The 72089-nt window shown below is 41.3% G+C and overlaps 1 pseudogene; it reads left to right on the top strand.

The window, feature by feature from the left end:
* Window positions 1-34548: 34548 nt before the first annotated feature.
* On the top strand, window positions 34549-51093 carry LOC103676199 (annotated as a pseudogene).
* The last annotated feature ends 20996 nt before the right edge of the window (window positions 51094-72089 follow it).

Genomic DNA, 72089 nt, shown 5'->3' on the forward strand with positions numbered 1-72089 from the left:
ACTCTATGTTACAATGAGTTCGACTTTCTTTTTTTTTTTTTTAGATTTTACATATAAGTGAGATCATGCAGTATTTGTCTTTCTGTGACTAGCTTATTTGATTTAGCATAATGTCCTCCAGCTTCATCCAAATTTCCTGTCACAAGTGGCAGGATTTCCTTCTTTTTTAAAGGCTGAATAATATTCCTGTGTGTGTGTGTGTGTGTGTGTGTGTGTGTGTAATCCATTTTCCATATTTGTTCATCTGTCAGCACTTGAGTTGTTTCCATATGTTTGCCACTATGATAACGCTGTGATGAGCAGCATTGGGAGTACAAATATCTTATTGAGATAGTGATTTTATTTCCTTTGGATGTATACCCTAAAGTGGAATTGCTGGATCACATGGTAGTTCTACTTTAATCTTTTGAGATCCTCCATACTGTTTTCCATAATGGCTATACCAATTTATATTCCCACCAACAGTTACAAGTGTTCTTTTTTCCCCATATCTTTGCCAAAGATTATGTTTTGGCTTTCTGATAATAACTATCTATCCTAACTGGTACGAAGTGATATCTCATTGTGGTTTTGATTTTCATTTCCCTGATTAGTGATGTTGAACATCTTTTCATATACCCATTGGCCTCTGTATGTCTTTCTTGGAAAATGTCTATTTAAAGTCCTTTACCCATTTTTTAATTGGTTTTCTTGGTTTTTTTGTTATCCAGTTATAAGAATTTCTTAAATATTTTGGATAGTAATACCTCTTGATTTGCAAATATTTTGCCCCATTCCATAGATTATCTTTTCATCTTGTTTATTGTTTAATTTGCTGTGTGGAAACGTTTTACTTTGAGTAGTCCCACATATTTATCTTTGTATTTGTTTCTTATGTACAATCTCTGTCTTTTATGTGGTACATTTGGATCATTAACATTCAAAGTGATTATTGATATAGTTGGATTACTATCTGCCATATTCATCACCATTTCCTATTTGTTGGCCTTGTTTTTTTGTTCCTATTTTTGTCTTCTTCTCCTTTTCTGCTCTTTTTTTTTTTAAGATTATTTATTTATTTTAGAGAGAGACAGACTGAGAGCATGAGCAGGGGAAGGAGCAGAGGGAGAGGGAGAGAGAGGGCTGAGAGCAGAGCCTGACGTGGGCCTCGACACGGGGCTCCATCCCAGGACCCTGAGCTGAAATCAAGAGTTGGGTGCTTAACCGACTGAGCCACCCAGGCGCCCCTGCGTTTTGTGGTTTTAATCGAGCATTTTATATGATTTAATTTTCTTTCCTCTCTTAGCATATTAGTTATACTTCTTTCCTTTATTTTTCTTTCTTTTTTACCATTTACAGTGGTTGCCCTAGACCTTGCAATATACATTTACAATGAATTCAGATCCACTTTCTATATAAGACTGCACTGCTTCACAGGTAGTGTGAATACCTTATGAAAACAAAATAATTCTGATTCCTCCCTCCCATCCTTTGCATCATTGCAGTCATTCATTTCACTTACATATAATCATACATATATGCATAGTCATATGTACATGTCATATACATACACAGTCACATACAGAGAATATGGTAAAGATGCAAAATTGAATATGTTGTTGCTGTTATTATTTTGAACAAACTGTTAGATCAACTAAAAATAAGAAAAATATAAGTTTTTATTTTACCTTCACTTATTCCTTCTCTGATTTCTTCCTTTCTTTATGTAGATCTGAGTTTCTGACCTAGATCGTTTTCCTTCTGTCTAAATACCTTCTTTTAACATTTCATGCAAGGCAGGTCTACTGGTAACAAAGTCTCTCAATTTTTGTCTGGCATAGTCTTTATTTCTCCTTCACTTTTAAAGGATTATTTCACAGGGTACAGAATACTGGGTTGGTGGTTTTTTCTTTCTCAACAGTTTAAATACTTAGCTCCACTCTTTTCTGGCTTGCATGGTTTCTGAGAAGTTTGTTCATCTGTAGATAAAGTGTTTTATTTCCCTCTTTTTCCATCTTTCTTTATATATATATATATATATATATGTTTTTTTTGTTTTATTTCTGTTTGTTTGTTTATTTTGGCATTTATCTTTCCTGGTATTCTCTGAGCTTCCTGGAGAAGGTTTGTTGTTGGACAGAATCTCAGTCCTTATTGTTTCAAATATGTCTTCTGTTCCTGTCCCTCTTTTTTTCTCCTTCTGATGTTTTTATTAAGCATATGTTATACTTTTTGTAGTTGTCCTTGTATATTCTGTTTTGGTTTTCTTCTGTCTTTGTTCTTGTTGCTTTTTAGATTTGGTGGTTTTTACTGAGATATTCTCAAGCTCAGAAATTCTTTTCTCAGCCGTGTCAAGTCTACCAATAAGCACCTCAAAGACATTCTTCATTTCTGTTACAGTGTTTTCAATCTCCAGCATTTTTTTTAGTTCTTTTTTAGAATTTCCATTGTCTTTGCTTACATTGCCCATATATTCTTGCATGCTACCTACTTTATCCATTACAGCCTTTAGCATATTACTAATAATAGTTGTTTTAAATTCTCAGTCTGATAGTTCCAGTAGCCCAGTCATGTCTGATGGTGATGCTTACACTATCTTCAAATTGTGTTTTTTGCCTTTTAGTATGCCTTGTAATGTTTCCTTGCTAGCTAGACATGATGCACTGGGTAAAAGGCACTGCTATAAATAAGCCTTCAGTAATGTGGTGTGTCGGGGGAGGAGAAGCATTCTACAATTTTAGGATTAGGTCTCAATCTTTTAATGAGCCTATGCCTTGGAACTGTGAACTTACAAGTATTTTTCAGTCTTTTCCTGCCCCTTGAGGTAGGACAGGATGGCTAGGGCTGACTGGAGTTAGGTATTTCCCTTCCCTCAGGTAAGTTCGGTTCTGATAATACCCTAGCAGGGTAGGCTCCAGTTAACTAGTTTCTTCTGAAGGCAGGCCTCATTAAAAAGAACAGCATGCTCTGATGTATTTCAAAATGGTTCTTTTTTTCCCTCTCTCTTTGAGAAGTACAAGGGTATATTTGTCTGATTTTTACTGTGAGAACGTAGTTCAGCTCTTGTAGGTAAAACTCATAAAAGTGTGGGAGCCCCCCTATGACTGGGTCCCCCAGGGAGTTTTTACCTGTCGGACTTATCCTCCTGAGCCCCCAGCAATTCATCAATTACAGTGCAGTTTTCCTACCCGCACTGGATACCATGGCTGTTGACATTTTTGAGTTTCTGCTTCTATAAACATGACCCCCTTTATACACACTGTGTGTTTCTTGATCTTGGAGATAGAGATTTGCCCTATGTCCTCACCTCTCTTATGGATCCAAGAAGAGTCGTTGATCTTTATTTTTTTTCAGTCTGTTCAGCTTTTTACTTGTTAGGGCCAAGCAGTAACTTCCAAGTTCCTTACATGTGGGACTAGAAATTGGAAGTTTTAGCTTTAATTTACATTGGGCCTACTTGAACAATCCAGGGTAATCTCTATTTTAGGGTCAGCTGATAAACAATTTTAATTCTGTCGGAAAACTGAATTCCTTTTTGCCATAGCATATCATACTTACAGGTTCTGAGGTCAGATGTGGATATCTTTCATGGTGTCATTATTCTGCCTATCATACCCCACTATCTCTCTCTCTCTCTTTTTAAAAAAAAAAATCAATTTTAAAGAAAATAAGACGTTGGGGAATATAGGGTTAGAGATCACTCCTCCCACTACTGCTAAGGAGCTGTTGCTATTGCGGGATAATATTTAGAAAGACTGAGCTATGCCCACCCTTCCTTTCATCCATTGGGTAGCTAACTTTGTGTTCATTATCTCAAAGAAGGCATATGGCAGGGCAGAAAACAGAAATATTCTCCAAGTCTTTCAGAATTTTGTTACTCACACTCTCAAGTCCTTAGGAATGCTTATGGGTTTTGGTCATAGTAAGAATCTTACAAAGAAACATGAAGGGAGAGAGATTTTCTCTAAACCACAGTTAGTGGCGGGGAGCTAGGGAGCACAAGGGGAGAGAGAGAAAGAGAGACTGAGAGATTGAGAGAAGAGAGAGAGAAGAATGAAAGGTCATTGAGTTCCAAGAACAGAAGAGACCATTTCCTGCTTCCAGATAATATTACCGTAGATTCCACAAAATTCAGAGGGGAATAGTTCCAAGTTGTGTCTAGGCAGATGGGACCTGTGCAGCCAAGCAAAGGACGTCCATGTTCCAAGAAGAACTGAGAGGTAGCAGAGAATGTCCAATTCTAAAGGGGCCATAAAATTGCAAAAAAACATGCTAATCTCTTGTACCCATAAAGGATTATCTGAAAAACACATCCCTCCCATGGTTTTGCATACCAGAAGGCCCTAAGACTGTAGTACTTCCCAAGGAAGGAGAGTGGTGGGAACTTCATAAAGTACTAGGGTATATTTTTCTCCAACCTTGTGGAATGGGGAAGACTGGAGGATGACTCAGAGTCAGAAATTAAGTTTCATTAAAAAGCAAACAGGGGCACCTGGGTAGTGCAGTTGTTAAGCGTCTGCCTTTGGCTCAGGGTGTGATCCCTGCGTTCCAGGATCGAGTCCCACATCAGGCTCCTCCGCTGGGAGCCTGCTTCTTCCTCCCCCACTCCCCCTGCTGTGTTCTCTCTCTCGCTGGCTGTCTCTCTGTCACATAAATAAATAAAATCTTAAAAAACAAAGAAGATTCTCTTTCTTTCTTTCTTTCTTTCTTTCTTTCTTTCTTTCTTTCTTTCTTTAGAAAATTCTGTTTCTTTAATACTTTGTTGAATGGCATTCATTCCTGGTGCTTTGTTGTTAATTTACCTGAAAGTTATTCATTCATGCTGGATTCACAAAGTAAACTGCTTCTTGTTCAGCTATGTTGTGGAAGAGTAAGAATAAGAGTTGTCTTTTATGTGCATATCTCATAGCAATCCCATGACAAATGAAACTTATTTAAAAATCTTCAACTGCCAAATATAATAAAAGTCCTGATGTAAGTTATACTTTGTTAATCAGTTCGTTTTGACATATTCTGGTAAACAGTAATAGAAAGATTCAGTAAGGTTTTAATCTCAACCTGCTTAAAATATTTCCTCTCTAAAGTCTATATCATAACCTGATAACATTTTTACAAATTCTTTGCTTTCCTTTAAAAGAAATTCTCCAAAATTGCTTCTTGACAGGTAATGACAGCATTTTAGACAAATAGCCTGAAATGGTGTTGCTTCATTCTCAATGCTGTGTTCCAAAATGAAATTAGGGTTCTTTAGAGTGAAGATTATTTCTTAAATTATCAAATTCCGCTGAAAGAAAATAGAAAACCTCTCAGTCAATCTGAATGGAACAATTTGAGATTTCTTGCATGATCACTTAGTACTAAGGGAAGGAAGTTGCTGAAGAAGGCGCCCCTGGAAGCAAGTACTTCTAAATGAGACCTGTGATGCCTCTTCATTACAAATATCAAACTGACTACTGTAAGAGGGGCCATTACAACAACACAAGCTCCTCCCTAGGAGAGACCGTTCCCTTTCAGTTTCCATAACCAGAACCTGCCATGGAAGTGTTTTGAATGAAACACTGCTGAACAACTGCTGCCTGAATGGATTGCACTGATTTATTTTGTATCACACAAATAGAAGGGTACCTGGCACATGCTTGGCACTCTGAAGACATTTTAGGTCGAATGAAGGAAAGAACAAAGAAATAAACAAACAAACAAATAAGCAAATGTGGCACCTCATGATTAGTCAGTAAGCTCTGCTGTTTGCTGTCTTCACAGGGTGAAGACTGCTGCATGACCAGCTGTTCACATCTGCACCGGTGGGGGCCGTAGGCTGCGCCAACTCTCCACCGGTTTACTGGTATACCGCACTGCAGTCTTTGAGTGGCAGAGGGAAGAAGGAGCCTCTGGGTTTGAGTGAGTGGCGTTTTATGCATCTCACTGAACCTCTCAGAAACTGCCCCTCCTTTGTGACATGAGAAGCATAATGCAAATTTAACAGGGTTTCTCTGAGGATTAGCCAATATCATATAAGGTCGTGCCACACCCTGCAGATGTTCACTATTGTTACTTGTTGGAGAAAGACAAAGATTCTGAGATTATAGCAGTGCTTCCCTTTTTAGAAAAAAATGTATGAAACTGATGTTTAATTAATTTGGATCAATTGATTTATTTACTAGGTTATGCTTTCTAGGGTCACCGTTATGCAAATTCAGCAGGATGATCTGTTCCTGTAAGTCCAAACTATGCTATTGTCAGTTTCCCTTTCTTACCCTTAGGTATCACTTACTGAAAGTCATTTAGCCAACTTCTTAAAAACTTTAATAATTGGAAAAAAATGAATCATGGTTATCATCAAGGTAGGTTAACCTAATTGCTTATGGGACTTCAAACTAGTCTCCATTAGTAGCTTCTGTGTGTTTACGAGGACAATGAGAACAGTAAATTACAAAATAATGACAATACATTAAGGATGACATTAAAAATACATTTTGCATAAATGTTTGAGATTATGAACCTAAATGAAACATAGAGATTGTGAGTTTAAAGACCTAAAGAAGAGGGGCGCCTGGGTGCCTCAGTCAGTTAAGCGTCAGACTCTTAATTTCAGCTCAGGTTGTGATCTCATGGTTGTGAGATCCAGTCCCTCCATGGGCTGGGTGCTCAGGGGAGAGTCTGCTTGAGATTCTCTTTTTCCTCTTCTTCTGCCCCTCCCCCCAGTGTGTGTGCATGCCAGTCTGCTTATGTCCTCGCATGCGTGCATTCCCCCTCTCTCGAGTAAATAAATCTTAAAAAAATAATAAACCTAAGAAAAGTTAATGTTAAAAAATGTAAAGTGTTTTGATGAGAAAATTAAGATGACAGGTTATGTTCTAATGGTCTTGGGACAAAGATTTTAGAATTAGGAGAGAATACAGAGATAACTTTTAAATCTAACTGCTGATGTTTTGCTTGTTTCTCTTCTTTTTTTTTTTTTAATAGATGGAAAGACTGAGGCAAAGAGGGGATAAATGAAGGCTATCCAAAGTTTAACAGGTGAAAGTAAATAAATATTTATCAAAGTTGATAAACACTCAGGCCATGTTGTACAAGACAAAATATGAACTCCAGAGGGCAGGGACTAGAACCTATGGTACATATACGAATGTTTTGTTACTTCGTAAGTTGAACCAGTGAGAAAACATACATGTACTAATACTTGATCCTGGTGAAGATTTTCTCCAATTAATTATTCACCAAAAGTGATCACAGGTATATACAGAATCACTAAGAAAAGAATAACTTAAGTCCAAGATGTAATTGTTCCATTCATAGCACTCCCCTTACAAGGGTGCTCAAGTGTTGGGCAATGCAGCTCATGGCCTTAGGTGGAAACATGTTGTGAGGCGTCCTGATGTTTGGCGTTGAGATGAGTTAGCGTGGCGGTAGTAGTGGTGGTACCAGTTGTTGTAGGGCTTCTGCCCAGACCCTGCAGATCCCCAATGCCAGTCCACTGCTAGCATTTTCTCTTCCCCTAAAAAAACCTGGACGATGATCATTAATGTACAGTGATATTTCAGTGACCACAGGATGGAGAAGATCAGTCTCCATTGAATGATTATAAGGAAGACCCACTTTAAAAAGAGTGATTTTGACACTTCAGCAGCAATAAACTCAAAATGTTTTACGTTCTCCTTTTCACTTTTACTGGAGTGGTTCTCAAGAGGAGGAGCTCTTGTGCGGCTCTCTTAGAGGCCCTGGGGAGAATGTAGGGTGTTGTCGCTATGGCTGGGTGACACTTTGTGTTTAGGTAGTAGTGACATCTTAGAGCCTGCTGGAAAGCCTCATCCAGGGAGGAGGCGGCCCTCCCGCGGGGTGCAGCGCACCTTTCTCTAAAGAAGCGTGCAGTAACGGTCCTGGATCCAAAGCCCAGGACTTTTCAGGGCTTCTGCTCTAGCAAGACAGCGCGCTTCAGTGCGCGGAGCATTTGTGTATCACCACCGGTTTTGAAATGCAGATGGACGTCTTCCTAGCTGTTCAGCAAGGTACTTCATTTCCTTAATACTCTCTTTTCTCGCACTTACAACTCGGGGTCGTGACACTGATTTTTCAGGGCCGCCGTGAGGGTTCGGTGGCACGCTGTGTGTCTGAAGTGCTTAATGCGTGTGGGAGCAGCTCGATACATGATCGTGTTCTTCCTTCCATGGGACACATGTGCCCCTCACTCCACACAGATACCTGCTCTGAAGAAGATGGAGACGTGAAGCAACCGTTTCTGTAAAGCTGCAGGGACACCATTACAGCGCCTCCCGGCCTCGGTGGTTCCTGCGGGGCAGATGGACTGAAATCCCCTTGGCTGCCTCAGGGCAGCGGGGCGGGCTCAAGCCCTCGTCTGTCGCTCGGGGCCGGTCACCCGGTGTGGGCGACAGCGGTCTGACAGGACCCCTCGCGCCGACCTGTGGGCACTGCTGCGACGTATGTGCAGTTGCTGGGCTTCCCCTTTTTGGGGTGCCGACGTCAACCCGAGAGTATGAGGTTAGAGAGCAGCGCAAGTAAAGGAAGGTGCCCGCGGCTGGGCAAGGGCTGGGAGGCGGGGCACGCTCCTGCGTGTGCGTGCGCGCGCGTGTGCGCGTGCGCTGGGGCCAGTGAGGGCAGGAGGCAAGCGGTCTTCTCCTCGCACGTCCTAGGCCCAGTGAGGGTGAGGCCCACGTTCTGCAAGACTCCTGAAATCTGGCCCGGCGGATGCTGACTGCAGAAGCGAGCCCTTCGCGGGGCTCCGAAAGGTAGCCACGTTCCTTCAAATGGCTTTTGGTTGCCCCGGGGATCTGGCCAGAGTCCGCGCCTCCGGTGTCACCCCCTTCTCGTATAGACCATGCTTCTTCGTCCACCGTGCAGGGATTTCTGTCCTTTGATCTCAGGGCTTGTTCGCGGTCCTTCGGCCTGCCTTACCTCTTTAGGACGCCACCTTCCGCTCCCGCTTCGGCCTTCAGTTGGCCGTAAGACACACCTTCACCTCATTTTCTCAGGAAAGTCACACTTCTCTCTGGGTGTTCCTTCCCTGTGTTCTTACTGTATTCATTAATTAATTACTGAACCTAAGAATCGTTTAGCTTTCATTTTGTGGTGAATATGATTATTAGTCCCCTAACTAAGGTACAAATAAGACTTTATTTTCTATGATATAATTTCGTGTCAGACTTTAGGCTCCAATTCCACCCAGCTAGAGGAACAATTTAACGTCGGAACTTTCCAGACCTTTTCTCCAGAATCCATCCCCACCCCAGGGATAAACTACAGTTCCGAGATCCAAATCATGAAGAAGGGTGGGTGGGGAGGAGGTGGAGGGCCACGGGGTCCTTGGTACCTGGTGCTCACAGGTTGACCTTGAGAAGCTCACTGTCCCCACCTATGCGACCCCTTCAGGTCCAGCTTCTCCCTGCTGCTCACACACTCTCCAGGGATATAGGAATCTTGCAAGTTTGACTTGGTCTTCTTGGTGTTGACATTCCATGCCACTGACTCCCTCCCAGCATGGCCAGGAAACAGGGCAAGGGGCTCTGCTCGTCACCAAAGAACTTCCTCCCTGTCTTTTTCCCCCTGAAGCCCAGGAGAGCCTCAGGTCAATCTCAGTCTGGAGGGGGAGTCCTAATCCTCTTTCTTCAGTACTTCTCCAACACGAAGTACTTAAGCATGGACTTTCTTTTCCACCTTTTACTTCTTTAAGCAAACTCTCTAAATTCTTTAAGGGGCTTAAGCCTTTTGAAAAACAAAGAATTCTCCCCTGAGGCAATGAGTACACAGCTGACTATTTGAAGGATGAATGAAGAAAAAACTGGGGGTGTGGGGGAAGTCCCTTAAGATCCGAAAACAATATTGCAGCCACAGCTGTGCACCGCTCATTGCTGAACACAGGGGCATAGGCCTAAGTAAATATGAAATTAAAACATGCCCTGTGCTTATCCAAATTCTACAGCTAACCACGCGATTTTACAATGACTTTTACTCCAGCATTTATTTTTGAGCGCTCATGTCCCTGGTGACATTCTCCAAGATCCTTTGAATGCCCCTCCACCAAACTTAGCTATCTGGACAAAGCACTCATCCAGATTGGAGTATTAAAAATAATGGAGTGGTGGGAGCCAAACCAAAACGCCGTTCTTTCTTCCTGTTACCTAAAGAATATGTGTATGTTGATTTACCTTTTCTGTGAAAGAATCTCCCTATTAGAAATCAAGATATGGAATAATTTCAACTTGTATTAGGGGAAAAGGGTGTGTTTTGCATGTATTTTTTCCTTATTATTACTTTACTGTTCTCCGGAAAGGAGAAAATCAGCAGCAACAAATTCTCACGTGCATTTAAAAGTAGATTTCGTGTCTTCTTACGTTTCGCATTGTGATGTTTTTGATGATGGAGTTCAGTACTGCAGCATATAGAGTTCCTTGGTGTTTTTTTAAGACAACGCAAGAATCCTTGACTGCACTTCCTCTGTCTGTGCGCACTTGCAGTCTTGCTCTGGCAGGTATCTGAGGAGAGCACTGCCCTGGGCGGCGCGGGCATTTATGTGCACATGAAACTCCACAAGTTTCCTATTCTTACTTAAACACTTTGCTGCCACTTCAGCGGACTATGACCTTGGATAATGGCCATGGTGAATCCCGTATTTAGTGGAAACAGACTCTATTGATGACACATATGTGGCCCATCAAAAGCCAGAAAGATGGATCTGAATTCAGATCTCGCAGTAAAAACAAGTATGTAAAGTCATTAGATCGACAGGATGTAACTTTACATACAGAGCCTGGGAAAATGATCAGGAGAGCTTCAAATCTGATGGAAGAGGCAGCGTCAGGCCTCCTTATTGTAAAAGCTTGGCTAGAAAATTTTTTTTTTAGGGCATGCTTGTGTGGAGGTGAATATTAAATCACCTAATTCCCTGGGAGGTGGTGGAGCGAGGGCCTAGCAACCGGTCGGGTAGCGACTGGGCCAGGACCAGTGCCGTCAGGATCGTCATTTCTGGTTGTGCTTGTGTTCAGTCCTGCCTGATCAGAAGACTGAACTGATTGTATAAGGCCCAGGGTCTTCTCATTATATGGGCCAGGTGGCCCCATCTCCAAATACTATCATATTGGGAATTAGATTTCAACATATGAATTTGAGGGGGGGATGCAAACATTCAGTTTATAGCACTGTGCTTACAGTTAAAAAAAATAATTCAGTTTTCACATATTGTGCACCTAACTTCAGAGACATGTTCTGCACACACGGGTGTCTTAGCTCAAAGCAATCCAGGACTATAGTGAGAGAGACAGAGAGGGACAGAGAACACAGAGGCTAACTCCCAATTATCTTTGAAATCCTACCTAAAAAGTGACTTATGTGGTAGGCCTAATAATGACTCCCCAAAAGATATCCCCGTCCTAACTCTTGGAACCTGTGAACGTTACCTTACATGATAAAAACACAACTTTGCTGATGAGATTAAGGATATCAAGATGGGGAGATTATCTTGGATTACCCAGGTGACTGCAAAATGCCATCACACACATCCTTACAAGAAGGAGGCAGGAGGAGCTTTGACAGGGACAGCAGAGGGAAAGGCACCGTGACTGTGGAAGGACGGGATGGTATGATGGGGCCACAAGCCAGAGATTGCAGCCGCCACCAGCACCTGGGAGAGGCAAGGGAGGGGTTCTCTCCTAGAACCTCTGGAAGGAGTGTAGCCTTGCTGATGCCTTGATTTCAGCCCGATGAGACTGATGCCAGACTTCTAGGTTCCAGACCGTGAGAGAACATATTTCCGTTGTTTTAAGCCTCCCGGTCTGTAGCGACTGGTTAGAGCACCAACAGGAAATGAATCCAGCGTTCTTTGGGCAGCCTCTCTGACCTCTCCCTGGGGGTTGGGTGCTTCTACACGGTTGGCAGCACCACGTACTTGGTGTGTCAGAGCAGTACTGGCCCTGCTTAGTCATGTCTACCTTCAGGGTCTTTTGCCTGCGAGATGGAAGTTCTGTCAACATAGGTACTCTGTTCTAGTCATTCATTTTTGTAGCCCCAGAACCTCGCTTTAGTTTTGGCACCTGGTAGGTACTTATTAAGCAATTGAGAAATGTAAGTTTGTTGACATCATATTACTTCCAATATTTAAAAGTTGGCATCTTAGTTCTCTGAAAAGTGTATGTGTATCTCACATTGATTATAAGGAGCCAAGTTCCAGAGATCCCCAAACAAGTGGCAGCTTGAAAAGAAAAGAAAAAAAAAAATCCTTCTGTTGAAAATTAGCCTATGCTTACAGAAGAGCTGGCATTTGGGAAATAATTTTGTACTTAAAGTTCTAAAGATATTGATAGGGTTCGGGACATGTACTTCAAAAGCTGGCACCCTGGCATTTGAATATTTTAAGCTGAAGGAATTTGAGAAATGTCAGGTGCTGCAAGACCTTTTCTTCCGTGAAGCAGGTAGGAAGACCCTCCTGGGAGAGGCGCCCTCCCTAGACCCACAGGGAAGGAGCATCCTTATCTCCAAGACGAGCGACACCCAGAGGGATCTGACAAGCAGGCCTTGCTGTTTCCCTCAGTTTATTACCCTTGGTTCATCCCCTTTTATTTTTTATAGGGGATTTTATAATAAAATTATAGGATTTATTTTCCTTTGGTGCTCTCAGTTCTTGGTCATGCCACTTCCAAGAATGAAGAGATAGACCAGACAGAGTGTTGGGCAGCAAAGCAAAGTTTATTGAATGACAGCACACAGCTCCCAAAGAGGGAGGGGACCCGAAAGGGTTGCCACCAGAGTTCCTAAGTCTAGGGGTTTTTATAGCTTGTTGGTGGGGGCTGTTTTAATCTGATTAACCCTCCCTGCACCTGTCGTCCAATCAGGTTTTTGTCATCATCTATCACGTGGGAAAGGGTAGAGGGTTCCTTGTAAAATCCTTTTAAGGGTGGTTTCCTCTTAAGGTAGGGGCCTCTTGTCCCTGCCTGCCTCTCTTCAACTATCCTTCATCACTTTCGTCCTATCGTGCTTTCCCAGGACCTGCCACTCTTCATCAGATCTAGCAGGTTTCACTGCTTAGAAGACTTCCTTGTCATGTAAAACGTATATTAAATATGTTTGTATGCTTTTCTCTTATTAATTGATCTTTGTTTGGAAAGCCCAGTGAGAATCTAGAAGGGTAGAAGGAAAAAGAACATTTTTCCTCCCCTACAGTGTAAAGTTTGAGTAGTAAAACTGTACACATCCTATTCAAGTCTCTTATGTTTGGTTTTCTCACTGGTCTCCCTATCTCATTCTATCTTCCATGAGCCTACAGGGGTAAAGTTCAGACTTGATAGAAGTGCAGTCACTTCAAAGTTTAGTTCCCTCTGCTTCGTAACCTGATCTCCCACCACTCACTTAGACAAAAATGTCTCCACGTGAACCTAAAGCAGTATCCATCCCAAGGGCGCAGCATGGTGATGTTTTTCTGTTTTGTTTTTTTTTAAATTTGCCTTCAGAGCTATTTTCTCTCATCTCTGCTTACCCAGACCCTTTATCCTTCAAGGACCTGATCAAATGCCACTTCTTTGAAGCTTCCCTGCTCCACTGTTGCCTGATTCATCAGAAATCTGATCAAGTTTAGCTTTATCATGTATTTTGATTTCACTAAATGGTGAGAATCTTTTCGTGTGTGAATTCCACATCTTCTCATTTAGCATAGAAATGGAGGTGGAAAGTTTGTTCTCTTATGTCGCTAGAAACAGATATTCAACAAATATTGTATGATAAATTAATAATACCCAGTGACTACTTGAATAATCTGTGATTATTTCCCTGTTCTATAGCAGTGTGGTTGGACGAAGAGGGTGAGTAGCTGATCTCACAGGATGCAGCATCCACGTTCTGATTCGATAACATTTCCTTTAAAGGGATTCGCAGCCTCCCCAGTCCTACATTGAGCTCACTTAATACAATGCCTTTGTAACAAAATGATCATATATAAGATAAAATAGCTCAGACTTTGGGACATGTGCTAATGTCAGACTGTGTTTTTATCTTGGTCTTATTGGTGCCCTAGGGTCCAGGTTGCACTGTGCAGGGACAGCTGATCGGTGTTATCACTATCAGTCATCATGGGCAGCGGTAACTCCGGAGATGGTGAGAGGTGGGCATTGCTGAGGGAAGGACTTCCTTACTTCTGGGGACTGGGAATGAGTTGGCCTGAAGAAGTCTCAAATGGTTTTAGGAGTGGGACTGAGCTGCTCCCGCCAGCTGGAGTCCTGCTAAGGACAATAGCCAGGGCAAGTGTCTGCTTTTTGACACCAATAACACTATCAACGGGGTAGATGGTAGTGAGCTTCTCACAGAGCCAGTAGCTGGAGAAATGACAGTACAGTCCTCTAGTCACAGGAAGATGTATTTGGTTTTGGGCTTTATTTGTAATGGTAAGAGTAACTTGGGATGTGAATCAGTGGTTATGGGGATTTGGGGACATGGGAAGGGGCCTTGGGAATGACCAAACTTTCTGCTACTCTAGGTATGCAAGTTTTAAAAATTGGCATACTTGGGAATAATTTGTTTACCCTAAACTTAGTAAAGATAGACACTTTGATGGATATGGATGGTAGGGTTATACAGCTTTCCTACAGGGTTTAACCAGCTTTTTAGCCCCTTCTCTGGTACTAGGAGCCAGATGATACCCCTTGGCATTTTCTCTTCCTCTCCAATACTCATACAAGCACTCATTTAGTGGCCATGTAATGAAATTTGAGCCAGTAGGACATAAGTAGAATTGATATGTGTAACTTCTAAGTACTTTCTCACTTAAAAAAAAAAAAAAAGTTGCTGTCCTTGGTCTTTGCTTTTCCCCTCTCCATAGGCTGCTACATCGATGTAGTATTGACCCAGCTTCTGTCGTGAAGGGCAATGCCCTAGGGTAATACAGAGCAACAGATGTAAAGGACTTGAATTCCTGAATGAAGTCCTGAAGTTACCCCGCTATATTGACCTACCAGGCTGCTTTTCAATGCCTTTGTTTCTGCAGTGTCATTTTTTATTATAACTAATACAGAAATTGGTACTTAACATTATAAAAAAACCTTAAATATGTGGCATTGCCTTAGGTGTTAGGAAGTGGACACTGGAAGAAATAGAAATTGCCGATATTAGAAAGCTGATGAACTTTGTGATGTCAAGGCAACATTTGGTAAAACTGTCTTCTGCAATCAGGTGGAACACAGACCCCGTGTCTATATAGTCATTAGTAGTAATAGAGTAAGCAGTTGGAGAGAGAGAGAATATTTGTGTGTTGGTTGCTCTTTGCTGCTTTTCACAGGATATTATAAGAAAGAAATGAGTGCAGTCAAGACTTGGCCAGGCAGGAAGAGCCGGAGTATGATAGAATCCCAATGAGTCCCGCAAAGGCTGAAGGTGTAACGAAGAGTATTCTTCATAGCCCTTGATACTCTACCAAAGGGAGTTAGACCTAGCGACAAAGATTGGATTAAGTCTGTTGTGTCAGATGGCCTCAAGGGACTTGCCATTTAAGTGGGGGGAAAGTGATAGCTAAATGGAAGCCAGGAAATAAGGCACACTTAAGAAATCATGCCCAGGAAAGAGTTCTAGGTGGTTACTACACATTAAGTCAGACCAGAATCAAATAGACCAGAAACCTATCATGTATTTGAGCAACTTTTATTGCCAAAAAGACCATGGGCCTGTGATTTTTCAATCCTAATTCAATCCTTAGGCTCCCAAGATGGTAGGAAGCAGTCTACAAGGAACTGGGCACCCTCAAAGGAGGGCTCAAGAGAGAACTGTCTTCAAGCTCAGATGTGACCACAGGGGAGAGTGGACAAGGAAGAACCACCCAGAGACAAGACCACAGGCTCAGGGGATGGATGGACAAGGGAAGAAACTTCCCCTTCTTCGGGGGAAGAAACCAGAAGCAAGGTCTAACTATAGAAAATACCCAATGCCAGGGCAAGGCCCTTGGTAATTACTGCCCAGAAAGGCTCCATCATTGCGAAGGACCAGTGGCTGCCGTGGATTTTGATTCATCTCTTTGCTGAGAAGAAATTTCTGTTATGCCTATCTTGTCTTATCCGTCATTGTTGATTGAGGATGTTGCGGGTGCAGGGAAGGGTGAGGCAGGGATGGGGAGGAAAACGAGCTGTAGCTTGTCTACTGGGAGATGCACCCAGATCCGGCAGAGGAGACTGCCCGTTGTGCATTTCAGTTGTGTGCGGTAGCTGCATGAGACCTTGACCTTTTTTTTGGTGGTGGTGGGGGGTGATCGTGTTCTATGTGAAGGAAGAAAAAGATCTACATGGATATTTGGGTGATCAGAAAGGGGGACTTTGGGAAGCTGCCACTTATCCTCCAGCTTTCTTTCCAGCTAGGTGTGGACATTTGACTAATCTCTGGCAAATAGGAAATGAGCTGCAGTAGTATATATGACTTTGAGATACTTTGCAACTTAAAGACAAGCATGGTTCCCTGGGTTTGGGCTTTCTCACTCTTCCCATAGGCTGTAGTGTGGATATTGGAGCAACGCAGCTATGGCAGTATGGGTGAGGACAATACCTTTGGGGATGGGGGAATGACAATTAGAACACTCCTGTGTGCCTAACCTGTAAGTCTCTCCAGCTCATACCGGACATACTATTCTTAAGAGAGAAACTTCTGTCTTATTTCAGAGACTCTTTGTTACAGCAATTTAATCTTTATTCCAGTTAATATATACTTCATGTTGGCTTCATGTGTAAATATTTATTAAGTGAACACACGAAAATATTCTGGATAACATATGGCAAGTTTTTACTATTCTAAAGAGTTAGGTGTCTAGACTGCTGAAGACATGGGTGCTTTTCTCACAGTGTTCCCTGAGTGGCCATTGCTACAGATTAGGGAAAATGGAAGTCACTCTGTTCAGGCACCTGTAACAAAACATCACAGGTCAGGTGGCTTCTAAACAACAGAAATTTATTTCTCACAGTTCTGGAGGCTGAATGTCTGAGGTCAGGGTGCCAGCCAGCACGGTGGGATGAAGGCCCTCTTCTGGATTGCAGATTTCTTGTTGTATTCTCACATGGCAGCAGGAGGGGCTAGGGAGCTCTGTCCACTATCCCATTCATGAGCGCAAAGGATTCACCTCCTAATACCATCCCCTTGGGGATTAGATTTCCACCATATGAATTTTGGGGGAGATACAAACATTCAGATCATAGCAATAGGTGATCGTTTTGGACATGCTCTGAAAGCCCAATTTTGGGAGTGTTAGGACACAACAGAATGTTGGAGAGATAAAGTGTTCTGTAGTCCTCCTTGCTGTGGTTCTCATGTCTGGTTCAGTTGATTTCTGGTTGAACCGCCATTTCTCCGGCTTTAACAAATCTTGACTTTCTCTTCCAGAGATCTTAATTTAGTTCTTAGTGATTCCTCCTGTACATCTAAGTAATTTGCAAGCATAATGGAAATGATCAAGTTGAGATCCCCTTTATACTCCTAAACCCTCCAAAATGTATCAAAGATTTGTGAGAAGATATCACGTAAAATCTGGTGTGTGCCAGCTCTCTCTGGTTAAAATCCTCTCACAAATGTCTTCCCCTGGGAGCTGCACGCTTACAGTGTGTGATATCCCTTAACCTGGTCATTAGTAGAGAAATCAGTAAGTTACAGTCAAAAAATATTTCCTTATACTCTGTACCCACCCTGCTATCCTTATTTGCAATGAGATATCCTAATGATGGAAATCATAGGGAAGTAGATGGGCTTCCTCTTCGGGAATTACCAAAACACTTCCTAGTTTCACTTCTCCATTTTCTTAGAGCACCTCCGGTATTTTATTCTTACCTTCGCTCTTAAATATGAGAATATGACATTAATTTGTTCCTAGGATGGGACTCTTGAGTTTGTGATGATGGTGACCTGGAAAGAATACTGGACCTACCTCAAACCACCTTTTAGTAGGTGACGATCACTTAATAATTCTTACCCCGAGTATATAAGAATATCATCAAATATCTAAAAATGTCTCATTGTATTTCTAGTTGTTCTGATTTCTAAAGTTGTTTACATGGTGCTCTTAGAGTCCTTGAAAGAAGAGTCCAATGATCAGATTCCAAAAGAGTGACTTGGAATTTAGGGTATTCCTGTCACCTTGGATTTTCCCCTGAGTAGATTTTTACGGTGGGGCTATTTTCAAATTAAACCAGACTCCCCTTCTCTCCTGTGCACGGAGTTTAGTATCTTACTGACGTTCTCCCAACATTGACTCTTTGCCCATCCTTCCTTATGTTTTCATAACTCCTATTTTGGTAATAAAATGTCTCAACTCTCCATTTGGTCAAGTGAACATCCCCCTCTGACTTTTGTTTTTTCCTTTCCAAATAAATATATAACCTGTATGATCATTTGATATTTTGCTCCTGTCTTTGGATGACATAATTTTTTATGCTCACATGCAAATAAGCATTATCCAATAATAAAAAGTGGTAGATGTACTTGAATCAAAAGCTTTGATAATTATACAATCTTTAAATTAATTAATGAGCCAAAGGCAGCTAAACATTAGCATGTAGAAAGATCTCTACAGCATTAGCTACTAATGAGTTCATTTAGATCCACGGTACAGCCCGTTTTGGAAGGCACAGACCATATTTAATCATATTCAATCAGATCTAATATTGAAATTATGAACACAAGGCATTGTTGAGTGTGAAATTACCATAGAATTTTAATTGTTAAACACATTTCTTGTTGGTTCTCTTAGATGAATGATAATTTGATGAGGAAGTAGGTAACCTGTATAAAGTGGGGCATTTAATAAATAAGGAATTCTAAGGTGTTCTGATTTGAGTTGATCATTCACATACAAATTTTAAAATTTATTTGTCTCATCTGCTTTGGAAGGTCTACTGCCTAAGGCAAGAAGGCTGCATTTTGACTTCTTTTCCCCTTGTAAGGGAGGAAAACCTTTCCCTTCTTCCCCTCTAGGTTCCTTGCCTGATCTAATAATTAAATTGATAGATGACTGATTAACAGGAGGAAAACAAATTTAATTTCATACATATGGGAGCCCATAAAAATATGAGACTCAAGTAAGTGACCAAAGCGTACAGCTTTTATGCCTTTTAGACAAAGAAACAATACATTTGTGAAGAATTAACAAGACGAAGAGATTTGGGCTTGGAGTAGCAAATTAGTGAAGCAGTAACAAGGTTTGTTTTTATAGTCCTCTCAGCCTTAGATTCCCACAGCTGAGTTTCACAGCCCGCTCCCAGAGCCCGCTGCCATTATAGGAAAGGAAACATAGGATTGTGTTGAGTGTATTTTCATGTTTCATACTCACGCTCTTCGCCGAGGTAAATCAGCTGTTGCCATTGATGCGGTTCATTTCTCATTCGCGAAATCGTTCAGTGTGGGTGTTTCCCAGTAAGGCAGTCTGCTCTCCTCCGACAGGGGATTCAAGGATTCAGACTTACTGTATTTTGTGACTTCGACTGTCATCCCAAGCTTGGACATCCAGAGGAGAGCGCATGGAGGCGGCTCACCGTCTTTTTAACCATCTCATCCAGGACGTGACCCATGTCCTTTCTGTTCGTATCCCCTCGGTAGGAGTAAGTGTCTAGATGCAGGGGGTGGGGTGTATGTGTTGGGGGGGCTGTTCCCCAGCTGGGCAGCTGCTTCCTTTAGCCACCCTGCGCTCTGGACAAGGAGCACAGACACTTGTTGGACGCCTAACCATGTTTGCCACGCATGCCTTTGCACTTTGGTGTACCACCCCTCAGAGGCTATATTCTGCTCAGAGCCCTGGCTTGAAGCCGTGCTGACACAGATCAGTCGAAGGATCTTAGGAAACTTGCTGGCAGCAGTTTGTCACGGACAAACACAGTATATTGTTAGCGCACAGCACATAGGAGAAATGATTTTTCCAAAACTGCTTATAAACAGTGGGCTTCTGTCTGTGTGGGAACATCTTTTACAATCCCTCACTGTCTGAGGCCTTCCTCGTCACTTGAAACCGTGAGTAAGTACAGAAAGGGAGAGCGATTTGCAGGGAAGTCGAGAAGTGAGGCTGCATCAGGGTGTATTTGGGGACATCTGTCCTGTATGATCTCCTCCAGCATCTTGGTAGATCTCTGACAAGCACCAGATATTCAACATTTGAAGTCCTTATTTGAGTCAAAGCCTTGGATTTGAACCACTTGGAAAAAGCTTCAGGTCATTCAGATTCCTGCCATGTTCAACATCTACCTATTATACATAAGACAGGCATGCAAATCACATAAATCCAAGGTAACAAATAGAAAGGTGGAGGGCCCAGCCGTAGTTATCCATTCTGTGATCCTAATAATTTTATTTTATTAAAGGGACTGCACTTTATTACTCAAACCATTAGGATGAGTAAGGAAAGTAGTGAAATCTCTTTCCAAGGTAACAAGGAGAGGTGTCTGGCTAAGACCTAGTTGGAGGATCTATTAATCTTCCATCTCTTGGATCCATAACTGGAGTCACCTACACATTCCTGTTTGGAGTAGCTTCCCTTTTATCTGCTTCCTAAAATGTGTTTATATTTCTCAGTGATGTTATGAGGCTGTTGTCAGTTGAATGAGTTTTGAGGTTTTAAAAATGATTAAGCTGCCATGTGGCACTTGATGTTGTCCATGTAAGGAGTGGTTACATAGGAAGAGAACGGACATGTCTCCAAAAATAGAGAAGAGCTACACGTATTGAAACCTCATGATGTGCAGTTACATTATGCTGCACCCCTGATCCGCACAGGGAAGAGGAAACTGAGGTTCAGGGAGGTGACCCACTCACAGTCACGTAGCTAGTAAGAGGAGGAGCCACAATATGAATGCACTGACTCCTAATTACAGGCTCTGCGGCCAAGAGCCAGGAGGTCCTCCTAAAGGAAGGTGCTAGAGAAAACTGAGGGTGGATAATGAAACATGGACCATTCTCATAGACTTACCTTTCATGAAATTGGCAACCCCTTCCATATGAGGACTCAGTACCTTGTACATTCATCACCAAAACCTTTCCTAGCGGTAGCTAGAGTTATTTGTAAAATAAACAGAAGCTAAAAAGCAATCAGAGTTTTCTGGTGTTGGAAGGTCTTAATATTTTTTTTATTTGTAACTGATTTCTGCATGTGAGAGTGTGTAAGGGAGCCGTGGGCCAACATCTTCTCCAGCTTTCACAATTAAAATGTTAATAGCCAATTAAGAGTGTATGCTCCATGTTTTTTTCCAACACTCCACTGGAAGAATAAAAGCTTGCTTTCTAGAACTTTAGCATAAACCCATTTATAAAGCAGGGTGCTGGTCTCGCTGTCTTGAGAGTAACGGATGGCAGTGATGTTCGGGAGCTACTCCAGTGTCGTTATTTGCTCTGAAAGCGTGCAGACCAGCTGAGTTTCACAGCCATTAGAAGCACTGGGTTGTAATAATAAATACCAATAAAAGATACAAGTGCTCTAGGGAACCAATAGATTTTTTAAAAGGTGGCTTTATGCCTGTGTACCTTATGTCATTCTGCCTCAAAATGATAATTTATTTACCAATGGGAGAGGCAAATTAATTCTGTAGTAAAGGGGAGTCTAATTTATTACCCAGTCAGAAGGAGGCTGTGGAAATATCAACTGTAACTATAACAAGAGTTCATGGTTTTTCTGTTTTTGCCTTATTTGATTCCCAAAGTATTGGCTACTATTTGACTTCTGCCAAACATATCTACCAATTTTGGGAACATTTACATTTTTCTAGTTCCTTCCCATGTATTTTCAATCTCAACCCTCAAGTACTCTATTTGATGAATTCCATAACGAATTTAAATTAATTAGAATTACTTTACCAGAGGTATTAGAGTAGGTTAAATTAAAAACTCAATTCCTCAGTTGTACTAACCAGATATCAAAGGTTCGCATGTGATTAGGGGATACCATATGAGATAGTTCAGGTACAGAATATATCCGTTATCTCAGAAAGTTCACTGGATAGCTTTCTTCTTTTGTCTTTTGTCTTCTTCATCTACCTGGTCAAAGGGGAAAGAAAGTGTGGAGGAGGCAGACTCTCTTCTACAAAATGGGGCCCCTGGGTGGCTCAGTCGGTTAAGCACTGGACTCTTGATTTTAGCTCAGGTCATGATCTCAGGGTCATGAGCCTGAGCCCTGTGTTTTACTCCACGCTCATCCGGGAGTCTGCTTAAGATTCTCTCTCTCCCTCTCCCTCTGCCCCTCCTGCTTGTACTCTCTCTTTCTCTGTCTTTCTCAAATAAATCTTTAAAAAAAAAGTCTTGGCCTGGACATGGCACACATCACTTCTGCTCATATTTCATTGGTGGTAATAGGTCTTTTGAATGGCACACATCACTTCTGCTCATATTTCATTGGTGGTAATAGGTCTTTTGAATTTCTATGCTATAGGGCCTGGTGCCTTGGTCCATTCAGGTTGTAAATAAAAATGTGTGAAATTACAAAAAGAATACATAATTCTAAGATATGAAGAAAGCTTATTATCCTGGTTGTGAAGGGCAACAAAGTTAGAGTTGTTGGGTTGAATGAAATTATCTAATTTAAGTTGTTAGCCTAATGCTCAGCACATGGGGTGTGCTCTAGGGCTGTAAATTATTATTAATGTGAGAGCAATATAAAAATATTATAAACAAAGCTGATAGGCTTAATTATATAAATATAAAACCCTCTCACATTTCTGTTCCATAAAAATCAATTAAACTAAGGTGGGAAAATCATATAAAAGAGCATATAAGCGCTGTAAATATATCTTATGACTTCTGCTTCACCAGCCTGTGGTACCAATTAGGCCATTATCTCAGTATCAAATTCTTGCTTTCATCCTTTGGAGTCCTTTCATCCATGGTTTTATTCAGTCCAAGATATGTCTTCAATATTTTGACTTCTTAGAAAGAAAACCGAAAAAATCTAAGCAGTCTTTAATAAGACTGACGTTGCTGGTACAGGGGGTCATGTAAGGCACTGGGGATTCTGTTATTTCCTTCTTAAAATATGAATCTGATGTGCCAAGCTACTCCAGTCTTGATGGCACCAGAGCTTGGACAAGCTCCCTTTGTACTGGCCACCACCTACAAGGCCCCAGACTGCTGCCCACACCACTGTGGGGAGGAGAAACACTAGCCCTCCCTAATCTGCATCCTGAGGCCGTATTCTTTCTGTTATCTCTTTATCATTCCCAAAATCTGTTTAAAGTATGCCCCACCCCTGCTCCTCTTACCATCTTTCCCGCCCTATAGTTAGCTACTCAAGGCTCCTAATGGACATTTTGAACAGCCTGACATATGTGGTTTTCCTAGGGTCTGGGCTGTTCAAAGTTATCCATGGTCACTGGGATGATTGAATTATTTTTTAAAAGATTTATTTATTTATTATTTGAGAGAGAGAGTGCGGAGGGAGGGGCAGAGGGAGAGAGAGAATCTCAAGCAGACTCCCTGCTGACTGCAGAGCCTGACACAGGGCTTGATCCCATGGCCTTGAGATCTTGACCTGAGCCGAAATCAAGAGTTGGACACTTAACTGACTGAGCCACCTAGGCACCCCCGTGGTGATTAATTTTATGTGTCAATTTGGTTGGGCTCAAAGATCTCTAGATGGCAGGTAAAAACATTATTTCTAGGTGTATCAGTGAGGATGTTTTAGAAGAGATTAGCATTTAATTCAGTAGATTGAGTAGAGAAGAGTGCCCTCACCAATGTTGGCAGGTGTCACTCAATGTGCTGAGGGCCTGAATACAACAAAAGGTGGAGGAATAGTGAATTCTCTTTTGAGTTGGGACATCCATCTTCTCTTACCCTTAAACATTGGAGCTTCTGGTTCTTGAGCCTCCAAACTCTGGGACTTTACCTCTCCCCTGGATAGGGAGTTACACCTTGCTTCTCAGGCCTACTGACTTGGACTGAATTACTCCATCAGCTTTCCCGTGCAGACCACAGATAGTGCAGATCATGGGTTTCTTGGCCTCCGTAACTGTGTGAGCCAATTCCTATAATAAATCTATCTATCTATCTATCTATCTATCTATCTATCTATCTATCTATATATCTCCTAATGGTTCTGTTTCTCTGGAGAACTCTAATACAATCACATTACTACATAAATATTATGAATAAAGTATTAATATTAATAACATGTAAAATGAATGGAAATCTATACAAGTAATATTTAAAATCCACTGAACAAGTGATTAAATACAAATTCTAAAATCTTTCTTGTCCCCTGCGGGACAGAATGTGGTTTCTAGCCCTTCCTCTTTAGTTTAGCTCTTTCTATGCGAGCTTAGTGTAGAGTTTAGGAGCAAGAGGTGAGTTAGTATTCTTACCAAAAGAGGAACTTTGCAAACCGCAAATGCCACAGCCTTCTAGCCAGAGATTGGTTAGTGGTTGAAAACCTTTGACTGAAATGTTCATTTTTAAAAAGAAGTTTAAGTGCCACTTCTAATAAAATCCCAGAGAAATAAACTGTGATAGATGATACTTATCAAATGGACCATAAACAGATTGGGGAATATGACTTTGAAAAGCTGTACAAGGTGATAGTTTTACTCAGTGGTTTTAAGAAATAATCATTTTTCCCCTTTATGTCACCAGTAATATATTTTCTTTGAATGAAAGAAGAAAGTACAAATAAGTGGGAGGTTAAGAGTCTGGATTCTGAAGTCAGACCTACCCAGTTAGATCTCAGCCCTGCCACTTCCCAGTGTGACCTTGGGTAAGTATTTTAACCTCTCTAAACCTCAGGTTCCTCATTTGAAAAGAAGGAAAATCATAGTAGCTCTCTCAGGGGGGTTTCTGTGAATATTAACTGAGGTCATGCTTGTAAAGTGCTTAGCGTGCATAGTGAACGCTCAATTAATGTCCGTTATCATTTTTATTACCCATAATCCCACCACTTAGAGATCTCTGTTGTTAACATTTTAATGTATGGGGGGAGGGTCCTGATTATCTGAATATTTATTATGTGAGTCACAGCAGTTACAAAGTTGTAGAATATAGCTGCATAAAAATATTCACTAATTAACTGACCAATTATAAAAGACCTGCTCTTAGACACCCCTACCTGCTTCATCCTGTGTCCAGCCACCCAATGTGTCACACCCCATGTTTCAGTGCAAAAACAAGGCCAATGGAAATGTGAAACTGTGACTCTTACAAAAGATGTGGGATTTCCTGCAGGCAATGCTGGGGGCTTTCAGAAATGAGGATCTGGCAGAATTAGACCAGTTAACAAACGAAGAAGGCAAAATCAGCTGTGATGATGGCATGAGAGGCCCTTTAAAAGAGGGTGATTTGAATATCAGAGGACTAAGAGAGGCTCTTAGGAGAATTGATGGAGCCCTCAAATATTTCTCAGAAGAGACTCTTTACCCTTGCTTTTTAAACAGGAGCTGATTTTGCTACATGCTTTCTCTAGACGGACTGTGTCCTATAGTTACACTATGCTATGCCCATGACCGTCAAAGTGTGACTATTTGAGTAGGTTCTCTGATGTAACAAAGCCTATAAATATTGATTTAGAAGAAATCCAGGTCTACAGTGACACCTTCTTGTCTTCCCCTCCCCTGATCCCAGGCAGGGGCCTTTTTATAATAAAGAGGATTGTTGCCTCTGCAGAAATGTCATCTATTTTTTAAAAGGATAAGATCTCTTTGTCCTTTTTTTTTCTCTTTCAGTCTTTAGAGAGTTTTTGATAGCAGAACTCTTATGTTTTTGGTAGTAGATCCTGTTGAGAAGCTGATAACAGCTAATTAAGCTCCTCCCAGCAAAATGAACATTTGTATCCAGCATGAAAATTCGCATACAATTTGAAGGGAGGCCCAGTGAAATCCACTCAGATTATAGGTTAAGGAACGATGTTTTGTTGTATTTCAATATCTGAAAGTATTTGTGCATTCCTAAACTTAAACTTGAATGAGCTTTAATTCAATGAACATGTATCGAACATCAGCCCTTTGCCTACACTTGAAAGGGATACAGGAGAAATAATGGACACAGCTCCTGAGTTTCAGCTAGACCAAGGGACCAACCAGAAGGTTCAGACAGGATGTAGTAGAGTAGGAAGACACTGTCAGTTTATTTATTTATTTATTTTTAAAAAGATTTTATTTATTTATTTGACACAGATAGAGACAGCCAGCGAGAGAGGGAACACAGGCAGGGGAAGTGGGAGAGGAAGAAGCAGGCTTATAGCAGAGGAGCCTGATGTGGGGCTCGATCCCGTAACACCGGGATCACGCCCTGAGCCGAAGGCAGATGCTTACCCGCTGTGCCACCCAGGCGCCCCGACACTGTCAGTTTATGTAGGCGCAGAGTTACTCAAACATATCATCTACAGCCTAGAATGCGGGGTACTAGGAACCAGCCTAGAATGTGGGGAGGGAAGGCTTGGGGTCCAGCAAAGTCTCTCTGCACCTGGAGATCAGGAGATGAAGTGTGCAGAGAAAAAGGAAGGCACTTGAGTCAAGGATTTCTTACATGTTCTCATTCAGGGCCAGACTCTCTCAGGTTTTTAAGAACTGGCCTTGTCAGGCGGCCTCCTCATCTGTCAGCTCAGTCGAGGCACTGGAGCAGTGACCACAACCTTGTGTACCTGAGAATGTTCTTAACTCCGTAACAAATAAAAACTGAGGATGAGTGTATCTACGTCACGAAAACAAGCAAAGTTGTTTACTTAAAAAGCACCCCCAAACCCAAATACATTGAAGAACAATGTACAGGCAGAGCCTCTGGCTGGTGCTGGCATTCTTCATGGATTCCTCCTCACTAGGATATCGCGGAAGCCATCAGCCAGGTGGCCTGACTTCTTTCTGCACAAGTTCTGGAAGGTACTGCTCTCCTTACTATAAATTTACCATGCAAAACACTTGCTATAAAAGGAATTCTCTTCCCTCCTTCTGTGGCTGGTGGGGTGTCCTAGGCCATTGTAGCTTTTAACAGGAAAAGGATTGACTGACCTAGAAGAATCTTTCCCTATGGCTTTATGTCTCCTCCTTCTCTTTCGCTCTCTCTCCCTTCTCCTCTCCACTGGAGCAGCAAGAGTTAAAAGTATTCAGCTTGCTGCCTTGCCAAAATTTTGCTGTTTAGCTATTGAGTCTTCAGTACAAATGGGTCCCACCTGCAGATTAACACAGACACACCTGGCTTGGCTGAAATAAGGAAGACATAAGGATCTGGGAGACAAGACGCACATACATTTAGAAGCCAACATAAGACAGGGCATGACGAGATGCTCAGTTATGAGATAATGTGATATGAGCAAAATCATGCGGGAAGGCTTTATGATGGAGATGCTGGTGTTGTTTTGAAGTCTAGATGATAATCACCGAAATTTGAGGGACAGGCTGGACGTGCGAAGGAGAATGGAGTGTGGAAGTATCATGTTTCCGAGGAAGACAAGGGGGAGCAGAGCAAAGAGCATGGGACTTACTATCCATTCATTTGCACAAATATTTCCTGAGAACCTACTATGTGCAGACACTGTTCTAGGTCTGGGTAGAGAATAGTGAACCAAAGTCCCTCCCCTTGGAGGGCACGCACGGTAGGATGAGAAGATCTGCATATGAGCTTGGCTCTGCAAATTATCCTGTTCACATGGAGAAAACTATTCAACCTCTTCAAACCTGTCTTCCTTATCTATGCAACTGACATACGTGAACCCCTTCCCAGTCCAGTTAGGAAGAGGATAAGCAGATAAAGCAACCGCATTATTTAATAAGCTATAAAATTCGATGGCAATTTTAGTTAGCGAATGACAGGGTGTGTGATTTTTATCTTTATTTTTTTGGGGGGGGGGTCCTGGCTTTTTAAATATAAATTCTTGGAGAAAGAGCAAATTATCACCTGGCTGGTGAAGGATCCAGTAAGACGCTGACACTGAGTTCACCTGCCTCCCCTCAACTCAAAAGCTGTGTCCAAGATTACAGTTGTGGCTCTGGGGAGAAGTAGACAGTGAGCAAAATGAAGGGAGACGAATGGCTCAATGTTGGCTGACTACAGATGATGAACAAAATACTACAGAGGAGACGGCTGTTTGTACCCCATTATGTGGGACATATGCTGATCGGGAAAATGTGTCCCTCAGCTGCGAATTTAAGAACCCAGTGTGCTATGAGCTCATGGAGGAGGTGGAAAACAATGTATTTTTAGAAAGTTCATTAATAGAGCTATGTTTCCTGAAGCCCACAGCGGTCAGGATCAACCGCAAATACCATATTTCTTCCGAAGAGCTTAGGCTTGAAAGCTATGGATTTCTTTCCTTTATGTCTTTGAAAATTTCTATATGGTTTATTGGTTGTAGTGACCTAAATACCTTCATCAAGCCGCAATTAAGTCCTTGGGACTGAGCCATGTGCCTCTATGGGAGGTAATTACAAAAGCTGGATTAATTTGCCATTGAATTATTTATGTAAGCATAAATATTGCAGAGGCAATTAAACCTCAGGTATTTCTTGAGGTGTGGATAAATCAATTTACACTGTGTTTCTCCAGTTCATTTCAGAGAAAGTGTTTGACAGGAAATAGAAATCTTTGTCAAAAGGCAAAAATACCCTAAGAATCCATCCCTCCATTAATATTCTTTGCTCCCTAAACATACCCTGTGAAGTAATTTTATGTGTTATTGTAATTCTTTCCAACTGCCAGAGATAATAAGTCAAAAGACATTGAGAGTTCTCTCTTGTCAATACCAGGAAGTCAATCTTCTGTCTATTCTGGTATAATTGAGTGCAGTGAGAATCAACTGATTTCACAGATATTAACTTTATCAAATATACAAACGGAAGTGTTATAGGGAAAATAATTTCTCAGTGAACAGCAGAGATAACGTAGCAATCAGGATATGCAATCTCCTTTTGGTCTCAAAACTTACTCAAAGGCTCGAGCGTGCCTGGAATCCACCCCCCTTCTCCCCGAAAAGCAGTGATTTACAGAAATGAAACCTGCGGGATACATATTATGCAAACGCTCTGGGGAAGTGAATCATAGCACATCCAAACTAAAATTGATGGAGCCGCAGTGAAAATAAAGTGATTAAATTTGTGGTGAAGGGGAAAATGCAAAAGGTAACACTTTAACGATATCTCATATGTAAAACCAATCAGCTGTTTCTGAAGAAGTTGCTACTTGCAGCCATTGCATCCTCTGCCCTTCTTACTGAGCCCATCGTATACTGCCAGCCTCTGTCTACACTTTTGGCCTTCTCTTGTCATGTTAGGCAAGATTTCAGATTTTTAAAATTTTATCTTAGTTCTACATTCAGAGCTGCAGCTTGTATTCTTTTCTGAGGTACAAGGCTGCCAAAGCCAGCTCACGCCCTCATTCAAAGCCATGCAGATTTAACCCAGTTCAGGTCTGATTTTTCTAAAGCAGCTGAACATTTCACAAAGCTAAGTCATCTTTATCTAGATCTTTCCTGTGGTGGACACATTGACATATCCTAAATAGAGAAGTTGAAGGATTAAACACCTTAGTTAACATGAATAAATTAATAGATGATAGCACATTAAAATAGAAGCTACAGGAAGGTAGGGGTCTGTCCGAGCAATACCTGTGGCTTGGCTGTGGAGCAGTGGATGTCGGGTAACAAGAAAAAAGGAGCCATTTTCTTGGCAAATGTTTTTCTATTTCTGAATATACTAAGCATAGAAAATTTTGAAGGCTAGAGGAAATGAGAGGCTTCAGTGTTTGCAGAGACTTACTTTTCAGCAAGGCCAAATAGAATCAAGAAGGGAGGGACTTAAATATGCCTAGGAATTAGGTTCTTCTTATTATTTTTTTTAAACACTGCTAGTAAGGAAGTAGATTTATAGCTCAAAAAACAAAACAAAACAAAACAAAACAAAAAACCAGTTTTCTCCTTTGGGGTTGATGGAAGGAGGAAGATGTTAGCTGAAGTACACTTCGTTTTTTGAGTTTCTAAGCTGAATTTAGTATTGCTTAATTTCAAGACAGTTTGGAATCAGGAAAAACAAGAAAAACATTGAGGCCCCAAACAAAACAGTATCGTTAACTATGAAAGACTCCGATAACTCTAGTTTGTAAATGGGAAGGTGGAGACCAGGGTGATTTTGCAGACTGTGGGCTTTCCCATTGAAATAACCTGTTGTGTCATTTCCCAGGGGAGGGATGCTGGTGGGGCCCCAGGACAGGGACCAGCCGCTATGCAGGAACTCCCCCAGGTACAAAACTCAGTGATCTTAATTTGAACATTTCTTCCTGAATGAAGAATGCGTTTCAGCTTTCTTTGTTTGTTCCTTTATTTAATTAAAAAATGGAATTGGGAATTAATAAATTATCTCTCACAGTTTCCCTTAAAGTAAGAGCATAAGAATATGCAATCATGTTTGAAAAACCAACAAGAAAATCTTTTCGCAGAGATTGTCTTCACTAATAATATGTACAAAATTATCTTTAATAGGACTCATGAATAAACCTCTATCCTTTTTAATATTTTAGGGCCCTTATTAATTCTTGAGTTCTTCTGAATTTGGTTATAATCTCTAGGGTTTTTTGATTCATATACTGCCTTTTGAAAGTAATGGGGTTGACTTTTTCTGACTTTTCACTTTCTTTCCTCAGTGTTTTGTTGCTATGGGTGTGCCTGGTTTGGTTCTAACAGCATTTTCCCCTTTTCTCTTCTGTGGTCATCAATCTTCTTTAGAAGGAGAGTCTAGATGAAACAAGCTGGTTAGAGTTGTGCGTAAAGTAAATGTACAGCAACTATGAGTGATGGCCTTGGGAGCTGTATCAGTTAGGATCAGGTTGGGCTGCACGTAATAAAAAGATCCATAACAACATTGGTTTAAACAAGATAGATGTTTGTTTCTCCCATAACATAAATCTGGAAGTAGGTAGTTCAGGGCTAGTATGGGGTTATGGCAGATTTTATCTTTCAAAGATGGCTATAACAATATCTTATGCTCTTTTTAAATTATGATCTTGCCATTCCTTGTCCTCCTCCCCCAGAGGTAAATATAAGACCCCTCTCCTTGAACCTGGACAAAACTCACGATTGCCTCACTAGCAGAGAGTAGCAGAAGTGACGCTGTATTTTCTGAGGCTAGGTCACGAAAGCCTATACGATGCTTGCTTGTTTCTGCTGCCATGCTGGGAGGAAGCCATGTGTCGTGTTCTGGCTTATAGCTGTAGTCCAGATCACAGCCTATAGTAAGTGGGAACCTTCACGTATGTGAGGGAGGAAGTCCACGAGAGGAAGCCACCCCACATGAGAAATCCTGAGCAAGCACTGACTTGTTAGGCTTAGCCAACCCGTAGGCCCCTGAGAGACAATTCTAGTAAGTAATTGCTGTTGTTTTAGGCCCCTAAATTTTTGGTGGTTTGTTATTTAGAAATACAAGATTGGAATAGGGACTCAGGAAGGTTCTTGGTGACCCAGGCTCTCCGCTCTATTAGTGCTAGCACATAACTCTTACCCTCTTTTTTTTTTTTTAAAGATTTATTTATATATTTTAGGGTGAGAGATGGCATGAGCAAGGGGAGAGGCAGAGGGAGAGTGAGAGAGAGAGAGAGAAGCAGACTCCTTGCTGAGTGCAGATCCTGACATGGGGCTCCATCTCAGGACACTGAGATCATGACCTGAGCCAAAATCAAGAGTCAGATGTTTAATCAACTGAGCCACCCAGGCGCCCCTCATCCTCATGTTTTAAGATGTTACTAGAGCTCCAGTCACCCCATCTGTATTCCAGCAGGATGGAGGTGTGGAAGATGAAGAGACCAGTTCCTCCCTTTCAGGGATACTCCTGGAAGTCCTATCCAGTATTTCTAGTTTTTAGTGGCTAGTATTTGGTTACATGGTCACTCTTAGCAGCAGAGAAGGCTGAAAAAAATGAATCTTTTATTCTGGGTTGTAATGTACCCACCTAAAAATTGGGTTGTTTGAGGACGAAGAACAGAATAGCTGTTGGATTCAATACCTGGTAGTTTTGAGGGCTTTCTCATGAGCCAAGTGCAAGAACTTTAATGCACAGAAGCTGGCACTGTTTTCCTGTGTGTTTTCTCAGCAACTTTGGCTGATGGTTAGATAACTTATGTGTGGAACTTTCACTGTAACTGGAAATTTAGTATGCTTATTCTGGTATTTCTGCATTGCTATGGTAGCTGATAAGCAATACCTGATAAGTATCCTCTAAAGTTCCTATTACATTATCACAAATAACCACAAAAAAGTTGGCACCAAAGCTATAAACTGAGGAGAAAACAAAAATAATTGAGTCCAGCTAGACTATTATTCCTGCAACATGGTTGGGATTCAATTTTGAAAAGCATTCTATGGCTTCACAAACTCCATCCACCCACTGAACCAGAATATTATAGAGAGAGGAGAAAACTTTGATGAACGCCAATGATTGCCCTTGACTCTGGACTCAGAGTCCTCCCCAGTCAAAGAATCAGGTAGTTGTTTTCATTTGCATAGGAATCATCTTCTGAACAAGAAATGTCTGTGACCTCTCTCCCAAATCTCCCACACTTCCCCTCAAGACTCCTCCTTTCCGATATCCATTAAGGGGTCCATCTGCAGACTAAACTTCCAGAATTCTGGAATATAGCTGGGAGGAGATCGTAGAGGATAGGTCATGAGGAACTGCATCCTGGGATATCTCATTGCTTTAGGAAAGGCCCTTACATAAAGGTAGAACTGGGAAAAGGAAAAGAAACCAGAGCAGAGCCAGGTGGAGTGGGGTGGGCATAGATCATAAGAACAAGTCTTCACTGAAGGACTCAGAATAGATCTAGAAGATTCCCCTAGATGAATGCCCATAAGCTCCAGAGCTGGACAAGAGGCTGGGCACACTAACACCCTCTCCAGGTCTAGAAGGTGTCTAGTCCCCAAATGCTCAGGGAGGCGATGAGGGAGCCTCTCATCCTTTCCCACTGTGTGTGCAGAGAAAGAGCTCATTTCATTCAGAGAGCAGTAAACAAAATCCCCCTAAACTCAGATAGAGAAAATTCACAAAATCTTTACCAAACTGATATCAAGTATTTATTTTTTTTAAAGAGCAAGACAAAACAAAGCCTCTGGGAGTATCTTAAGGCCATTAAAGATTCTGTCCAATCTGTTGCTATCCCACAAGTACACCTACAGGCTGTGTGATGAGAACTGATGAGAACCCACAGACACTGAAAGATTTTCAATCATCAAATATTCAATTATGTTCTCTATGTCCTATTTACTAGAGCAGAGAAGCAGACAGTAAAAAAAAAAAATGGTTTGCCATAATAGGAATTGGTTTCAGTCTCACAGACACTGTACTCTCCTGGTTGCATTTGTTTGCTAGTGTAATTTAGCTGTCTGCTAGCAAGCAACACAGACAATACCGTGTACAAGGAGGAAACACTGAACATTGGCTTTTAAGTGACCTGGAAACAGAGTAACATAAAATGAAAAAAAAAAATTTTAACCACTCTAGGATCTCCACTCATTGCCTTATAATCTCTCTTTCTGTTATTCTACCTATCCATTTGTTGTCATTGTATACTACCTTTTAACAGGCATCAATGGAGAATAACTGTTATAGAATTTACTGCATTAGTGTTCACTTTATGTAGACATTCAGACATTTTATTATGAACTGAATGTTTGTGTTCCCCCTCAAATTTGTATGTTGATGCCCTAATCCCCAAGGTGATGGTATTTGGAGGTGGGGCCTTTGTGATGCAGTTAGGGTTAGAATATGTCAAGAGGGTGGTGCCTTGTGATGGGATTAGTGGCCTTATAAGAAGAGGAAGAGAGACATGTCTCCCTCTATCTCTGCCGTGAGGACACAGCAAGAAGGAGCCATCTGTAAGCCAGGAAGACAGCTCTCACCAGAAACGGAATTGGTCAGCACCCAACTCTTGAATTTCCCAGTTTCCAGGTCTGTGGGAAAATATATTTCCCACCCAGTTTAGGGTATTTGGTTATGGCAGTCTGACCTAATACAGATTTCTATTTAATGGTGATACAGAAGATGATGATAATGACATTTACATTTGTACTTTTGTTGGACATTGTGTTAGATGGTTTACATGCTTAAGGGCTTTTGATTCCACCGCACCCTTATGAGTTAGGTGTTATTAATTCATCCCATTTGATAGCTAAAGAGAGTTTAAATTCATGGAACCAAGGTCCTATAGTCAGGAAGTAGTACACCTGGGACTTGAACCGAAGACTGTGACTCCAAAGACTGTATCCTTTTCCAGTACAGACAATTGTCAGTTGATGATCGTAGCTACCACGCATGTTATTCTTTGTTTTGTAAAGTGTGTATCTATTTGCATCTGCTTCTCACAACACCCCCAGGAGTAGCTATTTTTGGTCTTGGCCTCAAACTAAGTATCCTTGGGTCACATCTAGCGCGCTTTCTGAGGTACCCAATTTGCCACTCCACTTTTTTTTTTTTTTTTTTAAGATTTATCAATTTATTTTAGAGAGAGAGAGACAGTGTGGTAGGGAGGGGCAGGGGAAGAGAAAGAATCTGAAGCAGACTCCCTGCTGAGCACGGAGGCCAGAAGCAAGCAGGGCTTGATCTCAGGACCCCAAGATCATGACACAGTGGGGATCAGGAGTGGGACGCTCAGCGGACTGAGCCACGCAGGCGTGCCATGACGCTGCGCTTTGTAGCAGTGGCTGTCCGGGCCCACGCTCTCCACCCAAGTCTTACCGTGTCATTGTAGGTGAGCTGCTTTCCATTCCCAGAACACGTCTCCCTTGCTGAGGACTTTTCCTGACTGCAGCAGCCAGTCTGCCCACATGCCCCTCAGGCCTAAAGTCCCAGGTGGTATTAATGCCTTCCTGTTGCCCCCAGGCAACCCTCCACCAAGGTCGGCTGAGAGTTGGTGTGTAAGTGTCCTCCTGCCCTCACCATGGGTGGCATAATCCTGACGGGTGGCCTTCACGGGCTCCCGGATGGGGGCTGAGCCCCAGCTGCCGGTAGGGGTAACTTGCTTGTGGACGTGTCCTTTACTGTCTACCATTCCCGTCCTGCTGTTTTCTGGCACCTCACCAAGTACTAGCGCTTGAATTCCTTGTCTCGAATTTAGCTTCTGGAGGAGCCCAAACTAGGATAACTCTGCATTGTTGGGGAAGAGCCATTACATATTTGGTCGGGCACTTTAGGTCTCCATTATTTCATCTCCTCTCCCCAACCACAGTGTAAACCGTATGAATATATTGTTGTTCCTTCATGACACCTAGGTCTCGTGTGTTTGGGATTCAAGGACGTTGTGAGGGACACTGAGCCTCCCGTTCCATGGCTACTGGGCGGAGCCTCCAGGCGGTGCTGGGCTCCTGATGCAAACTTGCTATGGGCTGTTCCGGTGACTCCCGTACCCCTAACTCACTCTGCCTCTCCATCACATTCTATCTTGAGATGCGTAATGATCTCTTTGAGTTTCGGTTTGGTTACGCATTAAAAACAGTGACTATCTGGAAAGCCCCCCCCTTGATTTCCAATTTTCCCTGGTGCTGAGTACTTCCTAGGAATTTTCCATAAGCTTGCGTTTGGGAGTACATATACTGTTTTTGACTTATTGGTTATTCCACACATGCAATGTGCTTTCCTTTTTGTATCTGTTTCATAACTGGAATAGTTGCTTATTACATTAAAAAAAGTTTGTTCGAACTTCTTTAATTCCAAGTTTCTGTTAGGACTAAATTTAGAACGAAGTTCACCTTTGTGTTACTTATTAAGAAAAAAGAGGGTCTGTTAAGTTTGGTGTAGGTAAGTTTGTCTGGGAAATCTTTATCTCGATAAGAGAGGCTTTTCTTTTATTGTTTAAACGACTGTTTCACATACATTTATAAAGTAAACAGAAGCAGAAACTTGGCTTTGTTACAACAATAACAAGCTTTTTTATTCACTAATGCAGAACTTCTGTTGGGTGACATTGGTGTTTGAATGAATAAATGCACTGGCTTGGGTATGTGAAACATCCTGGACTCATTTTGGTGTCACCTGGGCTGCCCTGCTGAAGTCTGTGGTGCCATTCTATCTGTGTGTTCTCAGGGAAGAAGAGAGAATTGGTTAAGCATGAACTTCCCTTCACACTCATGGGCAGTATAATGGACACGTTCTGAATGGCTTCCCAGCCCCCAGTAGTTCAACAAGCTCAGATCCATAGGCATGAGTCCCAGTGGCCATCGGCCATGTCTGTTCCAATATGACTTTGCTTTCTTGGCAATAGCTAATTTTTTTCAGTAGTATCCTCTGACTGTAAACTGGGTCATTTATAATCTCTCTTCTGGAAATTTTAAAATTTTAAACTAAAAACAATGGACCTGAGAGTCATTAAGATTGAGTGATGTTAATGCCAACATTCCAAAAGAATAGTTCTCAATCCTGGCTATACATTGAGATCTGCTGAAGAGCTTTTTTTTTTTTTTTTTTAAAGATTTTATTTATTTATTTGACACAGAGAGAGAACACGGGACTGAGCACAAGCAGGGAGAGTAGCAGAAGGAGAGGGAGAAACAGGCTCCCTGCTGAGCTGGGATCCCAATGTGGGGCTCTACCCCAGGACCCCAGAATCATGACAGGAGCGGAAGGCAGACGCTTAACCAACTGAGCCACCCAGGTGCCCCTGGGGACCTTTTTAAGTATACTTATTCATGGGCTCCACCCCCAGAGATTCTAATGTAATTTGTTTGAGTAGAGCCTTTGCATTGCTTGTGTTTCAAAATTACCCATTTTGGGGAGGAAAACTTTTCTTTTTTAAAATTTTTATTTAAATTTTAGTTAGGTAGCGTACAGTGTAATATTGGTTTTAGGAGTAGAGTTCAGTAATTCATCACTTACGTACAACACTCAGTACTCATAGCAGTAAGTGCCCTCCTTAATACCCATCACCCATCTAGCCATCCCCGCCCCCCAGTCAACCCTGTTTCTTCTCTTCTTTAGGAGCCTCTTATGGTTTGTTTCCCTCTCTCCTTTCCCCCTCCTTCCCATATGTTCACCTGTTTTGTTTCTTAAATTCCATATATGAGTGAAATCATATGGTATTTGTCTTTCTCTGAATTACTTATTTTGTTTAGCATAATACATTCTAGCTCCAACCACGTTATTGCAAATGGCAAGATTTCATTCTTTTGATGCCTGAATAATAGTCCATTGTGTGTGCATATATATATATATATATATACATATACTACCTCTTCTTTAGCCATTCCTCAGTTGATGGACATTTCGGCTCTCTCCATAGTTTGGTTATTGTTGATAATGTTGCTATGTGCAATGTACCCCTTTGAATCTGTATATTTGTATCCTTTGTGTAAATACCTAGTATGCGCAATTGCTGGGTCACAGGTAGTTCTATTTTTTTTTTTTTTTTGAGGGACCTCCGTACTGTTCTCCGGAGTGGCTGCACCAGTTTGCATTCCCACCAATAGTGCAAGAGGGTTCCCCTTTCTCTACAGCCTCACCAACACCTGTTGTTTCTTGTGTTGTTAATTTTAGCCATTTTGACAGGTGTGAAGTGGTATCTCACTGTGGTTTTGATTTTTATTGTTTCCAAATTTTTTGGGGGTGTTGAGTTTGATAAGTTCTTTATAGATTTTGGATTCTAACCCTTTATCAAATATGTCATTTGTAAATATCTTCTCCCATTCTGTAGGCTGCCTTTTAGTTTTGTTGATTGTTTCCTTCACTGTACAGTAACTTTTTATCTTGAAAAGTCCCAATAGTTCATTTTTGCTTTTGTTTCCCTTGCCTTAGGCGATGTGTCTAGTAAGAAGTTGCTATAGCTGAGGTCAAAGAGGTTGCTGACTGTATTCTTCTGTAAGATTTTGATGGTTTCCGGGCTCACATTTATGTCTTTCATCCATTTTGAATTTATTTTTGTGTATGGTGTAAGAAAGTGGCCCAGTTTCATTCTTCTGCATGTTCCTGTCCAGTTTTCTATTCACCATTTGTTGAAGAGACTGTCTTTTTTTCCATTGGATATTCTTCCCTACTTTGTTAAAGATTAGTTGACCGTATACTTGTGGGTTCATTTCTGGGTTTTCTATTCTGTTCCATTGATCTTTGCGTCTTTTTCTGTGCCAGTACCATACTGTCTGGATGACTACAGCTTTGTAATATAGTTTGAAGTCCAGAATTGTGATACCTTCAGTTTTGTTTTTCTTTTTCAGAATTGCTTTGGCTATTTGGGGTCTTTTGTGGTTCCATACAAATTTTAGGATTGTTTGTTCTAGCTCTGTGAAAAAATGCCGGTGCTATTTTGATAGGGATTGCATTAAATGTGTAGATTGCTTTGGGTAGTATAGACCTTTTAACGATATTTGTTCTTCCAATTCATGAGCATGGAATGCTTTTCCATTTCTTTGTATCCTCTTCAATTTCTTTCATAAGTGTTCTATAGTTTTCAGAGTACAGATCTTTTACCTCTTTATTTAGGTGTATTCCTAGGTATCTTATTGTTTTTGGTGCAGTTGCAAATGGGATTGGTTCCTTGATTTATTTTTCTGCTGTTTCATTATTGGTGTATAGAAATGCAACAGATTCCTTTAAGTTGATTTTATATCCTGTGACTTTGCTGAATTCATGTATTAGTTCTAGAAATTTTTTTGTGAGTCCTTCGGGTTTTCTACATAGAGTATTATGTCATCTGCAAATAGTGAAAGTTTGACTTCTTCTTTGCTAGTTTGGACGTTTTTTATTTCTTTTTGTTATCTGATTGCTGAAACTAAGATTTCCAATACGATGTTAAATAGTAATGGTGAGAGTGCTTGTTTCTGACTATAGGCAAAAGGCTCTTAGTTTTTCCCCATTGAGGATATTAGCTGTGGGTCTTTTGTATATGGCCTTTATGATGTTGAGATACGTTCCATCTACCCCTACTTTGTTGAGGGTTTTTATCAAGAATGGATGCTTTATTTTGTCAAGTGCTTTTTCTGCATCTATTAACAGGATCATGTGGTTCTTATCCTTTCTTTTATTGATGTGGTGTAACACATTGATTGATCTGTGAATATTGAACCAACCTAGCAGCCCAGGAATAAATCCCACCTGATGATGGTGAATAATTCTTTTAATGTACTGTTGAATTCAATTTGCTACTATTTTTTTGAGAATTTTTACATCCATGTTCATCGGGAATATTGTCCTGTAATTCTCCTTTTTCATGGGATCTTTGGTTTTGATCTTAGCCAAAAGGCCGAGAAGCAATGGATCTTTGGTTTTGGAATCAAGGTAGTGCTGGCTTTGTAGCATGAGTTTGGAAGTTTTCCTTCCATTTACATTTTTTGGAACAGTTTGAGAAGAATAGGTATTAACTCTTCATTAAATGTCTGGTAGAATTCCCCTGGGAAGCCACCTGGGCCTGGACTTTTGTTTCTTGGGAGATTTTTGATTATCGATTCAGTTTCTTTGCTGGTTATGGGTCTGTTCAAATTTTCTATTCCTGTTTCAGTTTTAGTAATTTGTAAGTTTCTAGGAATTTGCCCATTTCTTCCAGATTGCCCATTTTGTTGGCATATAATTTTTCATAGTATTCTCTTATAATTGTTTGTATTTCTGTGGTGTTGGTTGTGATCTCTCCTCTTTCATTTGTGATTTTATCTATTTGGGTCTTTTTTCTTTTTGATAAGTCTTGCTAGGGGTTTATCAATTTTATTCATTCTTTCGAAGAACTGGCTCTCCGTGTCATCTATCTGTTTTGCTGGAGTTTTTGTTTGTTTGTTTCTATATTATTTATTTTTGCTCTATCTTTATTATTTCCCTTCTCTGCTGGCTTTAGGCTTTATTTTCTGTTCCTTTTCTAGCTCCATTAGGTGTAAGGTTAGGTCGTGTATTTGAGACTTTTTTTGCTTCTTGTAGGCTTGTATTGCAATATACTTCCCTCTTAGGACTGCCTTTGCTACAGGTTTGGACTGTTGTGTTTTCATTTTCATTTGCTTCCATATATATTTTTTTATTTCATCTTTAATTTCCTGGTTAACCCATTCATTTTTTAGTAGGATATTCTTTAACCTCCATGTACTTGAGGTCTTTCCAAATATTTTCTTGTGGTTGACTTCAAGTTTCATAGCATTGTAGTCTGAAAATGTGCATGGTATGATCTTGATCTTTTTGTATTTGTTGAGGGCTGGTTTGTGACCCAGTATGTGATTTATTCTGGAGAATTTTCAAAGTGCACTTGACATGAATGTGTATTTTGCTGCTTTAGAATGAAATGTTCTGAATATATCTGTTAAGTCCATATGGTGCAGGATATTTCAAAACCATTGTTTCCTTCTTGATTTTCTGCTTAGATGATCTGTCCATCATAAGTGGGGTGTTAAAGTCCCCTACTATTATTGTATTATTATCAATGCATTTCTTTATGTTTATTATTAATTGATTTATGTATTTGGGCGCTCCCAAGTTGGGGTCATAAATATTTACAATTGTTAGATCTTCTTGATAGCTATGTTTCTCCATTCCCTCACTTTCTTTCCTCTTCTTTTTTAAAAAAAAATTATTTATTTGAGAGAAAAAGAGAAAGAGCACGAGTCAGGGGAGGGGCACAGGCAGAGGGTGAGGGAGAAGCAGACTCCCCGCTGAGTGTGGAGCCTGATGTGGGGCTCCATCCCAGGACCCTGAGATCATAATCTGAGCTAAAGTCAGATGCTTAACCAACTGTGCCACCCAGGTGCCCCTCCATCCCCTCACTTTCAATCTGTAGGTATCTTTAGGTCTAAAATGAGTGTTTTGTAGGCAGCATATAAATGGATTTTGTTTTTTTTTTTTAATCCATTCTGATACCTTATATCTTTTATTGGAACATTTAGTCCATTTACATTCAGAGTGCTTATTGAAAGGTATGAATTCTCTGCCTTTGTGTTACCTGTAGAGTTGGTGTTTCTGCTCACGTTCTCTGGTCCTTTATAGTCTTTGTTCCTTTTGGTCTTTTTTTTCTCCACTCAGAGAGTCCCCCTTAACATTTCTTGCAGGGCTGGTTTAGTGGTCCAGAACTCCTTTAGTTTTTGTTTGTCTGGGAAACTCTTATCTCTCCTGCTATTCTGAATGACAGCCTTGCTGGACAAAGAATTCTTGGCTGCATATTTTTCCCATTCAGCACGTTGAATATATCCTGCCACTCTTTTCTGGCCTGCCAAGTTTCTGTGGAAAGATCTGCTGGGAATCTGATCTGTTTTCCGTTGCAGGTTAAGGGCTTTTTTCCCCTTGCTGTTTTTAGGATTCTTTCCTTGTCTGTGTATTTTGTGAATTTGACTATGATATGCCTTGGTGATGGTTGGCTTTTGCTGAATTTAATGGGAGTTCTTTGCACTTCTTGGTTTTTGATATCTGTGTTCTTCCCCAGATTAGGGAAGTTTTCAGCTATAATTTGTTTGAATAAACTTTCTGCCACTCTTCCTCTCTATTCATCTTCTGGGACTCCTAGGATATGAATGTTATTACGTTTTAATAAGTTGCTGAGTTCCCTAAATCTATCTTTATGATCCATTATCTTTCTTTCTTTCTTCTTTTCTTCTTAAATAGCTTCATTATTTTCCATAATTTTATTTTCTGTATCACTGATTTGTTTCTCTGCTTCATTTGTCCTCATTTTTATGGCATCCATTTGGGTTTGCATATTGGTTCTAGCATTTTAAATTTTGGCCTGACTAGATTTCAGTTCTTTTATCTCTGTAGTAAGGTATTCTCTAATGTCTTCTATGCTTCTTTCAAGCCCAGCTAGTATCCTTATAATCATTGTGTTAAAATCTAGTTCAGACATCTTACTTATGTCTGTATTGATTAAATCACTGGGCATGAGTTCTACTTCCTGTTCTTTCTCTATCTCATCATTTTGTCCAGAAAAGAAAAGAAGAGGAGGAAGAAGAAAAAAAAAAAAACCAACAAAACAAAACAAAAATCCCCTAGATCCTGGGTGTGTTTTGGTCTGCTTGTCTAAAGAATCTTCCAAAAAGTGGTCACTTTTCTACTTGTAGACTTGCACTTTTTGTTCTCTCAGACCTCCGGTTGATTTTTTGGTGTTCAGAATGATTTGGCAACTATCTAGCTGTGTTCAAGGGACAAGACAAGCTTAGGGTCCCCCTACTCCTCTGCCATCTTAACTCCTCCCATGAAAACTTTTTATTCTACCCTTCTTAATTCTTTGGCTGGTCTAATAAGCAAATTAACATAAGACAGATTAATAAGAGAAAAACAAATTTAATTCTCCACAAAGACAATGAAACTCAAGGATAAACTGGGCAATTGAGGCTTATATGGCATCCTGAGCTAAGGAATGAGATAGGGGCCTGGGACTTCAGTGGGGAGGTAGGTGACTCACAGGACCATAAGAAGAGCAGATGTTTGGTAATTAGATTTTTGTCTGCCATCAGATAGGTCATTCAGGTTTAACCAAAAAAAAAGTTATCTGTTGGTAATAGATCTCTTTCTGGGCCAGGCTCCCTCTCAAAATTCTTTTAGGTAGTTTAAGGGAGAGTTAAAAGGTCTTCTTGAATCTGCTGGATCTTGATTGCCTCAAAATAGTCCACATGCCAAAGTAGCACATTCAGGGGAAACTCGTTCTGAACCCCGTCACCCATGTGACTCGATTATATAATCAAGTTTAAAAATCAATGCATATATTGGAAATTGCCAAAGAAAGTCCTGGAACATCACAAAATCCTTCCAGTGTCCTTCTAATAAATGTTCTTTTCTCTCTTTCTCTCCCCTCCCTTCCTCCCTCCCACCCTCTTGCATAGGTGTCTCTGAATCTAGCCCAAGTTAGTGTTTATTCCTTACCACTAGAAGTATCATAATTATTATGGATTGAAGGGGAGAAGAATATACCACCTCAAAATATGCCTCTTTGGCATAAGGATTATTTTCGCTGTTTATTTATTTGATTTTTTAAGGATTTTATTTATTTGACAGAGCACACAAGCAGGGGGAGTGGGAGAGGGAGAAACAGGCTCCCAGGGCTGGATCCCAGCATCCTGGGATCATGACCTGAGCTGAAGGCAGACACTCAACTGACTGAGCCACCCTAGTGCCCCGGGGCTGTTTAGTTTTTAAGAAACAACAGACACACTGGAGGTTACCCCTTTGTAAGAGACGTTTACACGTTTACACGTATAAGGGAAATCTCCATTTCTAAGGGTGTCTCCCCTGAACCAGGAAGAGGGGGTTGACCAAGTCCCTAGAAACTCTTATCAAAGGAGCAGGTACTGAGGAATCTGCATAACAACCATACCCTTGTTTTCTGTGACCTGGTAACACTCCCATAAATGGCTTCCTAACCCCCAATATCTTCTCTTGTCGTCACCTGGAGACATTATTTAAGGTGATGGCCTGGGCCATTTCAGAGAGTTACTCAGTTTTCCTGGGTATCTCTCGTGCATATAGGAGACATACTTGTTATTATACTTGTTATTAGACATATTTGGTTTTCTTCTGTTAATCTGCCTTCTTATTACAGAGGTGTCTCAGCCAAGAATCTAGAAGGGTAGAGGGTAGAGGAGAAATTATGATATGATATGATATCCATGTCAAGATTACCATCTTTGGAATTTTTTTGTTCATAGAAATATGTCAGTTGGCCATATAACCTCCCATTTTGCTATTATGGATCTGGGTTTTGTTTTATTTTGTTTTTTTTAAAGATTTTATTTGTAAGAGAGAGAGAGAGAGAGCGCACACACATGAGTGAGTGGGAGTGGGGTAGAGGGAGAGAATCTGCATGTAGATTCCCCACTGAGTGCAGAGTCCAACATAGGGCTCGATCCCTGACCTATGAGATCATGACCTGAGCTGAAACCAAGAGTTTGACACCCAACTGACTGAGCCACCCAGACACACCATGGATCTGGGTTTTTAAAAACTGCTATTTTGTGTTTTCCAGTATTTTCCTAACAGGTCCTGCATATTCCTCTTAAGATATGAATATTTCATTTTTTTAAGGTTTTCAGGCACTAATTCTATTCCCTTATTTTAGCTTCCTATTTTTATGTCTGCATAATTCTTGTCATGCTGCCCAGATTGTAACTTTTGAGAGCAAACAATAAAGATAGAATGCCTTGAATTTGCATTGGGTGAACTGGAGTTTAAATCTCTTCTCTTCACTCCCAGTAGCCCCAATGTGTGTATACGTGTTTGTGCATGCATGTATGTACATGTGTGCATGTGTATTTTAGTGTAAGTGCAGTGCCACTCCTCACACCTTAATGCATTGTAGAATATCTCATTTATCTTTCTTGTTTTTCTGGCTGTCCTTCATTTTCCTTATTTTCTCCACATGATTCCAAAAAGATGAGAAACTTAATATGAGCATTTGTGTTGCTTACTGTCAGTCTGAAAAACAATTGTCAATAGATTCTATTGGTTTGTGTTATCAAAACTACATAGATTCACACACACACACACACACACACACATACACACGCACAATCAAATTTTAGTGTAACCAAATTGCCAGATATGTCTTTGGCATGGCTGCCTTGTCAGTGACCAGCTGAGACTTCTGCTACAGGACTCAGCATGTGTATGCTCCCCAGCTGTACTGACCAGCTGGCAGATGGCACCATGCTGGCACAGGGGTACTGTTAGCCCCACCAGCATGCCATTCCACCCAGAAATAGAACGAGAGCGTTGATTTCCCCCTCTGCACTGTCAGCAGAAATGTCCTTTCGAAATCACTTAGGATAGTTTTGTAATTATGACGGAGATCCATTTATTAGCTAAACTTATCTAATAGCCTTATAGCCCTATTTCAGGTTAGGAGTACCCAGTGATTTTTTAATTGAAAATATTGGTTGTGAACTGCTGAGATTTAATAATGTTATTTCTGTCTTGAAATTCCATTACCCAGGATTGAGCCAAAGTGCTTTTGTGAGCCACTTGGATTCATCTCCTGGCCAGCTGCACATTTGATTTCGAATTACTGTGCTGCCTTGCATCCAAGGAAATGCCCACTGTTCTTCTCCCCTCTACATATGACGTCCTTTCTAGTTTCTGTTTTAAAGTGAGGGATGATAAACTGGGCTGGGAATCAAGAGATAATCAAAAGATAAATACAATCAAGAGATAAATATTTGGATTACATTTCTATCACAAGGGGTTGCTCGATATCTGATTTAAGTAGGTTGGGATTTGATGGTAATTCACTGAAAAATTGCTGTACCATTCATCACTAAGCCACCCAAAGATATCCAGCCCTCAGCAGTTATCATTCCTTTAATACCCACAAACAAATCAAATACACTCACAGCCCATCTCACATGTACTTGGGAATTCCTGTATCTCTATGAAGTAGGGGCAGGGGGTCTAAACTTCCTAGCAGGTCTTTCTTTGGTATCCTGCTATGCTAAATTCCTATTTGTGCCCTGCATCTGATTTCCCGGCCTATGTCTTCCTTTCTGTTTTTTCATCAATTATGGAAGACAATTTTGCTTTTAATTTTCTACCAGTTTTCTCTTATCCAAGATGGTCTGCCTAATCAATGTCTACTGAAAACTTAGAGATAATGAGTGTGTGGGTATGTGTATATAATGGGCTGAAATCCCCCCCCCCACTCATATATTGAAATCTTAACCTCCATTACCTTAGAAAGTGACTGTATTTGAAGGTAGGGTTTTTAGAGAGGTAATTAAGTTTAAACGACATCATTGATGTAGGCCCTAATCCAATAGGACTGATGTTTTTTTATAAGAAGAGATTAGGACACAGGCATATCCAGCAAAAATGACCATGTGAGGACACAGAGAGGAAGATGACCATCTACCAGCCAAGGAAAGAGGCCTCAGGAGAAATCAACCCTTTTGATACTCTCGTTTCAGACTTCTAGCTCCAAAACTGTGAGAAAATTTCTGTTGTTTAAGCCACCCAATCTGTGGTAATTTGTGATGGCAGCCCTAGAAAACTAATACAAGGCATTATATCAGAACAGAGCAAGGCACGAGAAACAATTTACAACTGAACAGTAGCCATCTTTACTTCAAAGGTGTCTTGGCTTCCCTTAACTAAATTGAAGATTTCTCAGGGCCATCTTTTCTTCTCATGCTCTTGTCTTTTTTTTTCATGTTGTCAGTGCCTTCCTTTCTCTTTAGACCTCTTTCTCTCTCCCCGATTCTTCCTCTAAGGAGGAGGAATTCATTTTTGGTCAGGAGAATGGAATTCTTAGGGAATCACAAGGCTGGGTGGGTCCTTGGGGCACAGAGAGCCTGGCGGCTCCACCACATCCCAGCTGTGGGCTTTGGGTAGCTTACTGACGCCTCCATTCAACAGGGTCCTTCTCTGTAAATTGGGGATGGCGATGGCACTTCTCTTACCAGAGCTGCTTTGATGATTAGATAAAACAGTGCATGTGAAGCACTTAGCCGAGTCCTGAGCTCAGTGAACACCAGTTCTTACAATGTCACCATCCCACCAAGTGGTACAGTAGTTGCTGGAGAAAAAGGATGGTAAATTGATGCAGGTGCCCAACCATCCTGTGTGTCAATGCTAAGCAAGGTCACATTTCCTTTGATATACCAATGGGCCAGGCAGAACCTTCTGTTTGAAATAGCACATCTCTTATGACCTCTTGTCTTTACTCTTCAGGGCTCCTGTTCAGGCACTGTCAGGTTCTTTGAAGGCCTCACAGCACTAAAGTGGGCGAGTACAAAGGAGCCACTGAACAGGTATCTTGCTTGCCTGTAGTACAGAGCTCAAGCTGTCCTTCTGGCTCACAGAAGGTCCAGTCCAATTCATAGAGTAGGAGAACAGAAAGGAGTCTGGGGCAGGAATCTCAGTTAAGAATAAATAATGTCTGTGTGTGCATGTGTGTGTCCTTCTTGGGGGTGTGGCGTGTCAGTAAATAGCGGGATACAGAGATCTAACCCTTGTTACCTTTACTGCAACCAATAGAAATTTTGTGTTACTGAGGCACAGGTAGAAACAGCCTGTGCTAATTAAGTTGCTGGCCTCAGCTCATTGCAAGATAGACCAGCCTGCAAGGCTGGCTCCCCCACGGCCAGGGGAGGGCCCCCTTTGTAACTCAGAAATGGTGAATGAAACTGTAAGAGGCCAGCAGCCAGAGTACCCCCAAAGATGTGCAATCCCGGAGAAATGATACTTTAGGCACCCAGTGCAAGAAGATTGATTCCCACGTGACACCAGTCTGTGGCTGCTAGGGATCTAAGTCATGCAACGGTGTCAATACATTCTGGCATCGAAACTTGATTTCATCTCCTTTGAAAGCTTTCCCTATTATGTGTAGTTAATGAAAGGCATTGAGAAGAAAGCACCGTTCAAACCTTGACTTTTTGTCTAATATGAATCCTTACAATTTCTCACACAGAGCTTTTAGGGGGTAGTTATTAATTACACACATTATGGATTATACAATCAATATGCCTGAATTCCTCTAAATTATCCCATAATTTGATCACAGAGTAACTCAGTTAACAAGGCAGAAATAACTTTTAAATGATGCCTAATTACCACCCTAACCACCAGATGTCAGTTTTTAAATGCAGGTCACAGATCAAAAGGCATTTTTTACAATTGTAGGGGAGGGAACGGTGGCTGGTGAAGGAAGTTCAGCAGTCCTGGTGCACGACTTCCTGGGGAGTGTGTTTGGAAATTAGAGCAGAGTGGTAAGAACTTCATTTCCATTTGAACAGTGCTGCTTGGATGACGGAGCTGGTGTGTGTCTGTGTGCTTCCCAGGATAGTCACGGTACCCTGCGATGATGGGGCGCTTCCTATGACAGATCTGTGTGCTTCACATGACAGATAGGGATCTGGTGACGATGGAGTCGGTGTGTGTCACGGTCTGCCCGGACCCCAGAAACCATCATGAGAGCCCCAGATAGATGCTGAGTTGAACGGACTATCCCTGGCAGTGTTGCTCTGGAGGTGAGGAGGTGAGGAGGTGAGCAGGTGGCCGTACGGTGGATGTGGAGGGTGGGAGGGCAGTGAGGAATCTCTCATGCTCTCTCCACGTGGCGCACCCCACGCACAGCAGCCAGCCGCCCAGGGACTGTACGGCTCTCAGCAGAGCCCCTCAATCCCATTTCCAGATAAAAGCCTCAAAGCTGCCTCTGTGTTAATGCCTTCTCAAACATGCCTGGATATGAGCATTTCAGGGGCTAACAAGCAACGCCATCGATATCCTCGTCAAAATTCTATTTAATCTGTAGATAATCTAAAATCTGAAACCATGCACCCTTCTCCACCTGAAGACGCCCCTCTGTACAAGATCAGAAAAACTATTTTCATTTGTATGAAAGAGGATGTAGCCATAAATGTTTCTGGTTTTCTAAGTTGGCCCTCATGTGTAAACTGAGGGACAGCCTGATTTTCCGACTTCCTGACTTCCAGGCTCCTGGGGTGCTGAGGAGGGCCACTGTATTTCAAAGAGGTGGGGTGGTGAGGTCAAGGCATTGTGCTTTTTGAAGTTGCAGGGACTTGTATTCTAATCAGAGAGTCATCTTTTTTTTTTTTTTTTTTTTTTACTTTAAGCAGGATAAGCTGAGGGGAAAATGTAGATGATGACACCTCTTTCCTAGAGTTATTGTGAAGGTGATATGAAACACTGTCTCTACTGCCCTTGGTAGGTCACAGTAACCTGCAGCTGTCACCCCATCGTCATCAATGTCATCCATCATAATAAACATATGAAACCAATTGCTGACCTGCAGTGTTTGCTTATCCTCCCTTTTCCGCATTTTGTTCCATCTTCTAAATCACACCTGTTCTCCCAGGTGGGGCTTGAGTCTTATCTTCCTCTCACCTCACTCTTCCTGTGCAGGACTCACCTCCTGTGTTCCACTCTGTGCTTGTCTTGCTACTGTTCGTTGCCCTGTCTTCTAACATTCTCTTCTATCTGCCTTTTCTCCCCACTGAAGGTTCTGGAAGGCAAGAACTTGCCTCACCCTGTGTTAGTCTTGTCAGTTCTATACCAAGTAGAGTCCATATAAGAGGTCAATACTTACTCGGATGGTGAATAAAAACATATGCAAATTGTTAAGTATATTCACTTGGCGATGTCAGTGGATATAGAGTGAAACACACAGAACGTAGTTGGGATAAACCTTTGAACTCATCTAGTCCATCTTTCGTTTAACAGGTAGGGAGACTGAGACCCAGAGAAGCAATAGGCACATGTACTCAGAGTTTTAATATAACTGTGTTCTTGTTGCCTGAATTGTATCATGTTCAGTAAAAGTATACAGAAGTTTTATGTCATAATAAACCTAAACATGCAGCATTTCTGTGGAAGCATATTGGTTTCTTTGTATGTGGACTGCCAGAAAATGTCTCCTTAAAAAAAAAAATATTTCAAGGATTTTTTTTTTTAAATCAGGAACAATCCAGCATACTGATATTTATGTTCCCAGACCAGACCACTATCTATCTATCCGTGTGCTCATTAGAGTGGGAACTTTTAGCTGCCTGCCCTGCCTCTTTTTTCCTTTCTAATAATCCCGGATTTTGTGCAGGTCTACTTTCCTCCTTCATGCAGCCCATGAGATTCAGAGGAAGCTGGCTCCATGTGGCTTCAGGGAAGGAACATGATTGATCTAAGACTTTAAACCAATCCGATTAATCGTGAAGTCAGCCAGTTTGAGAATGGATATGTTTTAGTATTTTGACCAATGAGCCAAGAGAAATGGTTTTTCAGGGCTTTATGGGAAAATCCTTCTCCCCCTCCTAGGATCCTTCTGGGAACCATTCTCTCTTTCTCACCGAATGTGAATAGCATGCTATGCGGCCCAGATTTCTATTGGAGGCATCCTAAGGCCATAAAAGGAACTGGACTTGAGGTAAAACAACACTGTGGATAGCAGAATATAACACGATAAGAGCATGGGCTCTTCATGATATTGTCCAGCTGTGAATCAGCAACACCACCACTTGTGGACCTCATGTGACACGAGATAATAGAATTCCTTAATGCTGAAGTCCGTCGCTGGCCTAACATTCAAACAGAAGTGCTCATGAGTAGATATTTTCCTGTACGTACAAAATGGTTCCCTGGCAGGTAACAAACTACAATATCAGCTGTAATATAAATTAAAACAGTTATGAAACTCTCCAGAGAGTTCTGAACTATTTACGTGCTTCAGAGCATGGTTAGAGATTTCCAGAATAGTGACTTCTTATCACGGAAACTCCTATCAGCCCTAAGGGTCTATGACTCTGAATGCTAAAGCTTCGTGGACACCAGCTTGGAGCAAGGTCTTGGTGGAAGTGGAGAATTTTGTAGGTCTGATGTAGATTGGGGTTGGTAAGAAGCATGATGGAGAAGGAAGAGCTCTTAGCATGAACAATGAAAATAAAGTCCTTAATGCCTTTATTAAATTTCTGAAAAATCTCTCGTTTGAGTGATAGGACTTAATAATAATGTCATAATATTATTATACACTTTGTGCCAAATACTGTATAAACATTTGTCCATTTAATTGTTCTAACTACCGTGGTGGTGTTATTCCTATTTAATAGGCAAACTGAGGGTCGCACAAATTAAGAAACATGACAAAAATCCAACAGATAGAAAAGGGAGCCACCATTTCAACTTAAGAGCGTTTGTCTTTAATGTTCACTAAGTGCGGGGCACGGTGCTAGGCCCAGTAGAATACATTAGAAAATAAAATAATGCGGTGCTCTTGTGGAGATTACATTCTAGTAGGGGCAGATGGACTAAAAAAACAAGCGTGCAAACATACGTACTTTTGTGTATATAATGCACACCCGAGGTGAAATATAATAAGAGCCAGAACTCTCTCTGTGTAATCTCTTTACGAAAATAGTAACATCTAGTGAGTCAAGGCCTCCCAAACAAAAAGCTGGTGCGTCTCAGAGCCAGGCCATGGCTTTGGTAGGGACGGCTTCTCCTGCGGGGTAAGAGCATCGCCGGCCCCTCCCCCAGGAGCGCGTTGCAGCTGGCCGCCCCCCTCCCCCAAGTTAACCACGTGCCACCGAAAAGCTGTGCTGGAGAACGCCCCTATGCCCGAGAAGCTGCATCGGGACGTGGTGGAGTGTGCCACGCAGGCGCTGGAGAACTAGAACACAGAGAAGGCCATTGAGGCCCGCATTCAGGAATTTGATAAGGAGTACAACCCCAGCTGTCGCTGCAGCGTGCGGAGGAACTCCGGTAGTCACGGGACACACGAGCCCAAACACGTCCTCTCTTTTTCCTGGGCCAGGTGGCCACGCTTCCGTTCCAATCTGCTTAAAGGCAAGGACTGGGTCACACACCCAGGGATCTGTCCAAAAACAAGGACTAAAGCCTACATTTCAAAATACCAGAGACTGATGTCTTCGGCCTCGTCTAAGGGAACGCCTTGATCTTTGAGACTTTATTGTGTTATTTTGTACAGGGCGTTCTCTGTACGAATTTAGTGTTTAGAAGAAAATTAGCAAAACAGCTTACGTTTGTATTTGTTTTCTCTTCCATACCTCTCTGCCTCTTCTTTCTCCTCAAAATCCATTTTTTAAAAAATTTTAATAATATTTTATTATATTATGTTAGTCAAAAAAAAATCTCTTGGAGAAGCGAAACAAAACAACAGAAACCCGTGCATTTCGGCTATAGGGGAAAACCCTGCCATGGTTAGGCTGTAAAGATGAAGTCGGTGTCTCTCGGTCAGACGTTGAAATGTCTAATGCTTGCCAGTAGGTGGCAGTCATGCCTTACAAACATTAGAGACAGGAGCCTGATTGGCACTTAGAGCTTACAATGAGACTTAAGTCTTTGATTTTGTAATGCTAGAGCTTCCTATGCTATCTAATTATCTCTGTCGAATGGGTTGGGTATATGAAAGACTTAATCAGTACAATTTGAAATACAGGTAATGTGGCTGTGTCACGCTCAGTGACAATTTATACAACTTTTATTTTAAGGCAGTCCTAAGCGTGTTGCACATTTTGTTGGAGCCTATGGATTATATTTATATTCATGATGAACAATCGACTGCATGATGAAAATAGGCTTATGGAAGTGCAGCATTCTGTTAAATTATACGGTCAGAACACACTTAGAGCTGAGAATCTAATAAAGGTTTTCACAGAGGAAAATGCGATTGAAAAATAAAACCCATGCCTAGAAATTGATATGCCTTTTAATCAAGCTTGCAAAGTTGTTCTGATAATTTGCCCGGAATCTTTGCTAGCTTACAGGAAGGAGAACATTACAATATGCTGCATTTAGAAAGAAAAGACACGCACATTTTGGGCTGTGATTAAAGACCTACTCCTGTCCCTACCACAATCCTTATCATTTTCATTCGAAATTAGATTGAGGGGTTAAAACATGTAAATTTGTAGCGCAGGGGCATCATTCTGCCCTTGAAACCAAACTGCTCTTTGCAGGGAGTGACTGAGACACAGTGTTGGATGAAACATGAGAAGGAGCGGTGAACAGAATATTAAAGGGTGTGTGTGTCTATGTCCTGTTGCTTTATACTGTTGTTTAAAGGTGCAGCCACTGGGTCCTCCATAGCTCCCTTCTCACTCGCTAGCATGCTTGCTAGTCTGTAAGCCTACTGCATTTGCTGAGAATGTTATTTGCTTTCTGTCAGATTTACTGTCTGAATTGCAAGGCAACATCTTATTTTAACAGCCCCAAGTCCCATGTTGTTGCATGTTAAGAAGCTATCAGTCAATTAGTATTCATAAAAAAACATCTTGCTGATGTCTACAGCAGCCAATGAATGTGTGACTCAGTTACTTTTATACTGAAGACCGGAGGATTGGTGCTTTCTCTGCTAGATCTAATTTGGAAAAAGTTGTGTTTCAGGAAGTTGCTAGACTTTTGTAACGGAAATACCAACAGCCATAACTTTCACCTGCTAGCCTAGCATTTTGCTATTGTATTCCCCCGAAGTTAGCATGGAGACGTTAGTTTTTGTTTACTGAATTTCCCTCTCTGTATGTGCCTATTAATCTCAGTAATAATCAACTAGCCTCTTTCTGAATTTAATTTCATTTATGAAGTTAAGACCTATTCTTTACCTTATTCTTGGAGGACGGCAGGAGGATATGAGGATGCTTCGGTCCCCAAAAGGGCTCTGAGTCTCTCTTCTCAGATCCTGCCTGCGAAGTTCTGCAGCTCATCTGTCGGTAGCTTCTGGTTCTTTCTTAAATTGGATTTAATCCAACTGCTCGCTGTGTTGAGTTCTTCTAAATGAAATTGTGTCCAGTGCTTTCTGCTTCCCTCTTAACTAAACCTTACAGTTAAAAAAGGCCAGAATTTGCACCTGGTATTTTTTTACAGCCCCACATATATTTTCCTTTTGCCGAGAAACCACATTAAAAAATGCAGAAACCGGGGCGCCTGGGTGGCTTAGTGTCTGTCTTTGGCTCCAGTTGTGATCTCAGGGTCCTGGGATAGAGCCCCACCTTGGGCTCCCCACTGGGCGGGGAGCCTGTTTCTCCCCTCTCTCTTTGCCCCTCCCCCCCGTTTGTGCTCTCTCTCTTTGTCTTTCTCTCTCAAATAAATAAAATCTCTAAAAAAATGTGGGAATCAATGAACTAGTAATAACCTGTCTTTAGGTGGGCTAAGATGGGAGAGGAATTAAATTTTCTACAGAAAAATAAAAATCGTTCTTTGATTTTGGTTTAGTGATAGTATTGAAGATTTCAACCTAATGCTATGTGGGTAAGAAATCTCTTTCAGAGCATATGAGAACTGTCAAGTTAGAGTCTTTGTGAAAGCCAGTTCAGTGCCCGTCCCAGGAATCTGTCTGCAAGTGCTAGGGACAGGCTTCCTCCCAAATGTCTGGGTAAAAAGTGGGTCAAGGTGGGAGAGTTTTTGATAGAGCAGAATTCGAGAGATTAAAGTGTGTTCCTTGTGCAACATGGTATTTCAATAGTGACAGCTCAAGAGTGTACTTCTTACTCCCTGCCTTTCCTCTTTCTTGGAATGGTAAGGTGGAGAAAAAATAATCAACATTGTTTATAGCTTGAAAGAAAAGCTTTTACAAAACCATAGGAAAGTGGGAACTCAGTGCAGCTTTCTGAAGTGTCTGAAAGAAGACAGCATGGCTCACTGCTTCCAAATTAGATCACAAATTTTCTGGCTGATGGCAGCATCTTAGTGCTCACCCTAAAGGCAAAGATCTGAACAAATTACATGTTAATATCTTAGGTTCATTTATCCCTGCTGAGATCACACAGAAGCAAAGAAATACACACACGGAAATCCAATAGGCCCAAGGGACTTGGCAGCGTGCTGTACGTGGGAAGAGGGGAATGGTTAAAGTGAAATTAAACCTCTCTGCTTCCGCAGCAGATGACATGCCCTGCTTAACACATGTCATCGTGCTGATGGAATGCACCCCTCTTGGATAAAAGGGGCATGATGGATTTAAGAACCCAAGTTTGTTTATTGAAATGTTCCTGTAGTTAAGTGCTTAACCCTCGCTTTGGTTTTTCCCCCCATATATATGGAAAAAATGCTAATGTTGGCATAAAGCTCAAGTGAGATGTTTTTGTGGGAATATAACACCTTTGGGAGATACACGTAGGAAAAGGTGAGATAAGCTACGACCAGACTGGGGAAGATGTTGTAGGCTGGCCTAAGGGGTTCCATCTTTATTCAATAGCTGTTGGGAATCTCAGGGAGCTTTTGAGAGCGGAAATGATCAGTATGGAAGAGGCCTGTCTTGTACACTTGGGTGGCCAAGAGGAGGCAGACCGTTTAGGGCACGGCTGCAGTGTGAAGAAGACAGATGTAGGAGCTAGAGGAAGATTAGTAAGAGTAGGAATGGAGATAAGAAAATTGATGAAAAGGTGGTCATAAACGTGCAGGCTTGGCAAGTGCTTGGGCGGAGCAGGGAAAAAGAGAAAGGAATCCCGATACTGTGAAGCTTGGCCTGGGTCACCACTGGACTGGTGGTGCTGCTGATAGAGAAGAAGGGGAAGCAGGCTTGGGAGGGGACGAGAATTCAGTTTGCAATATGGAGTCTTGTGAGACAGCTGTGTGCACGCGTCCATGAAGGTGTGGAAAATGTGAAACGAGTATGTTAGGGCCCGACTAGAGTTGTTTGGGGAGGGAAGAAGTAAGGCATACAAAGCAACTTTTCTCGGAGAGCTTATGCTTCCTCAAAAATTTTATTTTAACTTTGCATCTCATTTTTCAACATGATGTGTTCTTTTAACTTTGCTTTGCAACCGAGCTTGACACTCAGTTAAATGAAAAAATCTTTTTTTTTTTTTTAAAGATTTTGTTTATTTATTCGACAGAGGTAGAGACAGGCAGTGAGAGAAGGAACACAAGCAGGGGGAGTGGGAGAGGAAGACACAGGCTCATAGCAGAGGAGCCTGATGTGGGGCTCGATCCCATAACGCTGGGATCACGCCCTGAGCTGAAGGCAGAAGCTTAACAGCTGTGCCACCCAGGCGCCCCTAAATGAAAAAATCTTAAGTGTACAAATTGATATTTATGTTTGTTTTACTATGAGAATATGTTTTAATATTAGTTACAGCAAAGCAAAATAAATTCTTCTGGATATTATTGTTTGTACCCAGCAGGGACCTGAGGGAGTATGCCAATGAGCATTTGATTTCGATGGTCACTTGTAGGAATAGAAGGGAGAGAACTGGGAAAGGAGGATAAAGAGCCTCAGGGACATGTTGGGGATGAACCTGTGTTTGAGGGGAAGAGGAAGATAAGCCTAAGAGGTTGCTGGGAAAGTTCAGAGAATAGTGTTGCTTGTCCCATGGGGAAAACATGGATGATCGGCTCCCTCGGATGTTCCAGAGAAGGCTTCAAAAAAGAAGAAAGAGCGTTTGGATCAGGGTAGGGGGGTCGTTGAGGGAGGAGAAATGGAAGCAGAGCAAAGAGGTGGGAACCAACAGTTAACCAGTAAGTGGATAGTGAAGAAGTAGAGGAAGCGAGTTAGAATGAAAGAGCAGGAGGCTGAGAACCAAGCAGTTTCAAAAGAAGGACAGGAAATCCAAGTGAGAGAGGAGAATCCATTCTGGGGGAGGCAGGAAGGGGTGGAAGGAAACTCTTAAGCCCTGATGAAGCCCCAGATACTAGATCCTGTTTCTCTCCTTTATGTCTAGCAGAACTGCAAGGAATTCAGTGGTAAAAAAAATTCTGTTTTGCAAAGCCTCGATGAATTTGGGTTATATAAAAGGCCACACTTATTTTTGGCGGGAAACAAGTTAAGGGAATCCAGTCTGCTTAGATGGTCTTGTTGCATGCTGTTGAGGAGCAAATCATTCTAGAAACTCCCTCCTTGCCAGTCTGGGGTTATTGGGATATGTCTGGTATAATACAATGACCAGCTTTGTCTCTATGATCTAGTGGGTTATTCTAGGCCTTCCAAGCATGTTGATTTAATTATTGCTGCACTTGCTGGGTGATAGTCTCTTAACAGTCTCGGACTGAAGAGCTATAATGGAAAGCATGGGTTAGTCGGCATTTGACATTTACACTCTGTTCCTTGAGAAAACTACAGCCTACTTGTCACATTTGCTAAATGTGTGCCAAATATTCTTATATCCACTAGAGTTTGGGCATATATTTCTTTTGCCAATTTGACCAAAGCAGCAAACACACTTCTTTTTCAAGTGGAAGATAATGAGAGGCTTTACCCAGTTCCCTAGAGGGGCATCTCAGCATGTCAACTCACTACTCTTACTTGTACCTCTCATCAACATCAGTGTTAATTATGACTGATTAGGATGACTTGGATTTGTTGACAGAATATCTAATGTAACTAATCAACTCCAATTTTTTTCAAAGTTAATTTTGTAAATGTATTCCAACTGAAGCACCATGGGGTAAGAACTTTTCTTGTTACAGCTCTTGATCTATCAAAAATAGAAATAGGGGATAAACTGTATCACAGTTTCCTTAAGTTGCTTAGACTTGTGCCTGAGAAAAGTAAGGCAAGGAACTCCTGCAGGCATAGACCAGTCCAGAAGTTGTAACTGAGGTCTTGGTGTGTTTGTATCAATGAACGTAACTGTTCTCAGATGTCATTTATCTTGGGGTTGATTACTTGAGAATTTCTCTTTTAAAGCAATGAATTTCATCTAAGGTCGTTTTCCTCAAAACGTCATGTGTATAACTGTAAACTCAAATTCATCTTGCTTGGGTAAATTTGCAACATCTCCTTGTTGGAGGTATGTTGGGATATTGCAATACTGATGTTGAGACTTTTGAACTAACAGGGACATTTCCATGTCCATGAAACCAGAACTATAAGCTTTAATAATAAACAGCTTCCCTCAGCAGTTGTAAACATTCTGAAAATATTCTGATCTGACAAATAGAAAATTAGCTTAAATATAATCTCTCTCTTAAAAATTCTCCCCAAAGTCATCTTAATAGTTTTCTTAGAGATATGTTTTTCATTCTTACAATTCCATCTCTACCCAAAGGTGCTATCTGAGTATTCTCTCCATTTGGCCATTCTGGGATTTGAGTGGGGGTGTGTGTGTGCACGTGTGCGTGCGCTCAACTGAAATGTACCCCAGTTTTCAGTGGCAGGAGATGTAAGCTATATTAAATACATATAAAAATAGATATCAAAGAACATTCAAGGCATTATTTGCATAGTAGTTTATTTTTCCAAATTCTTACACTTAAAAGGATTTCTACTCTATACATTTTTGGGTAAGTGGTCTCATGTACAGAAACCCAACCTCATGACCTCAAAGGTTATCATGAAAATGCTTATTTCATAAATATTCACAGGACATATAGAAAGACCAGGGATTTCCAGTTACACTTTAGAGGTCTGACTAAAGTTGGTAAGAAGCTATGAAATGGGTGAAGCTAACCTTTGCCCATTACCATGTAAATCTCTTGGTTTCAGAACGTTTGCCCTGGAATGAGTGAAGGTTTGTATTTTCTTCTTGTCAAAATGCCTGTGAACTGGGAGTGAAACAATGATGTTTGCAAATGTCAACTTTAATGCCTGTCTGCTGGATCCTGGGCAGCTGCTTTTATATAGCTAAAATTTTGAAACCTTTGGATGTAATGTAAGTATGAGCAGTATGTAAAGGTGGCTTTGAAAAAATTTGATGACAGTGTATAGTGATCAGAGAAAGAGAAATGTGAAAATCAATGCCATTCCTGCCTTACCACCAGAAAGTGGGTAGAAGGAGGGAATTTTGCCTTTTATTTTGCTATAAAACCATTTCAAAACAAGCATAGCTGTTCAAGTATTTTTTTTTAGCATCACCTTCTGCCTTTTTTCCACTCCTCTGTTTACAGCACGACTGACTGAGATTTGAGATGCAATTTCTTCCAGGAAACATGGAAGCTTTGGGTATACTGGTGGTCTCATTAGAAACATATTCTACCCAATAATTGCTATTGGTTTTACATGGTAAAGATAAATTATTGCTCTCAAAACCACAGATGACAGAGGAAGGGTTAAATTCTTACTGCAATGCTGCCAGCTCCTTCAAGAAAGAGTTTTATTATGCTTTGCATAGATTTAACTTCAACAAAACTCCTACTAGGAGTTTATAAATGTGGGAGAAATGAAATGACTAGATTCCATCTTATTAGAATAAAAACAAGTTTTTGAGTGTTTACTCTCTGCTAGAAACTGTCCTAGGTCTACTTTCCATGTGTTCTCTCATTTGACCCACATGAAAACTCAACGTAATGGCTAATGGCTTCTCTTTGTTATTCACTTCTTCAGGTGACTCAGCTGAGGTACTCTCTCTTAAAGTTTGAGTCTATACAGAGGGAATACAAATGATTTCAAAGATATTCTGAAAGTTTGCTGAGTTAAATATTATGCTTAAGCTTAATTCTTTCCCTCTGTTACAGTAAGGATTTTTTTCATTCCTGAGCTCCAGATTCCCTGATGTTAGCCTCTCTTAAGATAAGAAAGATACGAATGATGGTTTCAGCCTCCCAGGGGGCAGGTGGCTCCCTGGGTGGGTTAGATTTGCTGGAGATATTAGCACGGAGGTTGTGGGATTGTAGGGTGACCCTCATAATACATATCAGCTCCCCTTCTTTGATACATATCTAGTGCAATTGCATCTTCAAGTTCACAGCAGGCTACCACCTTTCAGCCTCTTTTCTATAAAATTCTGGAGCCCCCATCTGCCTGGGTGTCTTGAGAGAAATGATGTTCAGATTTTGGGTGGACGTAGACAGCATGCGGAAAGTAAATGCAGAAAAAAGAAAATCAGTGTGACCTGGTGGCACCCAGCAGAGCAGAATGGTAGCAGTAGCCAAGGATACCACATGAAGGCTACAATTTTAACAATGCACGCAGGTCAGAGAGGAGAAATGTAAATGCTGGTAAGGATTTCCAACCAGGGCAACAAAGCCCAGACAGGGAGTGTATTCAGGAGGGAGCCCCCAGGTTTTCAGTGATGTACGAAAAGCAGCTAAAAACAAAATAGAGGCCCTGGCCCAGCGATCCCTGTTTAGGAAGAATATATCTTTCTGTCTGAGAAGGGATTGGTGGTCAAAACTAAAATCACACCTATATGTTTTATTTAATTGAAGGATTCTCCTTATTAAAATAATCAGTTCAGTTAATAATTTAGAAATGACACACAATAAATTTTCTTAAAGAATCTTACTGAGTTCCAAGTCGTGATTAAAAACCATAGCTAGCGATTTTTAATCATATCAGATTTACCCGAATCTGACCAATGCCTCTTTGGTTATTGGACCAGTGCGTAGACTGGGGAAGGCTTTCCCCAATCTTGTGTCCCTGATCCCCTACTTTCTGGAAGAAAGGAAAGAAGGCCCTGAAAAGATAGTAAAGCAAAACCAGAGATTTGCATTATTTTCTAATATTGAATGTAGAGAACTCTGAGTTTCTGTGTAGACAAGACTGTATTCCATTTGCATGAGTGGGGGCAGGGAAATCTGCTGGAGGTGTGTTTGTTTAATGTAGCTGTTGGAGTCTTTGGCTTATGCTACTTAATTTCATAGCTGTCACTTTGTTTCATGGGAATGTTGTATTTCCAGTAATTTGCAAGAATACGTGAGTTAAGCATTGCCAAGATCTCATTGGAGGGGTGAAATTAACACGTGCGGTCAGACTAGTCTACTTGAAGCTCTTAACCCAGAATACTGAATAACCTATTCAAACGTGGTCTGTTGGCCATCAGTTTATTTTACAGATTGTTTAAAACTTCAGGCAGACATAACATCTATATCTATCTACATCTCTAGATGGATATAGGTATTACATATATAATTATTTTTTAAAGACACAACATGCTGAAGAATTAAAAAGCAGAAAAACACAAATGCAACTCTAAGTCTTTTGTTTACAGATAAGTTTTGCAGAGGTATTAATTTTCTCCCCTTCCTTCTATTTACATTCTGTGCTCTTCTTAATTACCCCAAATATTCATGAGTTTAGAACACTAGGTGCCTGTTCTACAGTTACTTGTGAAGTGCATTTGTTATGCAAATTGTTATAGTGAACCATCATTCATAAGCTATTTATATTCATTTTAATAGGGGATGAAGTACCCTGTCTCATTTCATATAAATTCCTCTTTACAATCTATCAAATACAGAAAGATGCTTGGAATTAAATAAATGTGCTACTAATATTAGTGAATGTCTGATGCTTGAAATATTTCAGAGATTTTTGGACATTTATAATTAGGTTCTCCTAATTGCTCTGGGAATTGGCAACAAGGATGAGTGAGAGGTAGCGCCTCAAACAGTGGTCTCCATGGTTTCTTGTCCCACTCACAAAGATGACTTCATAAGGAGGCACAGGTCAATAAGCAGAGAGGAGAAGCATTAAAAAGAAGGCAAATGTTGGGGCTCCGGGGTGGCGCAGTCAGTTAAGTGTCCGACTCTTGGTCATGGGATCAAGCTGCACATCAGACTCCATGCTCAGCAGGGAGCCTGCTTAAAGATTCTCTCCCTCTGCCCTCCACCCCCCCCTCCACTGGCTCTCTCTCTGTCTCTCTAAAATAATTTTTTTTAAAAAAGGCAAATATCCAAGAGAGAATGAAGGAAGCATTCATTTCTTCATTCGTTTAATGTTTGCTAATAGTCACATACTCTGGGGGGACATGAGGAAGGCTTAGTTCCTACCCTCAAGATACTGAGAATCGGTGGGGGTCAGATGTGGGATAAAATGAGTACTTGGTGCTATTGCCACCTTAACCTTCCTTACCTCTTGCCACAGAGAACATGTTCTTTGGTCTCTCAGTTTTCCCTTCTGTAAGAATGCACCTTGGCACAGTTCTCTTGGTTCTTGGCTCTACAACTCTCCTACATCCCTTCTTTGTAGGCCTTGTTTTCCTCCAGACATAAAGAAGGACCATCTGGCCAAGTGCTGGCATCTACAGATGCCGCTTACTACCTTCTTTGTATTTGTCCATTTGGGGTCCTGGAAGAGCGTAGCAGCACCTGTTCCTGTGAGAGGGAAAGACATCTTCTCTGAACACTACAAACCCTCCTCAATCTGGTCCCAACAGTTGATGGTGGTAGTGACAGCATTCTAATGTGACAAGCCTCCTGGGGTTACTTATGGCAGCTCTCACTGGCCTTACAGATGGATTTTTACATCTTCTTGCACTTAGCCTTGCAAACAGGAAGGCTTTTTTTTTCTTTTCTTTTTTTTTAACTTGAATAAATCAGGCTGATGGCTGTTTGCTGTGGTAAGGTTATGGTCTATACAAAACCAGAGACAGGTTTGGGCTGGACCAGGTCCCCACCTGCCCCACCCACAGCACAGGCATCATGGTCCTTAGCCAAGGAACTGGCTCCACCTTTTTTTTTTTTTCCATTTTATGTTTTAAAATGTTTGTGTTTTCATTATGAAAGAATTTTTTTGAGGTAGATAAGCTCGTAACTGGTAACATGTCATTTAGGTCAGGGATTCTCACTTGCTAGGGGCTTGCTGGGATGAGTAAGGCAGTAGTGTGTGACGTTTGTACACAGCATAATTATGTTTTATATGTAAGCAAATTTATGGCAATACATACTGTATTTCTGACAAAATAAAACTATATGAACACTAAACAGTTGGTGGGATATTTAATATTTTTAGTTCAAGTGATGATGTTAACTTTGTTTTCAGGACAGTTGTCTTCCAAACATATGAAGATGTTAACTTCGTAGGAGAGAGAGGGAGAGAGAGAGAGAGAAGGAGAGAGAATGGTGGTGGTAAGAAGGCCATGATCATAGATTTGTTTTTAAGTTTATTTTCTCTAATGGTAACATATAGAGAACTCTTTTTCTTTAACTAGCATTGAGATAAAAAAGGAAAAACAGATTTTGGATTAAATCCAAACTCTGTCATTTACTGGCTGTGTGATCTTGGTTAAATAAACATATCTTGAGTGTTTACTTACCTGTAAATTATGAGTAAAAATATAGTTCTTGAAAGATGGCTGTGAGTTTTACATTAAATCATGTATGTTCAATTATTTAGCCCAGTCTTGCCACAGGTAGGTGATCAGTAAATGTTTGGTGGGCGAACGAGTACAACCTTAATGGAGCTGAGATGCTGCATAAGTGATTGGCTGTTTTTGTGAGCAATGCATTACTATTTGCTGAGCGCCTTTCAGGTGTGTCAGACTCTGGGCTAAGCACTGGGGCTACAGAAATGTTGAGCCCCCATCACTGCAAGGAAGTCAGTCTACTGGGACAGTCAAGCCCCTGCGCCAGGGTTGTGGTGTCATGCTATAGGAATGACACAGTGGGGCACAGCAGGTGTCATGAAAGAATGAGGAGGCCCAGCGAGGAGAGCTTCCTGGAGACAATGACCCTTGTGTTGACTACAGAAAGACAAATACGAATCACTTTAATTTATTCAATAGCTGGTAAGAAAGGAAGAAAGAGCTGGGTAAAGGCCAGTGGGGTCTGAACTCATATCCAATTTCTTAGTTTGGGGTGGAAGTTACATGGATTGAAACATTTTCCTTTTTCATGGAGTTTCTGCATTTTGCTTCATCTCTCCCTCCCAGCACAGGAAACTCTGAAGGGTGGGGAAAGATTGCAAGGCACACCACTGTAGGTATGACTCCCATTCTCCACATTCCAAATGGCCTCATAGTGGCATACTGGGGAAGACTTGATGCTGTTTTTTTCATAGCAGGTGGCAAGGTCAAGGGTAGGGCAGCTTGGCAGTAATGACACCCACTGCTTTATATATGTGTGTGATGAGTGCATCACCATATAGCTACATGGCATTGATAATCAATGCACATCGTGCTCCTGTAGGTCAGTGGGAGAGCATTTGAGAAAGCAAGATGGCTGCCATAATGTGATTATGAAGGCTCCTTCAGGCCATGTTCTGTATCCCAGTAATCCCCACCTCTTTCTAAACCACCCTCTTCCAACATCCCTTGGCAATTGTATTTTTTTTCTGGGAAACCCACTTGCATCAAAGATACTGTTATTTCCATTAACAGAATGCAAATCATTCCTGTGCATTCCTGGGTAGGTGGAATCTCTGAAGCTTGCAATTACCAAAGTTATGCAAACAGCCTCTTTTTAAGATTTCCTTAGAGTATGTTCTGCACGGGGAGAAGAAAATGCTTTGTGGAAATTGGACATTAAAATTGCCTTGAAAATACTTTTATAATTGCATATAAAACAAAATGTGCATGTGAGCTGTGTGGTTTTATTTTTAATTATCTGTTTTTTAGTAAACATTCCGCTAAGATTTCAAGAAATAAAATCCCAGGGCCTCGTAAATGAATAAATAAAATATGAAGCGTAATAAAATCAGATGATATAATGCACATGAAAAATGGGACAGGAGGAATATAAATAGAAAATATATATAGTCTTGTAAGACTAACATTGTGCTCCTTTATGAAATAAATATCTCTAGAATATTATAAGCAAACAAGTTTTAAAATTTAGAAATGCAGTCTATTATTTTATCTTAGGTTTTATGTCTAAACATTAATGTATTTATATTTGTTTTTGTTTTTATTAATCCACTGAAACAGCCTTCAGCTAATTCCCACGACCAAAATGTAGTCCACAGATGCTATCTTTTTATAAGGAAAAATATAAATTTATATTTTGTTATGTGGCTTTATTATTTTCAATGAGAAGAGTTTTATTGTATTAGATTTTTCCATTCCTTTGTAACAAAACAGTCTCAAAATCGATAAAATAACAGCCCAAATAATAAATAATATGTAGAAAAGTAGGTCACTCTGCATTAATTCATAGAGAAAATAGGTCTGCTCAAACACAGGTCTGAGAGGCGTAATTAGTGTTAGTCACTGCTTTCATGCTGGAAGAGCTGGCGACCGACGCCTGTCCTCCTTTCCTTTCCTCTCTCACTTCCCAGACTCTTGTGTCAGCAAACACTGAAAAAGCGGATAAAAGACTAGCTTTAGCAGTTCTGAGATGACCGAGTGAAAGTCTGGGGTTAATGTGACCGAGTTTCCGAGTCCCGCCAGACTATGACTGGAAGGGCCCCAGAGCATTGTGGGGAAGCTAGGTCCCTTTCCCGAGCAGCACAGCTGCTGCTTCTCTTCCTTTCCCTTGAGGAGACTTAACTCAAAACAGGAAAATAGGAGGGCCATGTGATAACCACGGCTTCCATGTTTGTGGCTGACATTTATGTATCTTGAGTCAGTATAGCTGGGTTCCATTGGCATTCTTCTTCTTTGGCGGTGAGAGAATCGTCCTGGCCATTTATGTGGGTGGTGGTGAAGTATTTGTATTTATGGAAAATTCTGATGTGTAAATCAGCGTATCTAGGGCAGGGTTGCAAACTTGTAGTTCCAAGATATATTTTGTTTAGGTAGCATAGTATTATCTTTGGAGTTATTTTGCAACCTTGAAAAGTCAGATTTCATGATAAAAATATCCAGATTTCTGATACAAATCAGAAAATCTGACAACAATGGGCTCTGATTCCCTCCTGGCAACAGTTGGCTGGAGCTAAGTAGTGATAGCGCTCATTGAATCCATACCCACGTGTGTGGTTTCTGGTTTCCCTGATTTGTGATCCCTTTCCTGTCACTCCTTTGTGTCGCTTGCCTTTTTGGTTTGGGGCCATTGATTCTCAAAACTGGTTGCACATCAGAGTCACCTGGGGAACTTTTAGACCTGGGCTGCACCCCCCGAAGTTTAATTGTATTGGTCTGAAGTGGGGTAATGTAATAGCACCTCAGATGATTCTAATGTGTGCCCAAAACTAGGAAACCATAGCACAGGGAGAATAGAAGGTGGGCACTGATCATTTTCTCACGAGGTTCCCAATTCACTCATTGCTTGACCTTATGATCTGCATTGAGGAAATTGCAAGTTTCTTGGTTCTTTTAAGGAGAATTGATCTAATGTTCTCTTCCTTTAAATTTTGGAAGGTCGTAGGGATTCATTGGGGCTGATGAAATTCACAGATTGGTGCTGCTGGCAGGGGGTAGGGCAAGGATCTTGTCTTTCAAGCAGTTCTAAACGCTGGAGATCACATTTGTACTGTTTGCACTTTCCCCTCTTACAGAGCACGCTTTGGAGAGCTGTGGTTTGCTTTCGCACATCCCTTCCCCCCCCTTACCCTGTCACACCTCCAGGGCTGTGCCAGGTGGGGACATTTTGGCTGAGCAAGGGGGATGCGTCTGTGGAGTATGAGTTCAACGTTTTTAATGCTCATAAAAAGACAGGATGTCAATTTAAAGCTGCCTTGTCACAAGCATTCTCAATCTTGCAGTGATTTATGAAATACTGTAAATTGCAATCACGCTGGCCCATCACACCCCAGCAGCTACTTCAATAGCAAAACTTTCGTCCAAAAATATGATCTATAGGCGGGATGAAAGTTTCAGAAAGGGAGTGTTGTTTAAAGGCAGGTGCTATTATCATGCACTTACTGACAAAGGGAAGTTTTCTCAGGAAGAAATGTTCTTTCCCACCCACACGGCTCCATGCACAGAGCATGGTGAAGGAGAATTCTGCCTTGCGGTCTTCGGTGCCTTCTGAGCAGGGAAGAGTTCAAGAAGGATATGTCCGAAAGAAGAGGCAAGAGGAGAATTGAAGCTTTCATTTGCAATGAACGAGCCATGGTTCTCCTTACTGTTCTCTAGATTTGTGCCTGCAGACAGATAGTCCCTGCAGTCCTGTGGGAGGAGGCAGAAAACTGTGCACAACAGTGAGGATGGGCCAGTTTGATGTGTCATGGACTGGCAGATTTAGGGTGATTAATAAATACATCTGTGTGTGGATATGTGTGTGTGTGTGTGTGTGTGAGGGAGAGAGAGAGAAGAGGGGGAAAGGGAAAGGAAAAGACAGGGAGGGAGGAGGAGCTGGGAAGGGGAGCGGGCAGGAAACCAGCTGGGGCTGTATTCCAACTGGTTCTCATACAAAGACCGGCATATTAAAACACTGGGACTTGTTCAAACCTTGTTGACAGAACCATACTCTGAGATTCTCAGAAGAAACTTAGCATTTAGGATTCCTAAACTGCTTTTTGGACATGGGTTTGCTATCACCTTTGATTTAGATGTTACCAGATTCTAGAGAACTTCACCTCATCAGGGATCAGGTGGTGAGGGGGAGGGGCTCACCTCAGACTCAGAATTCTAGAACGAGGTGTTGCTGCTTACAGGACCTGAGGTGTTGATGCAGGCAGGCCGGGTTCCAGGACTCAGACGGTAGTCCCGCAGGATCAGCCAACAGGGTCCTTGGCTTCACACAGGAAATCAAATGGAAGTCAGCAGGAGGTGAAAGTCCAGTTACTGAAGGTATCTATAGAGAGAGATACAGATGGAGCGTCCTGGAGACTCAGACAGGAAAAGAGGGAGTCTTGTCTTGGCTTGGGGCTTGGGTTTTTTATTGACGATTGTAGTCTGGTGCAGCTGTCCTCTTAGGCATCCAGGAACTGGTCAGAACAAGGACAGGGTCTAGGTGTCCATTGTAAGTCACTTACTCCCAGGCGTCTTGGTGTCGATATGTCTAGCACCAGTGATCTGGAGTAGGCACGTGATGGCTCTGCCCTGTCTTTCCTTAGATATTATCTATTGTGCTGGAAGACTCCAAAGATAGCATAACTCTTTGTCCCTTACAAGGAGGACATACATTAAGGCATGTGTACGGCAGGGGTGAACATCCTAGCAAGAATAGAAGCCAGAAAAGAAGCAAAGGAAAAAAAAAACCACACAACTTTTTTCTGTTATGGCATCCCTTCAGTTTCCCTGTGTCAGTGACAGGCTTTCTCTTCTATTCAGTCTACCCTTCAAGCTTTGCCTTGTGGTCGGTTGGGGAGATGGGGGCTTCATAATACTCAGGAAAAAGGAGACAAAGGGACATTTAATAGGGAAGGGAAGATGAACTTACAAGTCAACTTATAAGATGACTTCCAAAAATCTTTTCAGAAAAGGCTATATTTGAAAGGGGTACTGGTAATATACATTTGAAAGGATGTCAAATATATATTTGGAAAGAGGTCGAATACACGTGTGAAAATAAAGTGAGGCACATTATTTGCCCTGGAGAACAAAAAAGCTTATGACATTGAAATTCTGTGAAGGGGTCATGATTGCACAAAGGAATAAAATCTTAAGGATAGTTTTGGTTAGTTGAGTTTTTAATGGGACAAGAAATTTCTAGATTGGGGAGGGGCTGATTTTCTCTCATATCCTATCTCGATCATCTTATTACTCCTTCCAGATAGTCTGACCCAGAGTAGGGTTCTCAAAGAACACATTTTGATAAATTATTTTTCCCTTATGGTCAGAAAGAAGTTAGACTTAACTTTGAATTTTGAATTTTGAAAGCACTTAATTATTTGATGCAAACCACTGGGCAAGATCAGTTTTGTTATATCCTCTGACAATGTTAAACTTTATAGGAGCCCTGTGCTTCCAGGGAAAGCAGTGACAGTTAAGAAATCGCACCCACACATTTGTGTTTCAGAAACAGCTAACTGTTGTCAAATTAAAATTGGACCAGACGGAGTTAACAGTCAAGGAGAACTTTGTTCAAGACTATTGCAACAGTGGTCATGACTAGTGCAATCGGGGAGAGATTGAACTCATCTCTAATACAGCAGGGGCAGCTGGGATTTATAGCCCAGAGACCCGGTGAGAAGGTCAGTGGGTGGAAAACTGCTGAGAGGAATTTGGTTAGCTATCAGGGGTGGGGAGATTCTTGCTAAACTGGCTCAGCAGGATTCTTGTGAAACTGGGTCAGCAGGCCAAGCAAGAGACCTAGTTAAGAAGAGTGCTCCAGGGCGGGAGGAGTCTACAGATCCGGTGAGGAGGGAGTCCTTGTTCCCACAGAGGACCATCTTGCCCTTGTTTGTTCTGAGATACACCCACCCCATCCTTTGTCATGACTCCTTAAAGACTGGCAGATGACCATCCTGTTTATCCGACTCTATGAAACCCCAAACTCCTTTCTTTTTCTTTTGAGACATTAATAAATGTCATTAATAAATCTCCTCCCGGCAATAGCCTGATAGAAATCATCTCCTTAGCTGACCGGTGCAGAGTATCTCTCACAGTTTTGGTGCTGTGTCTTGGGTAGGAGTAGAACCCTTGCCTTTAGAAACCTGTCTACTCCACCCGGGTAACGTGGCCTCTTGGAGCCCTTTGTGCTCAGTTTCTGATTGGTAATGAGGAACTCATGGTGAATTAAGAGTCTTGCCTTTGCAAAATTGAATCCTAAATGATATCTTTTGCATGTAAAATTGTCTTTGAAATTTTCAAACTGCCCTGAATTTGTTCTTTCACGGTGTCAAAAGAGAAGTGCCAGAAATAATTAGGTTTATTTGATTTGTTACTATTGATGAATTGCACGGGAAGAGAGATCAGATCAGATGAGATATTTAGCGTTCTCTAGGTTACATTTGTCTGGGTGAAATGTTAATAATGCAAATATTTCAGAAATTGTGTGGTATTAGAGAAGTTCTCAGAGAATTATCAATGCCCTTGCTGTCTGTGATGTTTCTATTTATCAGAGTCCTTGGATGCTTTGTTCAATAACGGATAACAACAGCATAGTGCTGTCAATTATAATTTAAATTATTTTTTAATGTTAACTTGGTTGAAACTTACTCTGCGGGTGATAAGGGTATGTATTCCTCTGATGAGATATAATATTTCTTCCTCCTGACACCATGAGATCACTTAAACAAAAAGCATTCCTACATACATACAAACTCTCAATAAATGTCAGGTGACAACTACACATCAAGCAATGTGCTAGGCACTAAGGAACAATTGGATGGACAAGTTTATATTCTATTGGTGAAGAGAGGCAAGAGACTAGTGATCAAAAAATAAATGAGAGTTATAGATGATGATTTTTATGAAGAAAACACAGGGTAAGGTGATGAAGACTAAGAGGAATGGTCAAGGTAATCCTGGAAGGCTTCCTGGGGAGGTGGCACAGGGTGAGACTGGAAGGTTACTCTCGAGCCAGCCATGCAGACAACTGGGAGAAGAGCATTTCCACCTTCCTCTGAACTGCACTAGGCCCACATGCTGGGTTAAACAGTGCTTTCCATTTGCTCAGTAAAATTTTTTTTAAAGATTTAATTTATTGAGAGAGAGAGAGCATGTGCACATAAACCGGTGGTGGTGGGGGGTGCAGAGGAAGAGGGAGATGCAGGCTCCCACGGAGCAGGGAACCCACCGAGGGGCTTGATCTGAGGACCCCGGCACCAGGATCATGAGGTGAGCCGAAGGCAGCTGCCTAACCGACTGAGCCACCCAGGCACCTCAAGAAAAATTTTTTGTCTGATGTGGCAAGTAGGCTACTTTCAAGAATGCATTTACTTTCTCACCAGTTTTGTCTACTGATCAAGAGCCAGTTGTATTTTTTCTCCAAATTTGTTTATACTGGTTGTGTTATCTCAATTATGCAAACTGATGAAATGTGATTTTGAAAAGAGAGTCACTTTTATGGAAATTAACTTCAATGGTATGGGAACCTTTTCAAAAGGCAACTTGCTAAATTTCTGCTATCAAGTTAGGTGGAGGCAAGACAACCATCAGACTTGGAGAAAAATGATAAAAATATGGAAGTATTTTGGACTTCGATTGCTTCACAAGAGTTTTTATGTTTTCTCACCAATTAAAGAAATTGAAACTGAGAATACTTGACAGTTTGGTACATAAAGACAGATGACGCAGAGCTATAAAAAGTGGACCCACGACCAGAATAAGTTAATCTTGGCTCTTTATCAAATGACTGGTGGAGGAGTGTACATTCATGTTTTAGGCTAAAACAAAATGTTTATTACTTGTGTTTTACCACTTTAACTTAGTTTTTCGTGTAACTGACCGATCCACTGACCTGATTAGGTAAAATGAAAAAGCACAGTATTATTTGTCTCAAAAAGAATGAGATCATGCTAGTCATATTGTCTTGTGCCCTTTTTTCCTATTTGATATACCATTACCGATATATAATTTTAGGTACTGTAGTATTTTATTAGGTGGATGGATCAGAATTTTTAAAAAGATTTTATTTATTTATTTGTCAGAGAGAGAGAGAGCTTACAAGCAGGGGCAACAGCAGGCAGAGGGAGAAGCAGGCTCCCTGGGGAGCCTGATGTGGGACTCAATCTGAGGACCCCCGCATCATGACCTGAGCCAAAGACAGTCACTTAACCAGCTGAGCCACCCAGGTGTCCCTGAATCATAATTTTTTTTAATAGATTTTTAAAATTTATTTGACACACAGAGAGAGAGAGAAACAGCTAGCAAGAGAGGGAACATAAGCAGGGGAGTGGGAGAGGAAGAAGCAGGCTCCCAGTAGAGCAGGGAGCCCGATGCGGGGCTCGATCCCAGAACCCTGGGATTACAACCTGAGCCGAAGGCAGATGCTTAACGACTGAGCCACCCGGGTGCCCCTGGATCATAATTTTTTAAAGCTATTTATAATGGTCAGCTATTTAAGGGATTTGAACTTATTACTACAACAATTGGCGTTATACACACATATTTGCACATGTATTTAATAGTTTTCTTAGAATACATTCCCAGAAGGTGAATTTCTGGCTTAAAGCCCAGCCCAGTTTTGAGAATTTTGATGTGTGCAATTACCCTCCAGTAAGGTAGACTGTCACATGTCTTTTGGGAGTGAAATATTTCTGAAATTCCCAGAGCATTTCTGAGGCAATTTGATCATCAGACAGTAGGGTCTGTTGTTGAAGGTTCTGTGCACATACAGGGCCCCTGAATTCAGGCTCCTCTAAGGACAGAATGAATAAAACCTAGCACTGAAACATAAAACAATAAAACATAGCACAGTGCCGAGTACATATCCAGCAAAGTCACCATTGTCTGGTGAAAAACTTGCTTTTGTCAGTGAAAGCCTTTATTTTGAGTGACAAATAAAATGTAATAGAATCTGAACCATTTTTGTGATAGCGGTCCTCCCACCCTCTTCTCTGAAAGTATTTATTGGCTACCTGCATCTTTCAATTTAAAGGCTGCCCATCAGAGAATAGGCACAACCTTGCTTGGAGGAGTAATCTTCTTTGTCAGCACACCTGGCTCTCTTCTCGATGATGTCTGTATAAAATGTGTTACTTCTTTTTCTTCAGTCTACTACGTGGTCAGTTTAAATGCCATTCTTTAAAATGTCCCTTAGAGACAACTGTAGAGGAAAATAATGGCATTAGTTACACCTAGATGCAGCACGAGCCCCGAATGATACACTAGTCAGATTTCACACCTTTTCCTAACATAGCTGTCCCTGGATGTCTTTTGAGTCAATAATTAGGTTTCCAGGGTTTTTCTTTCTCATTAATGGCCCTGGTACTGTCAAAACCCCCATTGAGAGTGAGATTTATTTAAGGTAGAAATTAAATTCCAACACAGAGAGAAGAGCCAGGAATTCCCGCCACATCATCCAGTGATCACAGTATCTCTTGCCACTCCGTGCCCTGAAATGATTTAATAAGGGCCTCTTTCTTGTTCTAAACTCAAATAACGACTTCCAGATTTAAAATTCTCTCTGTCAGTTATAATTAATTTCTTCTTTACTTACTTTGTGGCTTTGGAACGAAGCACTGGCTCATCTCCTGGAGCAGGTCTCTTAAGCACCATGGAGAAGGAAGATACCGACACTTCTGAGAAAGCTCCTTTCTTTCTAGTGTGGGAAAGTGGACCCAGACATGGAGCCTGGAGAATAATGTGATGTAGGCGAGTGGAGAGGGGGGCATGAGGGTCTGTGGAAACACAGAGACACACAGAGACCTAATTCCTTTTCGGGCAATCAGAGCCAGGCTCTAGGAGGAGGTGACCTGTGCCTGGGGCCTTGAAGGATGGGTACGATTTGGCGAGG

The sequence above is a fragment of the Ursus maritimus genome, unplaced genomic scaffold (genome assembly GCF_017311325.1).
Source record: "Ursus maritimus isolate PB19 unplaced genomic scaffold, ASM1731132v1 scaffold_4, whole genome shotgun sequence".
In the NCBI taxonomy this organism is placed as follows: Eukaryota; Metazoa; Chordata; class Mammalia; order Carnivora; family Ursidae; genus Ursus; species Ursus maritimus.